Genomic DNA, 72,089 nt, shown 5'->3' on the forward strand with positions numbered 1-72,089 from the left:
AGCCAGGCAGTGAGTTGACATCCTGGGAGTGCTGCTCCTGGTGGTAGGTATTATACTGTTTGCTGTCCTCCATGAAGTGGGTCTCCTCTGTTGGAGGTGGTAGCAAGTGTCATTTGCTTAACATTGCTCACTGTTTAGAACTAGACAGTTGTTAACCCTGTTCTTTCTTCTACTATAGTACTTTTACTTAACTGTAGAACCCAACCTATGTTAATCTTTTCTGAAATTCTTTGTTTAAATATCTGTATACACTAGTACACTGGCATTTCTTTGGATAGGTCTACACTTTATTTATTAATATATTGCTAACACCTACTCTGGTTCCTGATATCTAAAAAGAGTTAAGTAAGGTCTCATTAATTAAATGAGTTAATAAATAGATAAGTAGATGAATACATGAATTAGAGGTTACAGAGAAGCAGGGAGACCTGGATGCTTGTTCTTGGGAAGCTGTTCCACACAATCTCCATTTTGGTTTTTGTTTTCAGGTCTTTTCTTTTCACCTACCTCTGTACTACTCTCTAGAACACTGTTGTTTTCTTGCTCTTTACAACTTAATTATTATAACTTTAATACTCAACTCCTCTTGAGAAACTAGTCAGATTTTTATTTTAAATGCCAATTTCTTCCTCATTTCCAATATCAAGTTTTCTGACACACTGCTTCCACAGTTCTATCACATTTGGTTCACAAGAATTTATAGTCCACACTAAATTCAATCCCATAAACCTCACTTAACTAGTTAGTGGCTAAGACTGTCTTTCAACCTATCATGTACTAACAGTTTCCTTTGTTTCATTGTACTAAATACTACCTCATAAACTGAAAAAAGTAAGATCTCTTCAAAATTGCTTAAGTTCAGGCATAATTGGGGTTATCTGCTTTGTTACATAAATCAAAGCAAATGCCTAACTTTTTCCCTGAGATCTTAATAAGCAAAACAAGGAAGTATATGTTTAGGAGGTATAACAACACATGAATACCTATGAAAAATTTTACTTCCTATTAATGTCTTTTGAGAATTCTGCCATGAAGTTTTGTTTCAAATCATTTTGTCAATACTAAACAATGCACTGTTTTTTTGTTTTGTTTTGTTTTGTTTTTTTGCTTTCGTTACCTTCTTTGTGAAACTCAAGGAAAAAAATTATATGCTACAATGTCACCTCTCTTTTAAGACTCATAAAGGAGAAAATATTTTCTTCCTTGTTTGCTTTTTTTAAATAATTGAAACATTCGCTCTCTCTTGCTAATTGAGCCCATTCACCTGTGACAAATGCAAGCTGTGCTACAGTTAGGACAATGCAAGTTTGTCAGCAGGGTCACTCACAGAATGCTCTGTGCCAGGGAAAATTTGCTGATGTTCCAGAATATTCTTAGTTGTTAAATTCTAGCAAGTGACCATAAACAAATAGCTTCATTTATTCAAGAAAGGTAAAAAGTAGAGGGGGGAGTGATGATGTGACAATTGCTATTTTCGTCCTTTCACTAAGTCAATCAAATTCTGTACAGCATAGCAAATCCATTATACATGATACATATCTTCTCTGGCAGAAACATACTGGATTAAAGCTTCTTGCACATTTGTTAACTTAGTTCTCTATGTTGCTCCTTTATGGAGGTTCACCTGGAGCAACGATGTGAGGAGAAAGAAATGTCAGATACAAATATAATGGAATTATGGCTCTTCACTATAATGATGCTGCCTTTCTCTCATAAATTTATTCTCCAACTGTGTACCCTTTCATAGACAATTTATGCCACATATTTATTTATTACTTAAGCTTGCATCTTGAACACATATTATGATTCTTGACACATCAGAAAAGTGTGGAGAGTTTTGTTACTCACATGAATGAGGAAATGGATGAATGAATGAATGAATGAATGAATATGAATGAATTATTTCTAACTAGTCAACAAGTTCTTTGATGTTAGTTTCCGGGATTAACCTTTTTTTCACATTTGCAAATAGCTTAGCAAATAACCTTTCTTATCTTTCTTTACTAACAGTAGTTCTAAAACAAAAAAGGTATAGAATAAAAATAAATTGATTATATTATTTATAAAACATTGTATTTTATTTCTAAAAATCTTACTGGGTCACTACATAGTCTACTGAAGACCTTAAAGCCTTTATAAGCATAGCTCAACTATTTCTGAGTAGCCAGGGACACATCATTTTGTCCCTTTGGACAGTAAATGAAAAAGATGAAATTAATCAGGAGAAACTAAAATCCATTGCATTCCTCTGAATAACAGGTGGCAACTCCAGGAAAGAGTTACTGGGTTCTTTTAGATTCCGTTATTTGACGTACTGAGGAAGCCCTCGTGGGCAGTAGTATGGTCTGTTATGTGCCATTTTCATTCCCCTCCCACAACCACCGTCTACTCACATTGTCCTCTGACCTGAACCTGGTAATCCTAGACTTCCCCAAGTTCCAGGCCATTCACCTGCTCCAAGCAGAATGAGAATTATGTTGGGGGCAAATGGCCAAAGCCTGGAGTAGCAAGAACTCTTCTCAGAACCGAAATTTTCTTATAATTAACACTTGAGTTAGTGTATTTTTTAAAAAACTCTTATTGTTGAGCACACTGCTAATGAGGCTTCCTTAAGACCAATTGATGTATTCCCAAAAGTTGAACATAGAACTAGAATGTGAAAGTAAAGCTGTCAAAGAAAAAGATAAACAAAAGAGAAACAGTTGTTTATGAACTTTATCCTAGGCTAGTGGCTGAACATCAGACTTCTGTACTAACCTTAGCCTGCAAACATCAAATATTGTTCAGTGATGTGATGAAAACAGATTTGCCTTTTTTGATATATGGATAATAAATTTCCCTTATCAGATCTTGTCCCCTTTCTTCTTCAAACTGTTGCTATATCAACTGTTTCTTAGATGTTTTGCTCTCATCTTTCAAAGAGAATTTGTCCTCCAATTGTTTACAAAACAGACTATGAGCTCTGCTGGAAACCTTTTGTTAATACATAGCTGTTAGTGCTGTAACAAATCTAATGAAAGTCAGAAAGAATAATTTCAGGCTTCACCCAAGGCAAAGTCCAGAGTTTAAAGAACACATTTCTAAGAATGGGGTGGTCTAAGAAAAAGAAAATTTCCTAAGAAAAAATCAAGACATTGTCTATTATACTTCAGTTGAGAGAGGTAAAGCAGCTGTTAGGAAGTGCATATTCACTGTTTATCATAATACCAGGACATTTTAATACAGCAAATAAAATTGAGATGCTCATAGCCAGTGCAAGTTTGAGAGACAAATGGCGTTCTGCCATGGATGTAGATGACTTCACATTTCCACATGCTTCAAGAAGGAGGGATCCATTTGCCTTAGGTCTTCAGAAAGCAGAACTTTTAAGGCCAAAGAAAAAAATAGCCAAAGTTTTATATTCTAATAATATTTAATGAAGAAAACCTAACATTGTATGTAACAGAGATGATGAGTATTTATTTGGTTTATTATTTGCTTTTAGCATGATTATTTCTTCTCTTGAATTTATAAGGAAATCAAATAGTTCTGTGGTCGAATCCACATAAATTAGCTTGTAAGTTCTAGAGGCACAAGATAATTTTGCACTGGTACATTTCATTTCTAACAATGTGTACATTGTATGTATACATACATTCATAGTCTATTTTAACTATACTACTGATTTAAAAAATTCCCTCTTGTTTGTAACATTAGCACAAATGAGGTCTTATCCACAAGTAGAAAAAAAAATGTTTCTTTGATTGGTCATGTTTTCACCTATTTTATTTCCTATAAAATATTTCCTATATTATTTCCTCTTTTTGTCAATTTGTTTGTTAAATGCTTCCTTTGCTTCTATTTGCATCTCTTTCATCTCTATCCACTTTACTTCCAAAAATGCCCCTATACCACTTTCTTGTTAAGTGATTCCATAGCATCATGGAAGCATTAAGCTAGGAGATCAGAAATCATTCTAAGCCAGAATTTACCTCTAATTAATTATGTGTGTATTGCCTTCCTGAATCTACTACCTGAAAAATGGTTAGATTGAATGTAAAATCCAGTCGAATGTAAAATTACATTGAACATAAAATCTTAGTTGAATGTAAAATTCTGTGTGTGTGTGTGGTTTTCTTGAGGAAAAGAGTCATCATTTATCAGTTTTTTAGACGATGTTTTTAAACCATAGCTAGTAGCTGATCAACATTCTCTCCTCTCTCATCTCCTAAAATAACTGAGGCAATAAGTAGAGCTATTTTTTCCAATATAGGTCTTAAAAGTATTCAGATAGTTCTAGAAAATAGAAAATTCTCCAGAAATTCAATAGATTTTAGAAAAACCCAGTTGACAAAGAAATTCAATAGACATCAACAATTAAACTTATTAAAACTATATTAATAAATTAATTAATAAAGTTGGATATTGATAAGTGTACTATTAATGACCTTAAATAAAGAATACAGTACATAAAAATATCTTCTAAAAATAAGGAATACAGCACCTTGAAGTGATGGAATACTACACAATAATACTTTTTTATCCAATTACTGATTATTATTCCTAATGTTTGGAGAAATATAATGTTTGGACATGGCATTTAGGTTATACACTTCAGAATTTAAACTACATGTTATAGTATAATAAGTGTAAAATATGCAACATGAATATTTAATAATTTATAAATACCAGATTAAGTATTTTAAGCTTATTTCAAATGCAGAGAGCTGGAAAGATAGTTAACAATTTTTCAGTCCAAAAATTGGTATAGATAGAAATTCAGACAAGTAAGCAGAAATGAACACATTTTAGTCTCAAGATAATTTTCCCAACCTAATGAACTTAAGTTTAAGCTTTCTCAGCCTTGTAGATTATAAGAAATAAAGTTCAAAACCCAAGGTAGACAGTTTAGTAGCAGAACCCTTCTCCATAAAGCCAAATACCCAAAGTGCCGTACCCTCAGTGTAAAAATGAAGTAAAAGTAAACATGCCTACCACTTCCTACCCCATAGAACCATAGAACTACCAGGAATTTTGCCTTGGCAAAGAGCAAAACAGAAGAAAAAAAAATATGCCGTAGAGGCTATTGTCACAAATCAGCTGTTGCTCATATGTGTAGCCCAAATCTACAATATGAGATGATCCAAAAAACCTCAAGTCATGCCTTCAATTTAAATAGTCCAACTATATAATTAAGCACAATTTTTAAATTATTATTATACTTTAAGTTCTAGGGTACATGTGCACAATGTGCAGGTTTGTTACATATGTATACATGTGCCATGTTGGTGTGCTGCACCCATTAACTCATCATTTACATTAGGTGTAATGCTATTCCCCTAATGCTATTCCCCTAATGCTATTCCCCTAATGCTATCTCCTAATGCTATTCCTCCCCTCTCCCCACCCCACAACAGGCCCTGGTGTGTGATATTCCCCTTCCTGTGTCCAAGGTAAGCACAATTATTTTTTGGAAAGAATAGGCCTGGTCCATGACTTCAGAAGTGGTCCACAAATAAGCCTCCCTCCCTAATTAGCACATCCCAGTCAATAATTATTGAGGATATATAACAGTTAATTTTATTTGTCAACTTGACTGGGACACAAGGTGCTTAGATATTTAGTCAAATATTATTCTGGGTGTGTCTATGAGGGCATTTTTGGATAAGATTAACATTTGAATTTGTAGACTGAGAAAAGCAGATTCTCCTCACTAATATGGGTGGACCTCATCCAACTAACTGAAAAACTGAATAGAATAAAAAGGTTGACCATCCCCCAAGTAAGAGAATTCTCCTGCCTGACTGCCTTTCAACTAGGGCATTGACTTATTTCTGAATCTTGAGCCTGTTGGTCTTTAGATACACTACACCATCAGCACTCCTTCCATTTGGTGTCCAGCCTGCCAATTCACCCCTCAAATCTTGGGACTAGTCAGCCTCCATAATCACATGAAACTATTTCTTACAAAAAATATCTTTATGCACATGCGCTATACATGTACTTCAATTTTTTGCCTCAAAATAAAGTCATACTAATTTGTTATAACACGTCTGAACAGGATGTACTTTGAGACACTAAGAAGGATAAGACATCAGTTTGAAAATAGCCCTTATTAGAGCAACATGAATTCTGTTAAATTGAAGCAAGAACAAATGTCAAATTTATGATAAATCTTGGGTGAAAGCATGGTAAAATCATTGATGCTTTATGAAAAGTTTGGACAATTCACCAAAGAAATCAGCAGTTTACAAATGGATAACTCATTTTAAGAAGAGATGAGAGCATGTTGAAGATGAAGCCCATAGCAGCAGACCATCCACACCAATTTGCAAGGAAAAAATTAATCTTGTTTGTGTCCTAATTGAAGAGGACAGATGATTAACAGCAGAAACAAAAGCCAATACCATAGACATCTCAATTGGTGCAGCTTATACAATTCTGACTGAAAAATCAAAATTGAGCAAACTTTCCACTTGACATGTGCTAAAACTGTGGGACCCAGATCAGCTGCAGACAAGAGGAGAGCTTTCAATGGAAATTTTAAACACATGGGATCAAGATGCTGAAGTGTTTCCTTGAAAAATTGTAACAGAAGATTAAAACATGGCTTTACAAGTATGATCCTGAAGACAAAGCACAATCAAAGCAATGGCTACCGAGAGGTAGAAGTGGTCCAGTCAAAGTAGAAGTGAAAAGGTCAAGAGCAAAGGTCATGGAAATAGTTTTTTGGGATGCTCATGCATTTTGTTTAGAGACTTTCTAGAGGGCAAAAGAATTATAACATCTGCTTGTTACAAGTATGTTTTGAGAAAGTTAGCCACAGCTGCAGCAGAAAAACACCAAGGAAGGCTTTACCAGAGAGTCCTTCTCCACCATGAAAATGTTCCTTCTTATTCCTCTCATCAGATAAGGGCAATTTTGTAAGAGTTTCTATAGAAAATCATCAGCATCTACCTTATAGTCCTGATTTGGCTCCTTCTGACTTCTTTTTGTTTGTTAATCTTAAAAAATCTTTAAAGTTCACCCACTTTACTTCATTTAATAAAGTAAAAGAGACTGCATTGACATGGTTAAATTCCCAGGACTCTCACTTCTGTAAGGATGAACTAAATAGCTGGTATCATCACTTACAAGTGTCTTAAAACTGGATGGAGCCTATGTTGAGAAATAAAAGAAAAATTTAATAATAAAATACATATTATTAAAGATGCTTGAGTTTGTAAGTTGACATAGAGCAAATACATATTTTATGGTAAAATATGACTTCTTCCCCTAGTGTCATTGCCAAATGAAAATGATGTCACCTAACCACTGTGGAGTCTACAAGGTTAAACAGAACTGTCCTAATGGACTATTGTCAGGAAGATGTTTATTGGTGTTTCACAGAGTCTGCCATGATGCTGCATAGATGGAAATTATATTTTCAACCCTGACTCTGAACAGGAAGTAATTAGTTTTTCCTAGAGAGGTTTAAGTTTCCTATGGCCACACTACACTGAATACCAATCCCTGCAGAGACAAAGCATATACAGCCTGCTCACATTAGACAAACACAGACACTACATTAATCCACAGTGATAACCAGTATTTTGTAGGCATATTTCATGAAAATAAAGATCCAGTAAGTTCTATCTGGCAAATCCCAAAGAGAAAACTATTAAGATTTTATAGAGATCAGTAAATAGTTCATACAAAAGGCAATAGCTGTCCTTTACACCAGCAATAACCACTAGAGGGTGATGGAAAAAAAAAAAAAAAAAACCAGCACATTGACAATAGCAACAAAACCCATAAGATATCCAGGATTAACTAAACATGAAATATGCCAGTTCTATATTTAAGAAAAGAGAGAGGGTTTATAAAACATATTTTTCAAGGAAAGGCAATTTGAAATTATCTCTGTGGAATGGAAGAAAAAATATTGCAAAGGCATTAATCTTCCCCTAAATTAATTTATAAATTTAATTAAATCCAGTAAAATATAAAGTTTACTTTAGTCACAAGCTAGTTCTAAGGTGTATCTATATCACTTAAAGCCAAATAACAAACCTCTTTCACTCTTCATTCTATATTCAATACTTGGTATTATTGATAGCACATAATAGGTCCTTGACTGATAACTATATATTAATTGAATAAATAAATAAGTACAATTCAAGTAATAAATATAACATAATAAGTATGTAACAAGAGCCAATACATTTTTTAAAAGAAAAAAAACAGTCTACCATATATCAGACTATTTTGTGAGGTTATATCCACTGCCCACCATGACTAACATGTTCCAGATTAACCCCCTTATTACAAACAACTATAATACTGGAAGAAATAAATGTGGCAACTGTTTCCAGACAATGGACAAAAGATGATGAAATACTTCAATTTCTAAAGGAAGGACAAATCACAAGGTGAGTTTTACTCGTGCCCCAGAGAGAACACTTCCTGACCTTGGCATAGAAAGGAAGAACTCAAGTAGAGTATGGCACTCTTTTCAGAGAAATCTGATAAAGACTTCACAGAACAATTATACAGCAAAATCTTTTATTAACATAGACTTTTGAATCCTCAAATCCAGAAATACATAAAATGAGTAGTATTTTCTGACCAACTAGGATTTATCTCAGGAATGTAAGGTTAGTTCAACAGTCAAAAATCAATATAGGTTTTTGGGGTTTTGTTTGTTTGTTTTTGTCAAGATGGCAGATTAGAGGATTGCCACATTAATTCCATAATTAATTCCACATACCTCAGCTTTAATTCCACATACCTTGAGCTTTAATTCAAGAAGGAAAATGGGAATTCATCAAAATTGTGAAGGATACCACAGATCCTGAATGCTGGCAAACAGCCCCCATTACAGTGTATATCTGAAAAAAGTAAGTGAAGCCTCAGTATGTGAGAGAGGCAGACAGCCTCCCTCATGACTCACCTTTACAGTGGGGATCCAAGCAGCCCAGGCAGAAAGAGAGCACTTTGTTTCTACCAAGCCCTGGAGCTAACTTGGGAAGAGGCTTGGAGATGCTATGAGGGAAAGATACGGGGGAAAGCTGTAGACATTTTTGCAGACCCAGTACTTATAGCATAATGCCATTTTTAATCCAAGTGCATGAAAAGTCAGCCATTCCATGGCTACCTAGCAGCATGGCCATGCAAGCATTTTAGTCTCAGGCCAGAGATTGGAGTATCTGCTCTGAAGTGGGGTAAGGGCCTCCACAACCAGAACGGTAGAAAGTGCCTCAGAAGTAGGTGCTAGAATTGTGCTCTCCCAGTTGCAAGCCTGGGGTGGGAGGACAGCTGATATAGCTGCAGTTTCTCCTAGACAGAAAGACTTGCAGCCAGAGCCAGATTGATGAACTGGAACTCATTTGAGTTCTAGTTCAGTGGGTGAAATGGACTGGAACTCAGATCAGTTGGTTGTCCCACTGCCCCACCCTTCTCCCCTGAGATTATGATGCAATGAGGCCCTCTCTGCTCCATACTTAGGTACATCTCCAGGCATTTGGAGCACCCATTCTCCTGGATTAGGAGTTGAGGGCACCCCTGAATCCCAGTGAAGAGGGCTTGGAGCCGAGGAGGTTTCCCAGCTCCATGTCTAGTCACACTCTGGTCACTTGGTGGCTGCCTACTGGATGCTGCCTAAGTGCTGGTGCCTGTGCCTGCCATCGGGGGACCTATGGGTGGACCTTTGTGGTCCCTGCCCCTCTGGGGCAGAGCAGGGAGCTCAGACTACTGTGTACTCCATGAGTCAACCCATTGCCTGCGACAACAGAGACCTTCTGCCAGTAAATAAGAATCAAGCATTTAGTCAGCTACATTGGCTGCAGCTGGTTCTTACCTGTAAGTTCTATCTATGGGCCTGTAGGCCAAACTGCACAGCTGTTGTGCAGAATATAAGACCTGCTGACAGAAGTGCCTAGGGCTATAGAAGCAAGGCAAAAGGACCCTACCCAGAATTCTCTACTGTCACACCCCCTAAGGAGGGGGGAAAGGGAAAGGAAAATGAATTATAATAATAACATTATAGGGAAAGAAAACAAAAGATAAAATCTTACCCACACAAAAAAACTACAAAAATTAAAAGTGCCAGCATTTCCAGATGAGAAGGATTCAGTGCAAGAATTCTAGCACCATAAAAAAAACTGAGTGTAGTGAAACCACCAGACAATTATACTAGCTCTCCAGCAATGATCCCTAATCAAAATGGAAACGAAAATGACAGATTCAAAGCACGGATTGCAAAGAAGCTCAATGAAATCCAAGAAAAGGTTAAAAATCAACACAAAGAAACTTCTAAGGAAATCCAGGAAGTGAAGGAAGAGACAAACATATTAAAGAGAAATCAATCAGAGATTCTGGAAATAAAAAACTCACTTACAGAATTTCCAAATACAACTGAAAACCTTATCAATAGACTGAACCAAGCAAAAGAAAGAATTTCAGAGCTTGAAGACCAACCATTTGAACTAACCCAGTCAGACAAAAGAAAAAAACTCAAAATATCAACAGATCTTTGAGAAGTATGGGCTTATGTAAAGAAACCAAACCCATGAATTATTGGCATTCCTGAGAGAAGGAGAAAAAGTCAACAACCCGGAAAATATATTTGGGGGAATAATTCAAGAAAACTTCCCTAATCTTGCTAGAGAGGTAGATATCCAGAAACAAGACATCCAGAAAACACCTATGAGATACTATGCAAAATAAACATCAAGGCATATGGTCACCAAACTGTCCAAGTTCAATGCTAAACCAAAAATTTTAAAGGCAGCTAGAGGAAAAGGGTGCATCATGTATAAAGGGAAGCCCATCAGGCTAACAGCAGACTTCTTCAGCAGAAACCTTACAAACCAGGAGAGATTAGGACCTATTTTTTTAAGCAAAAATAAAATAAAATAAAATAAATAAAAAATAAATTCCAACCAAGAATTTCATAACTTGCCAAACTAAACTTTATAAACAAAGGAGAAATAAAATAGTTCCCAGACAAGCAAGCACTAAAGGAATTTATTACCAGTAGGCCAGCCCTATAAGATACGCTCAAGGAAGTTCTAAATGTGGAAACAAAAAAGCACACCTGTTTCAAAAACACCCTTAAGTAAAGAGCCTATAGATCCTATTAAAGCAACCACACATCCAACACTGGAAAGCAAACAGTTAACAACTTCACAACAGAATCAAAACCTCACATATCAATATTAACTTTGAATGTAAATGGTTTAAATGCCTTGGTTAAAATGCATATAGTCCCAAGTTGGATAAAAAGAGACTCATCTACCTGTTGTTTTCAAGAGCATCTCACATGTAACAATACCCATAGGCTCAGAGTAGAGAACTGGAGAAAGATCTGCCAGGCAAATGGAAAATGAAAAAGAGTAGAAGTCTCTATTCTTATATCAGATAAAACAGACGTTAAACCAACAACAATAAAAAGGACAAAGGAGGGCATTACAAAATGATAAAGGGTTCAATTCAACAAGAAGACTTAACTATCCTAAATATATATGCATCCATATATATTTTGGAGCATTCAAATATAAATTGGAGCATCCAGATTCATAAAACAAGTACTTTTATGTTGGGATGATCAGACCTAACACTAAGCTGTGGGGGCTACGAAGTCCAGCAGATACAAAGGAATGAGAAAAGACAGGTTAACAGTACATAAGGTGGGTCTTTGCAAAAAATAAAAGGGAGACATGTTGGTAGAAGAGCTGCAGCAAGACAGCCTTCCACCCTTTGGCACAAAGTTTAGTGTTCCAAAGGCCATGAAACATTTTAGACCGTAGACCCCAGACATCTTCCAAGACTCTTTTATATTATGACAGACAAGCTAGTCCTGCCTCAGCTCTTCTACGAACACTTTCAGACCTACAAAAAGACTTAGACAGACACAATAATAGTGGGGGACTTTAACACCCTGCTGACAGCATGAGACATATCATTGAGGCAGAAAACTAACAAAGTAATTCTGTATGCAAACTCAACACATGACTAATTGGACCTAATAGACATCTACAGAATACTCCACCCATCAACCACAGAATATACATTCTTCTCATCTGCACATGGAACATATTCCAAGATTAACCACATGATAAGCCATAAAACAAGTCTCAATAAATGCAAGAAAATCAAATTCATAACAACATATTATTGGACCACAGTAGAGAACAAATAGAAATCAATACCGAGAAGATCTCGCAAAACCACACAATTATAAGGAAATTAAATACTTGCTAATGAGAGACTTTTTGGTAAACAATGAAATCAGGGCAGAATTTTAAAAATTCTTTGAAATAAATGTAAACAGAGACACAACATACCAAAATATCTGGGATGCAGCAAAAACAGTGTTAAGAGGAAAGTTCATAGCACTAAATTCCTACCTCAAAAAGTTGGGAAGATCTCAAATTAACAATCTAACATCACACCTAGGAGAACTACAAAACAAGAACAAAGTAACACCAAAATGAGAACAAGAAAATAAATAACTAAAACATGAGTGGAACTGAACAAAATTGAGACCCAATAATCCACAAAGAATCAACAAAAGCAAAAGCTGGTTGTTTGACAAAATAAAAATTGTTGATAGACCACTAGCTAGATTAACAATAAAAAAAGAGAAGATCCAAATAAGCACAATAAGAAATGACAAAGGTAACATTAAAATCAATCCCACAGAAATACAAAAAATCTCCAGAGACTATTATAAACACCTCTACCCCCACAAATTAGAAAATATAGAAGAAATAGATAAATTCTTGGAAACACACAATCTCCCAAATTTGAATCATGAAGAAATCGAAACATTAAACAGAGACTATTATAAACACCTCTACACCCACAAACTAGAAAATATAGAGGAAATAGATAAATTCTTGGAAACACACAATCTCCCAAATTCGAATCATGAAGAAATCGAAACATTAAACAGACCAATATCGAGTTCCAAAATTGAAACAGTAATAAAAAACCTACCAGCCAAAGAAAGCCCTGGACCAGATGGATTCACAACCAAATTCTACTAAATGTACACAGAAAAGCCGGTAACAATACTACTAAACTATTCAAAAAAAAATTGAGGAGGAGGGACTTCCTTATTCATTCTATAAAGCCAGCTTCACTCTGATACCAAAACCTAGCAGACACAATGAAAAAAGAAAACTGCAGGCCAATATTTGTGATGACCATAGATGCAAAATCCTCAGCAAAATACTAGCAAACCGAATTCAACAGCACATCAAAAAGTGAATTCACCATGATCAAGTAGGCTTCATTTCTGCGATGCAAGGTTGATTTAACATACACAAATTTATAAACGGGATTCACCACGTGAGTAGAATTAAAAACAAAAACGATATGATCATCAAAGTAATTTACAAATTCAATGTCATTCCTATCAAACTACCAACATCGTTTTTCACAAAACTGGAAAAACTATACTAAAATTTATATGGAACCAAAAAGGAACCTGAATAGTCAAAGCAACTGTAAAAAACAACAACAACAACAAAAAAAAAAAAGCCAGAGGCATCACATTATCTGACTTTATACTATAAGAGTACAGTAACCAAAAGAGCATGGTACTGGTACAAAAATAGACACATAGACCAGTGGAAGAGAATGGAGAACCCGAAAATAAAGCTGCACACCTGCAGCCATTTGATCTTCAACAAAGTCAACAAAAATAGCAGTGGGGAAAGAATTCCATATTCAATAAATGGTGCTGGGATAGCTGGCTAGCCATATGCAAAAGAATGGAACTGGACCCCTACTTTCACCATATACAAAAAAATAGCTAAAGATGGATTAAATATTTAAATGTAATATCTCAAACTACAAGAATCCTAGAAAAAAACCTGCACCACTATACAGAATAGCAAAGACACGAAACCAACATAGGTGCCCACCAATGGTGGATTGGATTAAAAGAAATGTGGCACATATATACCATAAAATACCACACAGCCATAAAAGAATGAAATCATGTCCTTTGCAGCAACATGGATGCAGCTGGAGGCCATTATCTTAAGTGAATTAATGAAGGAATAGAAAACCAAACACCGTATGTTCTCACTTATAAGTGGGAGCTAAACATTAGATACTCACAGACATAAAGAAGGCTTCAATAGACACTGAGGACTACTAGAGAGGAAAGGAAGAAAAGTAGCAAGGGCTGAAAAACTGTCGGGTGTTATGCTGAGTACCTGGGTGATGGGATCATTTGTATCTCAGCATCACACAATATACCCAGTTAACAAACCTGCACACATAGCCCCTGAATCTAAAATAAAAGTTGAAATAAAAAATAAATGTAAACTATTATATTTAAAGAATATTCAGTGAAACCAGAGTAATTAAATTAATAGTAGTAATAAAGGCCTTGTTGTAAGAAATGAACATTCCATCATCAAGCTGAACAATGGGGAAGACTTTAAATACACTTCAATAGAAGTAGCTCTCATGACTTGGAGATTGTAATCATTTCTTATAGAACAGAAACTGGAAACTGAGATCGAGACCAACTAATTATATGTAAATACATTCTAAAAATATATAATTTTAATATAGAGCATGAATTTAAGCCATCTTCACAAATCCTTTTATCTTATTCATAATGCCCAAATTGAAGGGCCTCTCTGACTACTGCTTTATAGATATACAAAGGTCTAGTAGGTCTTATTTGGCTATTAGATCCCAGTTACTAGATGAGCAAAGAATGGCCAGTTGCTCTCCTTACAGAATTAAGCTTTAATAAGGTTTATCTCTATGTGGTGTGTTACAGTTTCATAGATCAAAATACCTGCAGTTTCTAAGAAAAAACTTTAAGCTCTAGTATTTATTTCCAGATAAATAGCAGTGTTCTTCAATAAACCACATACTAGAAAAAGTTATAATGCCTCAGTTATATATTCTGCTTTTACCATACTGTGCTTCCAAACTATTTCAGTACTTACTTTCCCCAACTCCTGAGAGAGTAAGAAGTCCGGATCACCAATGCTTAGCTGATTTTCTAGGTTACAAATCCTGTGGAAAGTGGAAAGAGACTTACTGTGTCACAGACTTGAACAAATAACCCCAGGATGAGTACTACTTAAGAAAGAAGAGAATATCTATTTCAGCCTCTGAACTACTTTTCATTTGCTTCGGCTTTGATTTAAGGTATTTAATCTAAGGCTGATAATGTTTTCATTCTGGCTAACATGCCATTCCTGAGCCTTGCTTTCCAACACATTCCTTGTTGTTATTAGCCTCTGCTTTATATGGATAGGGGATTGACTACAACAGGCTCCCACATCATCTGGCTTGTGGCTTAGCTAGTTAGAGGCACTGCAGAAGGTGGGAAGCTAGAGGGAGGAGAAGCCAGAATATTTCTCTATCCCCTTTCTGTTCAACCTTGATTATTGAGATTACTATAATTATGCATTAGCTATGTGAAATATATTCACATCACTTACAACTAAATCTTCTTTACTGACAGAATACAAAGATCACTACATTTATTTATTTTTTTATTTTTATTTATTTTATTTTATTTTTATTATTTATTTATTTATTTATTTATTTTTGAGACAGAGTCTCACTCTTCTTGCCCAGGCTGGAGTGCAATGGCGTGATCTCGACTCACCACAACCTCCGCCTCCTAGTTTCAAGCAATTCTCCTGCCTCAGTCTCCCAAGTAGCTAGGATTACAGGCATGCACCACCATGCCCAGCTAATTTTGTATTTTTAGTAGACAGTTTTCTTCATGTTGGTCAGGCTGGTCTCGAACTCCCGATCTCAGGTGATCTGCCCACCTCAGCCTCCCAAAGTGCTGGGATTACAGGCGTTAGCCACCACGCCCAGCCAGAAATCACTAAATTTATTTTTAAATGAAAACAAACTACAAATTGCTATGAAATAATTTAAAATTGCTATTGTCCAAAGTCATTGGGTTTAATCTTTTTATTCCTGGTTTAATTATGAAAAAATGACTCATTATCATTTACCATACTGGGTTAGAATTACCTTGTACCTCTATAAGGACACTGGTTTTTTAACCATTTCCCAGAGAACATCTGTACAATTCTCAAAATATTATTTTAACAACATTAAAAGCATAATTAATAGAGGACCTCTGATTTGTTTGCAAAGCCAAGCAGACAAGTAAGAACAGTAACAGCAATAAGTTATATAGAAGGCTTGGCACCTTTTTGCAGTTGACAAGTAGGTGAGTCCCTTTCCTACTTTATTTGTAGTTTATAACAAGCCTTGAGAGATTTTTAAAATCTTGATTACCTAAATACATAAACCAACTACATTAATAAAGAAAATGTCTGGTAGAAGATAAGATATGTTGAAAATAGTTATTGATGTTACTTAAGGTTTCTATTTGAAATGTCCATTTTTTAAGAAAAGGAAGATAAAAATTAAAACAGTGTGATGCTAAAAAATTAACAACTGCAGAGCAGTGCACAATACACAAAGTATATTTTAAATCCAAATAGATTATTATCATCCTATGCTCATAAATTACAATGGTGCATAGTATAGGCTAAGCAAATTGCTCAAAGTTACAATGAATAAATCATGGATCTGGGAGTTGCTACCTGTTCCTTTATCCAAGAGTGATGGTATACATAATAATGGTTATATCGACAACAATCATTTAAATTTATTGGTGTAGAAAACTGCAAAGTCCAGGAGTATATTTGGCCTTAAGCATAGCTTCAGTCATGGCATGAAGCTCAAGTGATGTCATCAGTATCTGTTTCTCTCCATTACTTGGAGGTACTGATCAAATGACGGCCAGGAGTCCACCATCCATTGGTGTCATTGTACTATTCCATGTGCCTACTGGATTCCAGAATACAACGTGAATTATTCTTTCTGGAATTGGACAAATGAGATTCTTGATAATCTAAGTACAGCTATAGGGCTAGAAGAACCTTGGTCTGAAGGATGCCACATAGCTCACAATCGAACAGGTCCCCTGGGCTTATTTATGAAACAGGAATAATTATAAACATCATGCCTAAGTAAGCATTACTGAAAGCTAAAATCGTCTCTGATTTCACCAAATGATGTGTACAAGAATATTCATAGCAGCTTTACTAATTCTAGCTCTGTATTAGTCCATTCTTACACTGCTATAAAGGACTTCCCTGAGACTAGGTAATTTATAAAGAAAAGAGGTTTAATTGACTCACAGTTCTGCATGTCTGGGGAGGCCTCAGGAAACTTACAATTATAACAGAAGTGTAACAGTCTTCCGTTGTCTTAGATAATGCCCAGAGGAGCACGGACACAAAGGTGAGGTTAGAGCAAAAGTTTATAGTTGAAAGAAGAAATCTCTCTGCCAGAAGAGACGGGGTCCCGAACAGGAATACCCACTATGAGTCTGGGGTCCAGGGTTTTTATGGACTGGGAAGGGGAAGGAATGAGCTTAGTCAGTGAGCTGTCTTAGCAAATGTGTGACTCAGCTTGGCCTGGGACCAACCAGGAGCTGAAATGATGACTTATAGAGGCTGCTCAGCTTGGCCCATGACCTGGTAGAAGCTGAAGTGAAAGTCTGGCCCGGGACCAATCAGAGGCTGAAGTGATGATTCAGAGGAGCTGGACTTATAGTCCTAATAAAGGAAAGTACTGTGCCCACTGGAACCCACCAGAGCCCACCATGCCCATGCCCACAAAAGAAGAAGAAACGTTTCCTGGGAGTCCACTGACTATACACAGGACAAAGGTATTTCTATGCCAGGCCTTGTTCCCTTATCTGAGTGAGCTGGAGGTTTGTGAAAGTTTTTATCCAAATGGACAAGAAGTTTTTTTCTATCTGTGCAGCTGTGGACATGTCTCCAGGCATAACATCCTGTGCTAGTTCCCTTATTGGTGCCTGCAGCTTGAAATGTTTCCCAGGCTGCTTTTTATGTTACGTGGAGATGAGGCACTAACCCATGGGCCAGGGACTCTCCAGGACCCTTCCCTTGTTATCTACCTAAGGCAAGCTAACGAACTCCTTTCAGAAGGAGAAGCAGGCACATCTTACATGGTGGCAGGCAAGAGAGGGGGATGAAGGAAGAACTTCTAAACACTTACAAAACCATCAGATCTTCTGAGAATTCACTCACTATTATGAGAACAGGAAGGGGGAAACTGCCCCCAAGATCCAATCACCTCCCTCCCTCAACCCGTGGGGATTACAGGTCCCTCCTGTGACACTTGGGAACTACAATTTGAGATGAGATTTGGTTGGGGACACAGAGCTAAATCATATCACTCTCCCAACTAGAAACAACTGAAATATTCATCAGTAGGAGAATAGATACATAAACTGTGAAAATTCATACAATGGAATACAGATGGTTCCTGACTTAACAATGGTTTGACTGACTTATGATTTTTGAACTGTAAGATGGTATGGAAACCATACTTTAAGTAACCATACAACAATTCTGTTTTTCATTTTCAGTGCAGTGTCCAATAAATTACATGAGACATTCAACACTTTATTATCAAGCAGTGTTAGATTTTTGAGCCAAAGTATAGGCTAGTGTAAGCTCTCTGAACATGTCTAAGGTAGGTGAAGCTAAGCTATGATGTTTAGTAGGTTAGGTATATTAAATGCATTTTGACTAACTATATTGTCAACTTACAACAGGTTTATCAGGACATACCCCATCATAAGTCAAGGAGCATCTATACTACACAGGAGAGAAAAAAAAAATAACAAATGGATACTACCTGCAATCGTATGGCTCAAAGTTTCAGACTTTACGTTGAGTAAATGAAGCCAGGTTAAAAAGAGTACCTACTCTACAATTCCATTTATATGAAGTTCAAAAACAGGTAAAGCTAATTGATTATAACAAAATCTAGAGTCTTAGTTTCCTTGAAGTTACTGGGTTTTGACTGAGAAGGGGCATGAAGGAAATTTCTGGCTGTTGGAAATGTTGCATATCAATCTAAGTGACAGTTACTTGGATATGGGTGTAAAAGTTCCTTGAGCTGACACTAAAGAATCATGTGCTTTATTCACTTTATTATGCATATGCTAAAAGTCAATATTCAAATTTGGTTTAAAATCTGCTCTGAATCATTTGACCACAAACACATTGACTAATATGCCACATCATAAAATACCACAGTGAAACATCACAACAATACATCTAAATATGCCACCATCCTGACACTCTTCTTAAAGTTATTCATCCTGGATATGCAGTGACCTTTATGTTTTTAAGGTGGTATATTTTAAAAGAACATGAATTTTAAATTGTTTATTCAATTTCAGTAACAGATATGCTCAGACTTGTCTGTGTTCTGAGATTTAGCTGCTGTGTTATCAGCAGCATGTATTTATCAATAAACCAGGTATAGAGATGCAATAACATGTACAATATATACCCACTAGTAATCATATCAGCCAGCAATAATGTAACCTTATGCAACAAATAGATTATTTTAAGTGGGGTAAAATTAATTTTTATAAATGGAAGTGTACTAAAACTGCATCTTCAAGATTTATTTTTGCTAATTTCTCCAACCAAATCAGCAAAACAAATCATTAATTAGCTGAAGACACTTAAATATAATGTTTCTTAAAATATTTCTTTAACAAAATGTAGTGTCTGTTTTATAAGTTTCTCCCTCCTCTTCAATTCGCTTAAAACTACACCATAGGTCAACAAAAGAAAAACACAAGTTTGGTATCTTTTGTTTTGTCTTTTCTCTTTCTTTTACTTTTTTTAAGATGAGGTCTCGCTCTGTCACCTTGGCTGGAGTGCAGTGGTGCGATCATGGCTCACTGCAGTCTTGACCTCCCAGGATGAAGCTATCCTCCCACATTAGTCTCCCCAGTAGCTGGGACTACAGGCAAATGCCACCAGGCCTGGCTGATTTTTGTATTATTTGTAGACACAGGATCTCACCGTGTTGCCCAGGATGGTCTTCAACTCTTGAGTTCATGCAATCTACCCACTTTAGCCTCCAAAAGTGCTGGGATTTCAGGCATGAGCCACCACACCTGGCCTTCTGTTTTGTCTTTATCATTAGGTCTTTGGTAGTGAGTCACTGGAAGAACAAAAAGATCACGTAATGAAATCATTTAAAGTCAGGCCCACCCAGCTTAAGTCACATGCAATTTGTTAATAGGAGGTTTATGAATCCTGGGTTTTATTAGAAAACATTGATTACTAAAGGTTTAGGAATCTGAAGATCTTGTTAACAGCCTCCCTATGCTGACCAAGAACTTGGGGAAATTGCAGTCTCTTTCCAGACTACTTTTCAAGAAATTTCTCCCTGATTGCTTTTCAGAACTAAATGGTTTCTTTGCTTGAAAAATTGAACAAACAACTGAATTCTGGCCTCGCAAGAAGTTCTCTTATGTTTTCAAATTGGTGGCATTTCATCTACAGTATGTCATCTGCTTTTTGATACTGTGGTATCTCCCAGAACATCCTTGAAAATAAGATCACATATTTTTATAAAAAGGAATGATGTGTGATATTGAACCTATTCTTGCTCATGCTAGCTTAAAGCAAACCTGTTCAAGAATTCATCATGACCTAATATGTATTAAAATTTCACTAAGTACAATATAATTTTGACTCTCTTTTAGAAAAAGAATATATTTTATTCCATATAAGGGCCAAAAAATATTATTATGTATTGACAGTGAAATAATGCTAGGCACATAGGAAGTGCCTAATACATTATCATTGATTGACTGACATGTAAATGAACTGTGTGATTCTTTATGATCTTTCAGAGATTGGGAAGCTCTGAAAACACATTACTTATTCAAAAAAGAACTGAAAGATCAGTCCCTGAATGAGCAGCTCTATTTTTCTGTCCAACTGTCTTTGGCCGAGGTGAGAGGGTATTTAACTTAGATTTAACTGGTCTTCAGTTATGTCTACTTGACCTTCCATGTCACAAATGGAGCAGAAAGCAAGATATGCACAGAGCAGAAAAGACAAGTCAATATCTGACCTCCAAAATCAATTCAGGGAAACATTTTCAGTACTTAACTCTGTATTGTTCAAGTTTCTGTGCAAAGAAAATAAAGTAGGCCTTCTCCTGACTCTGTCAGAGCTCATAATTCATAGAGTTCTGGTCTCTAGAATAAAGCTATCTATTGAAGAACAAGGGGGTTGTAATACAGTAGTAGTTCTCCCATTATCTCCAGGGTTTTGCTTTTTATGGTTTCAATTACTCATGGTCAACCAGAGTCGGGAAATAGGTGAGTATACTACAATAAGGTATTTTGAGAGGGAGAGACAGACCACATTCACATAACGTTTACTAGAGTATATTAATTGTTCTATTTTATTATTAGTTGTTTTTGTTAATATCTTAACAGGCCTAATTAGTAAATTAAACTTTATCATAGTTAGGTATGTATAGAAAAAGACATCACATATATAGAGTTTGATACTATCCACGGATTCAGGAATTCACTGGGGGTTTTGGACTGTTTCCCCACAGATAAGGGGAGACTACTGTTCACAGTGTTCAAAGATGAATATCCCTTCAGGTTGAAGCTGAATGAATGCATATTTGGAGTGAACTGAGATAGAGATATGAGAGTACTTATTTTATATATCCTGATCTAGAAAGTAGAAAGCTGTTGAGCTGTTTTCTTTCTGCTGTTTTCTTTCTTTTTTTTTTTTTTGAGACAGGGTCTCATGGAGTACAGTGGCACAATCACCACTCACTGCAGCCTCAAACTCCTGGACTCAAGCAGTCCTCCTACCTCAGCCTTCTGAGTAGCTGGGACTACAAATATGTGCCACCATGCCTCACTAATTTTTTTATTTTTTTATAGACAGGATCCCACTATGTTGTCCAGGCTGGTCTCGAACTCCTGTGCTCAAGCAATCCTCTGGTCTTGGCCTTCCAAAGTGTTGGGATTACAGGCATAAGCCACCATGTCCACCTGGGCTTTTTTTTTTAAATATCATTTTGCTTGTTTTGGTTTTTGCCCTTTAATTTCAAGTTAGTCTTTATGCTCTACCAATGTTCAAGAGGTATTTTTTCCAATAAGAAAGCTTGCTAATTCAATATTATTAGTTTATCTGAGTTTGAGATACCATCTGTAGCATATAATAATAGCTAATTTTTTTTCAAAGTTCAATTTACATACACTGGCCAAGGTCTTTGTGCCTTCAACAATGCTGACACCTTTGGGTACGTTGAAAAAGGATATGGAAAACATCCTCTAAACATTGGCTTCCTAAAATTGAGTAAATTTCATGAATTATAAGGAGTTGTTCCAATATTTGAATAAGTAACTACATAAATATTTCTGACTGTCTCACTGACACCATTAGTATTGAGTCAGTTGTGGTTCATCAGGAAAACAGAAGCCACCCTGTGTATCATGGATCTTAAGGATGCACGTAATAAAGAATTAGGGATTTATACTTTGTTGGAAAATAGAAGAACAGAGATAGAGAAGCTTCTACCAAAATTTAGGGGTCCTGTCTCTGAAGGTTAAAGAAGTCATCTCAGCCTAAAGCACTGAAGTGGTTGGTTGAAGGTCTTATCTGGAAGTTGTTGCAATTCTCTGGTGTCTCTAGAAAGGTCTTACGAACAAATTCAGACTGAAACCACTAAACTGGTGGTTCTCAAGGACTCACCTCTGACCACACATCTGGCTGCAACTATATCCAGAGAATAATTATTTTCTTCCAAGTTTTTTCATTGGCAAACTCAAACCTGGGACTACTCAGGGAAGGGGATTCTGGGATATACAATTCCCAGTTTCTTTGCTGAAATGTAGAGGAGACTTTGGTTCCCATCTAAAAGAATGTTGGGTACACAGTGGACCTCAGGTGATCCTGCAGAAGAGCTCCCAATTTGTGCACCACTTTCTAAAATAATGCTCACAATAAGGTGTTATTACCTTAAAAGGACACTTGTGTTCCATTTAAAAGTTGGAAGGATTCTGTAAGAAAAAAGAAAAGTGCGACATTTTAACCCTGGTTTGGAAATTAATAATGAACAATAGCATAGAAAAGGCAGTAAAGAGATGGCAGAAAACAAAACAAAACGTGAATTTATTTAATCCAACATTTCCACACTTTCTGGATGAAGGAACACTTATGTACGTTCTGCAGTGCTAACAACATTCTACAGTACACTTTTATATAAATCCTTTTCTAGAGGATACTTTTAGCATGCTTCAAGGTTACTGAACAAATCTACAGTTAAGTGAAATGTGCTGCCTAAATGTATTTATCTCTTCTTCCTCCCAACACTCTACTGAAATCACAGTATTGGGATCACTAAGGCATAAACCCCCAAAACAAAAGGAATGAGGAAAAACATCAGAGATGACAGATTTCAGCAGTTTTGAAAGACAGATAATAGATGTAAAATTAATAACTGAGGAAATGTCCTTTAAAATATTTAACAACCAGGATGACCTGGGCACCAGCCAGTCAGAAGAGAAACTAGAAGAGTTTAGAGCTGAGCCTTGGAGGCTCACCGATGGGACAAATATTAACCCACTCATCAGTGGTTCGACGGTGGGGAGTTGAAGGCTGAGTTTGACACTAAGGACTATTTTTCAGGCTCAGAGGATGTGATCTCTATTTTCATTGCTATGCTCTTAATCCTTTATTGCTTTTTCTTTTAAAAAAGACCCCACTTTACTCAGGATTCTTGACTTAGTTTGAACACATACAACAAAAAGTAGCATTGCTATTAATGATCTTTAACTAAAGATCATCAGGATTGAATACTTGGCATTTTCTTGGTGCCGATTCACAATAAATTAAAGACATTATTAGATTCTCTAATTGCTTTTTGAAGGACAGCAAGGTGAAGGGTTAAGTGAGGTGTTGGCCAAAAGTAAAATTACTTTGCTATACTCTGGATCCAAGATACTAATTTTTATCTCAACAACTATGCTAATTCTGTTCACAAAAGAACATGGCTTTCTCTCTTTTCTCTGACTTTTTAAATTTTATTCTTCCTTCCTGAACAAATTTAAATTCTATTTTATTTGTAAAAGCTTTTCCACTAATTCGTAGCCATACTGACCTTTCATTATTCTGCCATGCTACAGTGCTTACTTTCTGTGTCATACATTTTGGCTTATAACAAAAATGATCTTTAGCTATTATCTATGCTTTTCATCTGATGAACTAGTTCACCTATGAGATTGTGAACCCCTTGAGAAAGAGAATATGTCTTGCCAAAAATATTTTCTGGGTGTATTAATCAGGTTCAACTAGAGAAACAGAACTAGTAGGAGATATATTTATTACAAGGAACTGGCTAGTACAATTGTAGGGACCGGAGAAGTAAGTTCAAAGTCCATAGGCAGAAGACAAGCTGGCTAGTACCACACAGGTGGACCGAAGCTTCCTGTCCACAGGCAATGGTCAGAAAGAAATATCCACAGAGAAGAGGGAACAACTATAGACCCAGCAGCTATCTGGAGTCCTTGACTTAGGAAAAGCCTAAGTCCTCTTCTAAAAGCTTTCCAAATAATTCAGATTCACCCTGAATAACCTTCTTCATTAACTTAAAGTCAACTGATTAGAAACTTTAATCACATCTGCAAAATATCTTCACAGCAGTGCCTAGATCAGTATTTTAATAACTAGAAGAAGTTTTATGTATGCTACAAAATGATCATTGCCTATTTTCTCATGAGAGAATAACCTTTGTAACCTGCCCTAACCAGACACATATAGGGAATCCTGGGGACTATAGTTCAGCCCAGTCAAATTGACAAGTCAAAAATCTATCACACTAAGCATCAAGTATATAGGAAATAGAGAACATTTTTACTGCCTTTAAAGAACAAATAAAGTCCTATATAGTTATTTCCTATCTCCCCAAATGCCTGGCTCTGTGCTAGATATATAACAGGTACACAATAAATACCTAAAGAAATAGGTGGCGTTGGCTAATTTCTACCTAATTTGATTTCGACTGATTTGAGTACTAAACAGGTTGATGAGTACATTGTTTTGTCTGCGTATAATGATTTAATGGGAAGAAACAGTTGAGTTAATGGCAGCACTGTGTTTTCTCTCATTTAGTTCTGTTAAGAAGCACATGCTGAATGGTAATTTCTGAAAATAACACAAAATGCCTTTATTATGTTTCATAGAGCATTTATTCAGCAAACTATTTCACAGCATAAGCCATTAATAAGAATTATCAAAATAACTGAAGAAATAGTGATAGCCCATCCTCAAGGTAGCACTGTTTACTCATTCATTTAATAAATATTAATCAAGTGCCTTCTATGTGCTATCATGGTTCCATGTGCTGGAGATGCAGTTGAGGACAAAACAGTTTCTATACACATAGAGCTTGTTATGTGGGAGGTGACAAAAAATTTAAAAATGAACAAATTAATATATAAAATGTCAGTTAACCAGAGCAGATTCAATAACTTAGGGACTGAAATTTACACAATTTTAATGGTCTTGAGTTAAAGAAAAATAAATCATAAAATCAATGAATACTAACAAATGAATTAGATTGAATCAGATATATGCACTAATACTTATGTAGAATGGGAAAATAAATTATAAATTTTACAAAACTGATGTGATGATTAATTATTGGTGCCAACTTGACTGGGCTAAGAGACACCCTGAGAGTTGGTAAAACACTCCTTTTGGATGTTATCTGTGAAGGTGTTTTTGGAAGAGATTAGCATTTGAATAGCAAAAAAGATCTATCCTCGTCAATGTGGGTAGATGTCATTCCATCCCTTGAGGGCCCAGATAGAAGACAAAGGCAGAGAAAGGAAAAAATTACTTTCTCTCTTCTGGAGCTGGAACATCCATCTTTTCCTGCCCTTGGACACGTGAATTCTAGATTCTCAGGCCTTTGGACTCCAGGACCTAATATCAGTGACCCCTTGGTTTCTCAGGCTTTGACAATGGACTCAGAATTCTAACATCAGCTCCTCAAGTTCTCAGGCCTTTAGACTAAGATTGAATTACACCACCAGCTTCCCCGATGATATTTTATGTCTGGTGGAAAAAAATCATTTCCCATAGATTCACTTCTGGCGATTTATGCTTTAAACCTTCTTTCTTCCCCACTACCCTCAAAATTCCTATGCCAGGCATTGTGAACACACTTCAATTGTCCTAAGACTTCTGGCCCTGCCCCTATAATCCAAAATGTCCAATGTATCCCCAACTCAACTTCCGCTTGGTTAGACCTTAACAATGCCTGCTGCTATTCCAATACCACCTGGAAAGAATCCAAGGAAATATGATATATGATTAATGTTTAGAAAATAAACTTACTTTCATAATTTTTTTATAAAAATGTATGGCCAAATGAGAAGCCCAGAATAAACAAAGGCCAAAGTTTGTAGGACAGTTTAGCAGAAAATTTACTCTGTTATCTAAAATTTTTATTGCTTTATGCTGTAATATTCCCCATTTCTTCCCCGAGTATTGCTCATTTTATTGATCATCTGTAAAACAATTGCTTGCAGTATACTGTTGAATCCTGTACTGCCAGACTTTTTACATGGTGGGATGCCTACTGGGTTAAGTCAGTGTCAAATCTAGGAACTTCATGTCATTAGTACCTTTGAGTAGGGTAACATCTTTGAAATATTAAGTCATGTGTAAAATACTGTCATGCATTTTTTCCGTTTTGCTTCCCCATTCCATACTAGCTCAGGTACCCTGTCTTCTTCCATACTTACTGAGAATAGTTATATTTTGTGAGGGTTATGGCAGAGTCAAATGGGGGAAAATAAAGTCTCTTCCTAGCTTTGCTTTCCAAAAGCCTAAAGTCCTAAGATGACCTGGTGAACTGAGACTACTCCTAACCTCAAAAATGAGAGAAACAATAAAAGAGAGTGGTGCCTTGAGTCCCTAGACAGAAAAGACTCCCCGACTAAAGAAGGAAGAGAGAGATGGAGGAGACACGGTGAGGGCGTAGGTATCAGAGAGTAGGGCTGAAGGAGTATGGAAGGGTGACGTGGGGCTCCCATTTATGGGCCCTGTGTCCTGTTTCTAGGCAAAGCCCTGGAGTGTCACCAAGATTGCAGACAAAAAACATGAATAGAGAATCTAGGCAGTTAGGTGTCAGCACCATGGTGATTTCAGTGCCTCCACCCAGCACGGGATCCCATGACCACACAGACCACTCATGGAGTCACACAAACAGAAATAAGGGATGTGTCAGAGGTGACGTGTAAACTGAGAACTAGATAAGATGGACGCCAAAGCAGATATTTGTGAGGACAAATGACATGTAGAGTGTACTCAGCTAAGAAGGAGTAGAGAGGATTCTTCAGTTGAACAGGATTAAATGTCTTCCACCCTGCCAAAATGAAAAACTAAAAATAGCCATCAAATCCAGGCATAAAATAAGGAACTGTAACCAGAATTATAAAAAATTTTAAAGATAATTAATAATTAAATAAGAATAATTTTTAAAGAATTACATGTATATATATGTATACAACAAACACACACACACATGCATATCTTGAAGAGCATATTTCATAAACCTCATTATTAGAGCCCAAGCCATTCTGTTGGAGGCGTTCAAAAATGGCTACCTTTTTCTAAGAAAAAGCAAATAATGTACTAATAAGAAAAGTCTCAAAATTCTCAAGAAAATTCTATGTAACTTTCAGTAACTCAGGTAAGTTTTTAGTCATGGAGAAAGACATTAACATTAACATATTCTGGGTCTATTTCTACTGTTATTTATATTTCACACACTAAGTAGGATAGATGTGTTTAAGTATTAATCTATTACCTGTATTATAAAAGCTATGTCTTCATTACAAACACCTAACTTTAAAATTGTCATTAACAAACTAGTCAGGTTCTTGAAATATCTGACATAAACATAATAAGAATCTTTATGTTGATTGTAAATATATTAGCTATATTCTAGATTAAACATGGCTATTTTTATGAGGTCTATAATATTTAGTCCTTAACTTTGAAAAAATTTTATAGAATATTAGAACATCATCTTCAAATTGGCAAATATGATAGGTCACTAACAGAACATGTCTAATTTGGCTAATAAAGGAATATATTGTTCATTTTTTCAGAATGATAGTTACTATTTCAGACCAATTAGATGTACTCGCTATACTCTTCCTCCCCTCCAATATATCATCCCCACAGACCCTTATTTAGGAGAGTTTTGCTGAGGGAAATATTACACTTAAGATTGTAAATGTACAAGTATACACAACTGAAAATTGTTGCTGGGTGTGGTGGCTCACACCTGTAATCCCAGCACTTTCGAAGGCCGAGGCAGGCGGATCACAAGGTCAGGAGATCGAGACCATCCTGGCTAATACGGTGAAACCCCATCTCTACTAAAACTACAAAAAATTAGCCGGGCGTGGTGACGGGTGCCTGTAGTCCCAGCTACTCGGGAGGCTGAGGCAGGAGAATGGCATGAACCCGGGAAGCAGAGCTTGCAGTGAACCGAGATCGAGCCACTGCACTCCAGCCTGGGTGATAGAGCGAGACTCTGTCTCAAAAAAAAAAAGAAAGAAAGAAAAGAAAATTGTTTTATTTTTTTCTGACCTATTTATTTTTATTTTAAGTTTTAAGGTACATGTGCAGGATGTATGCAGGTTTGTTACATAGGTAAATGTGTGCCATGGTGGTTTGCTGCACCTGTGTACATGAAAATTGTTACATTTGAATAACCATAGTCAAGAATACAGTAGAAAATCTCAGTTTGGAAACGTTTACATTTTTAGTTTGTAGTCACCTAAAACCTCAATATTATTTCAAATGCAGTTGTAGGATGCTAAGTAGAGAATTGGGAATAAGATAAACAGCACAGTAAGTAAAAAATTCATGGACTTTCCTATTCTTTCTTCTCTATATTGTCTCTTTTCATGCGCCTCTTTAGCCACCTGGATTGCTTCAGGGCTTCCTGTTCTTTGAATTATGACAGAGAATTATTCACCTTCCAGCAGCCGACCCTGGAAATAGATGCATTGGAGAAGGGTCCAAGGAGCGGAAAACTGGGCTACTTGCCTCTAGCAAATAACGTTTTGTAAGAATTCAAATTTACATCAGACTGGGAGAGGGGATAAGGCTGAGTGGAGAGATTAGGGGCTGAGATTTGAGGGCTGTACATAAACTGTAATTTAAAGTTAAATCTCATTATCATTTTCAAGGTCTAATAAAGCGTAGGAAGAAAATGTGAACTAAATTACTAATTAAATTCTCCCAGAGAATCAAGTGTAGCTACTCTGCAAAGTTCCTACTCTCTAAAATTTTATGTCAAATATAAACACAAAAATAAATAAAAAGTAAGGGAATTATTTTCTTTTAACATAGTAAAGACTAAAAGAAACTATCAGATAGGCTGTCAATGACAAACAGTGCACAAAACATGCCGGAAAAGCAACTGATAGTCACACGCATAACACTTCCTCATTTAGACATTCCAACAAATATTTTAAGCACTGAGTGCTGGAATGCAACGATAAATAAAGATGATGCCCTTAATTTTCATTAAATTTGTAGTTGAATATATGCATGTGTGTGTGTGTTGGAGGAGAGCAGAGATTAATCAGATAATTTACTCATTCATTTAACTAGTATCTATCAAATGGCCACAATATTCCAGGTCTGTTCTACATACTGACAATATACAAAGTTCCTGTCCCTGTGATGGCTTACATTCTGATGAGAGACTATAAAGGAACTAATAAATGTTTAACATATTGGTAAATCCTATAGAGGAAAAGAAAAAAGCAAGGGAGATTGGGTGAGTTATGTGTGAGTGCATCCTATTGAAGATTTTAAGGTTTAGTCATTTATAACAGGCTCCTCTGGGGAGGTGACATTTTAGCAGAAACCTGAATAAAGTGAATAAATGAGTCATGAGAGTACTTAAGAATAAAACATTTTAAGAAGAGAGAATTTCAGGAACACAGGTCCTGAGCTGGAAACGTGCTTGCATATTTAAGAAATAGCAGGAATGCCAAATTTATTGAGCACACAATGCAGTTAGCTCTCTGTGCCAGGAATCAAACTTACAAGAAAAAAAAACAAAGAATCCCATCAAAAAGTGAACAAAGGATATGAACAGACACTTCTCAAAAGAAGACATTTATGCAGCCAACAGACACATGAAAAAATGCTCATCATCACTGGCCATCAGAGAAATGCAAATCTAAACCACAATGAGATACCATCTCACACCAGTTAGAATGGCGATCATTAAAAAGTCAGGAAACAACAGGTGCTGGAGAGGATGTGGAGAAATAGGAACACTCTTACACTGTTGGTGGGACTGCAAAGTAGTTCAACCATTGTGGAAAAAATCAATGAATCCAGGAGCTGGCTTTTTGAAAAGATCAACAAAATTGATAGACCACTAGCAAGACTAATAAAGAAGAAAAGAGAGAAGAATCAAATAGACGCAATAAAAAATGATAAAGGGGATATCACTACTGATCCCACAGAACTACAAACTACCATCAGAGAATACTATAAATTCCTCTATGCAACTAAACTAGAAAATCTAGAAGAAATGGATAAATTCCTGGAAACACACACCCTCCCAAGACTAAACCAGGAAGAAGGTGACTCCCTGAATAGACCAATAACAGGCTCTGAAATTGAGGCAATAATTAAGAGCCTACCAACCAAAAAAAGTCCAGGACCAGATGGATTCACAGCTGATTTCTACCAGAGGTACAAGGAGGAGCTGGTACCATTACTTCTGAGACTATTCCAATCAACAGAAAAGGAGGGAATCCCCACTAACTCATTTTGAGTCCAGCATCATTCTGATACCAAAACCTGGCAGGGACACAACAAAAAAAGAGAATATTACACCAATATCCCTGATGAACATTGATGCAAAAATCCTCCATAAACTACTGGCAAACTGAATCCAGCAGCACATCAAAAACTTATCCACCATGATCAAGTGGGCTTCATCCCTGGGATGCAAGGCTGGTTCAACATATGCAAATTAATAAACATAATCCATCATATAAACAGAACCAAAGACAAAAACCACATGATTATCTCAATAGATGCAGAAGAGGCCTTTTACAAAATTCAACGGCCCTTCATGCTAAAAACTCTTAATAAATTAGGTATTGATGGGATGTATCTCAAAATAATAAGAGCTATTTATGACAATCCCACAGCCAATATCATACTGAATGGGCAAAAACTGGAAGCCTTCCCTTTGAAAACTGGCATAAGACAGGGAAACATTTTCTTAGAAAGCCTCTGATAAAGTTACCATGTTGAATGAATATTATTAAGGGGTATAAGAAATTGAAATCTGCAAAACCGAGCCAGTTCTAAGGGAAAGCTATGACCATTATAGGCTGGAGTGTTCTAGATATAAATGTCATCAGCAAAAGTGTAGAGGGGCATGGAAAGGAGGGAGGAGAACATATGCACTTATAGAAAATATATGATGAATAAAATGGCACTACCACCTCCACTAGGAAGTAAATAAACAGCAGCAAAGTCAGTTAAGATGGTGTCATGTAAACACGAGTGCTTCATTATCTAAATATCACACCCAAATGTTTATATAGGTAACTTCATTGTCAATGACTGATGTCAGTTAATGGGACTGTTAAGACAAAAATATTTTTTAAAATTCCCAAGATTTCTATTATTTGCAGCCTAAAACATACAGTTGTATGTTGAAATATACCATCTTTAGGTATTTTAGATAATTTTATTAGAAATTATTCTATTTTTGGCCAGATGCAGTAGCTCACACCTGTAATCCCAGGGATTTGGTAGGCCTAGACAGGAGGATAGCTTGAAGCCAAGAATTTGAGACTAGCTTGAACAACATACAGACCTCGTCTCCCAAAAATAAAAAATAAATAAAATCAAAAAAGTTAGCTGGGTATGGTGATGAGCACCTGTAATCCTAGCTACTCAGGAGGCTGAGATGGGAGGACTGCTCGAGCCTAGAAGGTGGAGTCTGCAGTGAGCCAGGATTGTGCCACTGCACTCCAGCCTGGGCACCAGAGTGAGACCATGTCTCAAATCTGTGAGATCCTGTTTCAAAAAGAAAATAATAAAAGAAATTCTTCTACATTCAAGCTAGTCAAGTAATCTATCACTTTCTACGAAAATTGAAATTTTTTGAGGATTGTCATAAATCATCTATTTTTGATCAAAAGGTACATATATCTTTCCCATATGCATATACAAAAATACAATAGAATATATTTAAAAGGTGTGATATAAAGGGAATGACCATACTGAGGTTAGTCATCCCTTTTATTTCTAGAATACCTCAAATTACTAGGGCAAGATTGTGTGCAAAGGCAATAGAACCAAGGAGAGTAGATACAAATTTGACTAAATTTTCTGTTAACATTATTACATCAGTTTTAAAAAATAAACTGTAGATAATTTATAATAGCCTTAGATGTTTTTCTTTATTAGTTTGGACAAATTAGATTTCAATGAATCTGGGATTTCTTAAAGTTAAAAGTTAGTATATTCTGAAACAGCCATTTCTAACAGTCGACACAGAACTGTAGCTACAAAAGTCCACTACGTTGGTTAAGAATTTAATTAAACTGCAACAAAGCCGAGGGCAAGAATTGCAAATTCATACTTTCTGAACTTTACAGATTTACACCAATCTAGCCTTTTAAATTAACATTGGCACACTATCCAATGCATAAGAAATCCATTGACTGCCTATGTCTTTATTTATATCCAGTACTTAGCCATAGGAGGAAAAATCAAAATCAAACGTTAAGTACCTACTATATGCTAACTTCTGTGTAAGGTACTCTATGGGCTCTTTGCCTCTTAAAGGTGTATAACAAAACAGTTTCCAAAAATGGCTTTTGACAAATTTGTTCTTCACCTGCTGTTCTAACTTAAGCTATCAGAAATAATACCCCGAAAGAGAGAGTAAACCTGAAACATTATGACCCTAATCATCTATTCTTATATCTTGCAATTGAAAGCAAATAGCCTGTTTGGGACAAATGAAATTTCTTCTGTGCAGACAAGAACCCTAGACCCAAACATGTAACTTTCTTAGACACATTTATATAGTCAAGTTAAAAAAATATGAACTATTATGACAGAACTATTTATATCTGCCATTTTTGTTTATGAATGTATATAACCAATTCACATGTATACAGATAGACTCATACCTTTAACTTTATTCATTCAGAGTATTAAATCCTATAATTTTTCTCCATCTAAATTTTTTATTATTATTATACTTAAAGTTCTAGGGTACATCTGCACAATGTGCAGGTTTGTTACATATGTGTACATGTGCCGTGTTGATTTGCTGCACCCATTAACTAATCATTTACATTAGGTATTTCTCCTAATGCTTTCCCTCCCCGCTACCCCCTACCCCACTACAGGCCCCAGTGTGTTATGTTCCCCACCCTGTATCCAAGTGTTCTCCTTGTTCAGTTCCCACCTATGAGTGAGAACATGTGGTGTCTGGTTTTCTGTCCTTGCGATAGTTTGCTCAGAATGATGGTTTCCAGCTTCATCCATGTCCCTACAAAACATGAACTCATCCTTTTTAATGACTGCATAGTATTCCCTGGTGTATATGTGCCACATTTTCTTCATCCAGTCTATCACTGATGGGCATTTGGTTTGGTTCCAAGTCTTTGCTATTGTGAATAGAGTCACAATAAACATACGTGTGCATGTGTCTTTATAGTAGCATGATTTATAATCCTTTGGGTATATACCCAGTAATGGGATGGCTGGGTCAAAGGGTATTTCTAGTTCTAGATCCTTGAGGAATCACCAAACTGTCTTTCACAATGGTTGAACTAGTTTAAAGTCCCACCAAAAGTGTAAAAGTGTTACTGTTTCTCCACATCCTCTCCAGCACCTGTTCTTTCCCAACTTTTTAATGATCGTCATTCTAACTGGTGTGAGACGGTATCTCATTGTGGTTTAGAATTGCATTTCTCTGAGAACCAGTGATGATGAGCATTTTTGCATAAATGTCTTCTTTTGAGAAGTGTCTTTCATATCCTTTGCCCACTTTTTGATGGAGTTGATTTTTCCTTGTAAATTTGTTTAAGTTCCCTGTAGATTCTGGATATTAGTCCTTTGTCAGATGAGTAGATTGCAAAAATTGTCTCCCAATCTGTAGGCTGCCTGTTCACTCCCATGGTAGTTTATTTTGCTGTGCGGAAGCTCTTTAGCTTAACTAGATCCCATTTGTCGATTCTGGCTTTTGTTGCCATTGCTTTTGGTGTTTTAGACATGAAGTCCTTGCCCATGCCTATGTACTGAGTGTTATTGCCTAGGTTTTCTTCTACGGTTTGTATGGTTTTAGGTCTAACATTTACATCTTTAATCCATCTTGAATTAATTTTTGTATAAGGTGTAAGGAAGAGATCCAGTTTCAGCTTTCTACATATGGCTAGCCAGTTTTCCCAGCACAATTTATTAAATAGGGTATCCTTTCCACATTTCTCATTTTTGTCAGTTTTGTCAAAGAGCAGATGGTTGTAGATCTGTGGTGTCATTTCTGAGGGCTCTGTTCTGTTCCATTGGTCTATATCTCTGTTTTGGTAACAGTACCATGCTGTTTTGGTTACTGTAGCCTTGTAGAATACTTTGAAGTCAGGTAGCATGATGCCTCCAGCTTTGTTCTTTTTGCTTAGGACTGTCTTGGCAATGTGGGCTCTTTCTTGGTTCCATATGAACTTTAAAGTAGTTTTTTCCAATTCTGTGAAGAAAGTATTTGGTAGCTTAATGGGGATGGCATTGAATCTATAAATAACCCTGGGCAGTATGGCCATTTTCACGATATTGATTCTTCCTATCCATGAACATGGAATGTTCTTCCATTTGTTTGTGTCCTCTTTTATTTCGTTGAACAGTGGTTTGTAGTTCTTGAAGAGGTCCTTCACATCCCTTGTAAGTTGGATTCCTAGGTATTTTATCCTCTTTGTAGTAATTGTGAATGGGAGTTCACTCATGATTTGGCTCTCTGTTTGTCTGTTATTGGTGTATAAGAATGCTTGTGATTTTTGCACATTGATTTTTTATCCTGAGATTTTGCTGAAGTTGCTTATCAGCTTAAGGAGAATTTAGGCTGAGTCGATGGGATTTTCTAAATATACAATCATGTCATCTGCAAACAGGGACAATTTGATTTCCTCTTAACTGAATACCCTTTATTTCTTTCTCTTGCCTGATTGCCCTGGCCAGAACTTCCAACACTATGTTGAATAGGAGTGGTGAGAGATGACATCCCTGTCTTGTGCCAGTTTTCAAAAGGAATGCTTCCAGTTTTCGCCCATTCAGTATGATACTGGCTGTGGGTTTGTCATAAAAAGCTCTTATTATTTTGAGATATGTTCTATCTATACCCAGTGTAGAGTTTTTAGCATGAAGGGCTGTTGAATTTTCTCAGAGGTCTTTTCCGCATCTATTGAGATAATCCCGTGGGTTTTGTCTTTGGTTCTGTCTATGTGATAGATTATGTGTATTGATTTGCGTATGTTGAACCAGCCTTGCATCCCAGAGATGAAGCCAACTTAATCTTGGTGGATAAGCTTTTTGATGTGCTGCTGGATTCGGTTTGCCAGTATTTTATTAAGGATTTTCACACTGATGTTCATCAGGGATATTGGGATAAAATTCTCTATTTTTGTTGTGTACCTGCCAGGCTTTGCTCTCAGGATGATGCTGGCCTCATAAAATGAGTTAGGGAGGGTTCCCTCTAGGGAGGGTTCCCTCTTTTCCTGTTGATTGGAATAGTTTCAGAAGGAATGGTACCAGCTTCTCTTTGTACCTCTCGTAGAAATCAGCTGTGAATCTGTCTGGCCCTGGACTCTTTTTGGTTGGTAGGCTATTAATTATCGCCTCAATTTCAGAGCCTGTTATTGGTCTATTCAATGATTCAACTCCTTTCTGTTTAGTCTTAGGAGGGTGTGTGTTTCCAGGAATTTATCCATTTCTTCTAGATTTTCTAGTTTAGTTGTGTAGAGGTGTTTATAGTGTTTTCTGATGGTAGTTTGTAGGTCTGTGGGATTGGTAGTGATATCCCCTTTATCATTTTTTATTGCATCTATTTGATTCTTCTCTCTTTTCTTCTTTATTAGTCTTGCTAGTGGTCTATCAATTTTGTTGGTCTTTTCAAAAACCCAGTTCCTGGATTCACTGATTTTTTGAAGGGTTTTTTGTGTCTCTACCTCCTTCAGTTCTGTTCTGATCTTACTTATTTCTTGCCTTCTGCTAGCTTTTGAATGTGTTTGCTCTTGCTTCTCTAGTTCTTTTAATTGTGATGTTAGGGTGTCAAAATGTCGAAATTAGATCTTCCCTGCTTTCTCTTGTGGGCATTTAGTGCTATCAATTTCCCTCTACACACTGCTTCAAATGTGTCCTAGAGATTCTGGTATGTTGTGTCTTTGTTCTCATTGGTTTTAAAGAACATCTTTATTTCTGCCTTCATTTTGTTATTTACCCAGTAGCCATTCAGGAGCAGGTTGTTCAGTTTCCATGTAGTTGTGCGGTTTTGAGTGAGTTTCTTAATCCTGAGTTCTAATTTGATTGCACTGTGGTCTGACAGTCAGTTTGTTGTGATTTCTCTTCTTTTACATTTGCTGAAGAGTGCTTTACTTCCAACTATGTGGTCACTTTTGGAATAACTGTGATGTGTTGCTGAGAAGAATGTATATTCTGTTGATTTGGGGTGGAGAGTTTTGTAGATGTCTATTAGGTCTGCTTGGTGCAGTGCTGAGTTCAGGTCCTGAATATGCTTGTTAACCTTCTGTCTCATTGATCTGTCTATTATTTACAGTGGGGTGTTACACTCTCCCATTATTATTGTGTGGGAGTCTAAGTCTCTTTGTAGGTCTCTCAGGACTTGCTGTATGAATCTGGGTGCTCCTGTAGTGGGTGTATATACATTTAGGATAATTAGCTCTTCTTGTTGAATTGATCCCTTTACCATTATGTAATGGCCTTCTTTGTCTCTTTTCATCTTTGTTGGTTTAAAGTCTGTTTTATCAGAGACTAGAATTGCAACCCCTGCTTTTTTTGCTTTCCATTTGCTTGGTTGATCTTCCTCCATCCCTTTATTTTGAGCCTAGGTGTGTCTCTGCACATGAGATGGGTCTCCTGAATACAGCACACTGATGGATCTTGACCCTTTATCCAATTTGCCAGTCTGTGTCTTTCAATTGGGGCATTTAGCCTATTTACATTTAAGGTTAATATTGTTATGTGTGAATTTGATTCTGTCATTATGATGTTAGCTGGTTATTTTGCTCATTAGTTGATGCAATTTCTTCCTAGCATCAATGTTCTTTACAATTTGTCATGTTTTTGCCGTGTCTGGTACCAGTTGTTCCTTTCCATGTTTAGTGCTTCCTTCAGGAGCTCTTGTAATGCAGGCCTTGTGGTGACAAAATCTCTCAGCATTTGCTTGTCTGTAAAGGACTTTATTTCTCCTTCACTTATGAAGCTTAGTTTGGCTGGATATGAAATTCTGAGTTGAAATTCTTTTCTTTAAGAATGTTGAATATTGGCCCCCACTCTCTTCTGGCTTATAGGGTTTCTGCGGAGAGATCTGCTGTTAGTCTGATGGGCTTTCCTTTGTTGGTAACCCGACCTTTCTCTCTAGCTGCCCTTAGCATTTTTTCCTTCAATTCAACCTTGGTGAATCTGACAATTATGTGTCTTGGGGTTGCTCTTCTCACAGAGTATCTTTGTCGTGTTCTCTGTATTTCCTGAATTTGAATGTTGGCCTGCCTTACTAGGTTGGGGAAGTTCTCCTGGATAATACCCTGAAGAGTGTTTTCCAGCTTGGTTCCATTCTCCCTGTTACTTTCAGGTACACCAATCAGACGTAGATTTGGTCTTTTCACATAGTCCCATATTTCTTGGAGGCTTTGTTCATTTCTTTTTACTCTTTTTTCTCTAAACTTCTATTTTCACTTCATTTCATTAATTTGATCTTCAATCACTGATACGCTTTCTTCCACTTGATCGAATCGGCTACTGAAGCTTGTACACGAGTCACCTAGTTCTCATGCCATGGTTTTCAGCTCCATCAGGTCATTTAATGTCTTCCCTACATTGTTTATTCTAGTTAGCCATTTGTGTTTTTTCAAGGTTTTTAGCTTCCTCGCGATGGGTTCAAACATCCTCCTTTAGCTCAGAGAAATTTGTTATTACCGACTTTCTGAAGTCTACTTCTGTCAACTCGTCAAAGTCATTCTCCATCCTGCTTTGTTCCGTTGCTGGCAAGGAGCTGTAATCCTTTGGAGGAGAAGGGGTGCTCTGGTTTTTAGAATTTTCAGCTTTTCTGCTCTGGTTTCTCCCCATCTTTGTGGTTTTATCTACCTTTGTTCTTTGATGATGCTGACCTACAGATGGGGTTTTGGTGTGGATGTCCTTTGTGTTGATTTTGATGCTATTCCTTTCTGTTTGTTAGTTTTCCTTCTAACAGTGAGGTCCTTCAGCTGCAAGTCTGTTGGAGTTTTCTGGTGGTCCACTCCATACCCTGTTTGCCTGGGTATCACCAGCAGAGGCTGCAGAACAGCAAATATTGCAGAACAGCAAATATTGCTGCCTGATCCTTCCTCTGGAAGCTTCGTCTCAGAGGGGCACCCAGCTCTATGATGTGTCAGTCGTACGCTACTGGGAGATGTCTCCAAGTTAGGCTACATGGGGTCAGGGACTCACTTGAGGAGGCAGTCTGTCCGTTCTCAGAGCTCAAACGCCACACTGGAGAACCACTGCTCTCTTCAGAGCTGTCAGACAGGGATGTTTAAGTCTGCAGAAGTTTCTGCTGCCTTTTGTTCAGCTATGCCCTGCCCCCAGAGGTGCAGTCTACAGAAGCAGGTGGGCCTAGTTGAGTTGCGGTGGATCCACCCAGCTCGAGCTAACTGGCCACTTTGTTTACCTAATCAAGCCTGCGCAATGGTGGACACCCCTTCCCCAGCCAGTCTTGCTACCTTGCGGTTTGATCTTGGACTAGCAGTGATCAAGGCTGTGTGGGCATGGGAACCGCAGAGCTAAGCATGGGATATAATCTCCTGGTGTACAGTTTGCTAAGACCATTGGAAAAGTCATGTTTAGGTGGCAGTGTCCCGATTTTCCTGGTATAGTCTCTCACAGCTTCCCTTGGCTAGGAAAGTGAAATCCCTCAACCCCTTCTGCTTTCTGGGTGAAGCGATGTCACACACTGCTTTGGCTCACCCTCCATGGGTTGCACCCACTTTTGGATCAGTCCCAGTCAGATGAACCAGGTACCTCAGTTGGAAATGCAGAAATCACCCGTCTTCTGCGTTGATCACTCTGGGAGCTGCAGATCAGAGCTGTTCCTATTCAACCATCTTGGAACGGACTCCCATCTATCTCTCTTTTCAAACAAAAATGGTGTGATTGAAGAATGGTAATAAAACTCACATCAGTTACACTAGAGATAATCCAGAGACATAATATGAAATTAAGAGACTCCTGGGAAACTTTCAAAGATTTCACTGAAGAGGTATAGGTTTTGATGGATTCTAAACCACTCTTTTCCCCTTCTTGAATAATTATATATCTATCAACTGAAAGTGAATTATAAAATGTCATTTGATCACTCAGTTAACATAATGAAGTCAACCCCAAGTCCAGGTACTCCTGCAATGAAACGAATAGTCAGGGTTCTTTAAGAACAGTAAAGAATATAAATGTAACACACAAAACAATTCCCTTATAAAAGTGTTGTTCCAGTAAGCGTAAAGTGAATGCTTATAGGTCAAATTATATTTTTGCTTTAAATAATAAAATTGAAGATGTATTTTTGAAGTTCAAATACAAAAGAAGAATATGATAAATCTTTAAAATGTCTTATTTTTTAGTTTGTCCTTTAAAGTGTTTGTTCTCTTTGAAGCAACAATTCACTTTTTAGAAATCTATTCCAAGAAAATAATTAGAATTTTACACAAGCAAGTTTTTATCACAGCATTATTTATAAGAATAAAATTATATAGGCTGGGCGCGGTGGCTCAAGCCTGTAATCCCAGCACTTTGGGAGGCCGAGACGGGCAGATCACGAGGTCAGGAGATCGAGACCATCCTGGCTAACACTGTGAAACCCCGTCTCTACTACAAAAATACAAAAAAACTAGCCGGGCGAGGTGGCGGGCGCCTGTAGTCCCAGCTACTCAGGAGGCTGAGGCAGGAGAATGGCGTGAACCCGGGAGGCGGAGCTTGCAGTGAGCTGAGATCTGGCCACTGCACTCCAGCCTGGGCAACAGAGCGAGACTCCGTCTCAAAAAAAAAAAAAAAAAAAAAAAAAAAAAAGAATAAAATTATATAAACAGCCTACATGTCTGTCACTAAAAAGAATTTTAAATAATAGCAAATCCTTATAATGAAATGTATCTATTCTTTAAAAATTATGTTTTCAAACAATTTTTAATACCTTAGAAAATGTTCATGACATAATGTTAAGTGAAAAAAGTAAGAGGCAAAATAGAATATGCTTTTCTAACATTTTGTATGTATAAGTGTACAAAAAAGGAGCTAAAAGGAAATAAAATGGCAGCTGTGCTTCTCTCTGAATTGTAAGATTATATAATTTCCTTTACATACTATTATGTATTATACATATTTCTAATAATAAATGTAATTTTTAATTCAGCATACAGATATTTTTAATTGTTAATTTTGTCTAAACTAATACTCAAAATATCAACAACAGTAAGAACTACTTTTATACAAAAACATATTGAAACTGAATCAGAAAATTTCATTCCAAAAATGTTGCTTGTGTGTCAACTGCAATGAGCCAACAACTACTTTTTACATTTGTTGTTTTATTCTATTTTGTTAATAGCTTTTAATTCAAACAGTTAGTACTCCAAGGGATTATGTTTAATTTTTTTGTTTTTTCTTTTGGGTTATTATTATTATCAGTTTTTTTCTTCTCTGGAAACTGTGTTTTGTTCTTCCACTCAGCATATTATTAGTAATCATTGACCAAAATTAGCTACCTGATTATTTAAGATCCAGTTGCCAGGCTGGGCGCGGTGGCTCACACCTGTAATCCCAGCACTTTGGGAGGCCAAGGCGGGTGGATGATGAGGTCAGGAGATCCAGACCATCCTGGCTAACACAGTGAAACCCCGTCTCTACTAAAAAATCCAAAAAAATAGCCGGGCGAGGTTGTGGGCGCCTGTAGTCCCAGCTACTCGGGAGGCTGAGGCAGGAGAATGGCGCAAACCCGGGAGGTGGAGCTTGCAGTGAGCCGAGATCGCGCCACTGCACTCCAGCCTGGGCGACAGCGCCAGACTCCGTCTCAAAAAAAAAAAAAAGATCCAGTTGCCATTTATGAGATGAATGCCTGTATCACGTAACGGCGACATTTTCCAAGTGACATTTTTGAACGAAGGTCTCAGGCTGGGCATGGTGGCTCTTGCCTGTAATCCCAACACTTTGAGAGACTGAGACAGGCCAATTGCTTGAGGCTCAGGAGTTCAAGAGTAGCCTGGGCAACATGGCAAAACCCCATCTCTACAAAAATACAAAAATTAGCTGAGTGTGGTGGAGCACACCTGTGCCCATATACTTGGGGGAATGAGGTAGAAAGATTGCTTGAGCCTGTGAGGATCACTTGTGCGTGGAAGGTTGAGGCTGCAGTGAGCTGTATCCCACCACTGCACTCTAGCCTGGGCAACAAAGTGAGACTCTGTCTCAAAAAAAAAAAACAAAGTCTCATCATTAATAAGTTTGGAAAACACTGCTTAACATCTCCTGCCACATAGAGAGTCAGAATTTATACTACATGGATGTGATTTGAGTGGTCCTGCTGTATTAAGAACATATATAACTATACTTAACCCACTGTTTGCTGAATTTATTCTTTATAGAATCCTTTCTTAGAATTTATCTTTTAATAATCTCTGGAAATAGAGTTCTGAGACAGTGCTTAACAAGTTTAATCTGCAAAAAAATTACCTAGGGTTATTACTGCAATCATAATCTGACCTAGTAGGTCAAGGATGACGGCTAAGAATCTTCATTTCTAAAAATCTGCACAGTGGAGACAGTATTGCAGGTCTGCTGATCACATTTTGAGTTTCAGTGCTACAGAGAACATGCTTTAGGAACCAAATAAAAGTCCCCCCCACACACACAATTTTATCATTCATCAGATATTTATTGAACATACAGATACTGTGTGGGAATGGCATCAGACAAACACCAAATGAAAGCTTTAAAAATTAGATATATTTTTTAAAAAAGTTTTTGCTTAGAGAATGGCTTATTTTATTTTTCCACAAAGATTAATTCATAGTCTGAACTTCCTGGTTTAATAAAAATATTGCTGAAAGGTACTTAACATTAAATACCTGTGGTGCAGGCTAGGCCCTCGGTTCTAATAAACTCAGATGACAGCTTATTTGCATGGAGCACTTTGTTTAGCTTTTGAGAAGTTCATGACTGTCTTTTTATGTTAACTGTTAGACCAAGAGTAAACTCTAGTTAATTCTCTAAAGTCTCATAAATTGTCTTAAAAACATATCAAAGATTTTAAACATATATGTATATTTAAAATGTGTATTAAAGTACATATTTTAAAAGATATGTGTATCTTTTTTCAAAAGAAATAATCACGGGAATTACATTGCTTAAATTACACTTTCTCTAAGGTAGTTTTCTCAACTAGGACAATTTTAAGTCTCAGAGACGTTTAACAATGTCTGGTCACATTTTTGGTTTTCACATGGGAGGACAGGGTGGGGAGCGTTTCTGAAATCTAGTGGGTAGAGGTCAGAGATGCTGCTGAACATTCTACAATACACACAACAGTCTTCCACAACAAAGAATCATCTGGTTCAAAACATCAGTATTGCCGAGTTTGAGAAACCTTGCTCCAAAGCCAAGTACTTATGCTATTTCTTAGGACTGCCCTTGACAAATGCAGGACATAGATTGGAAAACTTCAAAAAAGCATCCCAAGCCCTAGATCCTTTTACCCTGGGGTACACTGAATGCTGATTTGTAAATGAAAGGGAAGAGAGAAACTACGGATTGCTGACTCTCCTAAGAAGAAAAAGGCATTTACGCAGAATATGGAAAAGTCCAATGGCTCTGGTCACTGTCCTAGGGAGGGAGGTGGAGTAATAATGGGTCTTACCTCATTATAGTTGATAACTGTGCCACTTTTCATGTGTCCATTTTAGATTTCTCTAAAACAGTAAAAGGTTAAGCTTGCCCAGGGATCCTTTAGAAAAGCATAGTTTCCAATAGGGTGCCTGAAGAGTTGTGAAAAGTGGCAGACAGTCTTCACGTGCGGAAGCTGCGGGACAGTGGGCGATATGCTTAACCACCTTGTTCATATAGAGCAGAGTTGGAGAATGTACAATGATGGTAATGAATTGCTTTCTGCCCAAATGCTCTTGTTATTTAACATTCAGATGCAGAACATTTTCACATCCTCCAGCCCCAACATTAAGACTGCTTTAAGAATGTCAGATATTCACGAGGTATAAGAATAAAGTGGGAATAAGAATTGAGCTGGAGGCATCAGGAATATGTGGAAAGAGGGAAGTGGTCAGAAAAAATTCTTAGCTGGCATAGATTGGGAATCCCTACCTAAAGCCCAGGGAAACAAGAGTAGACATCCATGAGAATTGCTGATTCAGATTTCACCATGAATGGAGTCAATGGCCATATGAAATGTTACATAGGTCCAGGTAACTCTATATAAACTTTTCATTATGAGGAGCCCAGAAATTAAAAGTTGGGCAGGACATATGCTAATAGGGGATGAACAGACATCTTGCCTTTTTTTTTTAAGAAGGCAAGATGGAGTGTTGCTATGTTCCCAGGCTGGATCCATTTTTATAAATATACTGGACAACAATTGTGTTATAATTCAATTTTATAAACATATAAACTCACTAAAGTGACCAGAGGAGATATGTTTATTGGGAAATTTGTATTCAAAGTTTTAACCTATCAATGTGTTTATAAAATTTACATAAATTGAATTGGGAAAAGATAGGTAATACTGGGTTCTTTGATGTGTAGACTAACATATGAAAGATTTACTAACACACTAACTTGAATTTGGAAGTGCAGAATAGCTGGACATGGAGACAAATGACCAGATTTAAAATGTGCTATAACGTGCTTGTAAAAATTAACACAGTTGTGTATGGAGAGAAAAATTGCTACTGTGGGTTTCTTGGCATGTGGAATATGGAGGTTTTGGAGTAAAGAGCAATTGAATGTGGTGGCAGCCAGAGAGGACAGAACTCAGAATGCTGAAAGGATTTCCATAGGTTGAACTCAGCTGAAACAGCAGAGGTGGTAATGCCACGTGGCAGGGGCACTGGAGACTGCTGGAGAGCCAGGCCATTGCAATCAGGGAAAATAAGGTGTGTCGGGTAGAGCAGTAAGGGGCTAAGAATTTCTAGGGATAACAGTAGAAGCAGAAAAATGGAGCTGGACTGAGAAAGAGGACAGGAATCAGCATGTACATGGCCATTAGATAGGGTTCAGTGTGGCAAGGAGTCACATACCAGGGGACGGAACATGACATTAGACGTTAAAAAGATTTTATGTAAAAAGAAAAATCTTACAGTGCCTACTAGGCAGTTTGGCATTGATAGTAGAAGATGTTACTATACAAGAGCAGTATTTCCCAAAGCGTGCTCTCTGGCCCACCTACATCAGAATTACCTAGGTGCACAGTTAAAGCACAGATATCTTAGTCCCACAATAGGTCTGCGTCAGGAACTGCTTGCCAGGCACAGGGAACAGTTTTTTTTGTAAGTTTTCAGTGCAATTGAAATGCACACTCAAGAATGAGATGCACTGCACCTAATATGAAGGCCACAGCCCGATCAGCAGTCACAGACCAATACTTGAACTACTCAAGGACAGTGATGGACAGGGATCTGCAGCCTCGGCCTATGCAGTATTGCCCACATCATAGGCTGTTAACACCAAGGTCATCCCCAGGAAACTTGTATGACCATATCTTACATAAATAACTTCCTACATTTATTTTTCTGCTACAATTACAATAAAATATAATGTGAAATAGAAAGTATCTCATAAAGGTTTAGCATGCCCTTTTAGAGCTTGTATTAATTTAGTGGGGTGAGAACATGACTTGGTTTTCATAAGGTTTATTTTGCTCAGAAAACAAATGTCTGGAAGATAGGCTGTCCTCTAGGGTTTTTGTTTGTTTGTTTGTTTTGTTTTGTTTTGTTTTGTTTGGAAAGAATCTCATGTTATTTTATGTTAGTTTTTTTTCTTTCCCAGGTAGACCTTAATTCCCAGCTAGAATAGATTCTTGAGGGCAAGAATATTCTAATGTTTCTCTATACTCAAATTGTTCTCAATAAATACTTGTTTGAGAGAATTAGCAGAATATTCAAGAAAATATGGTAGAAAAAAATGCCTGGTTAAAAAAATATATAAAATAATTGAACACTATTTTCTATTCAGACAAGAACCAATCAGAAAATGAAAGAAAAAGTCACTGAGATGTATAACAGGAACGACAAATGAAAATCTAGGAGAAACAAGATATTATCAGAACCTTTGTGAAGAAATACTCAAGTCGCTACTGCGAAACATAAAAATAAATAATAGAAGGATATATCTTATTATTGGTAAGACAGAGTATTATAAAGTTGTCAATGTCATCAATCACAACAAAAACTACAAATAGATTCCCATTTCTTTTTTTATCTTTCTAAGGAACGTTTATTACTGTGGCAAAATATATGTAATATGAACTTACCATTTTAACCATTTTAAGTATGCAATTCAGCGGTATTAAGTACATTCACATTGTTGTACAACCGTCACTACTATACATCTCCAGAATATTTTCATCTTGCCAAAGTAAAATTCTATATCCATTAAACACTAATTGTCTCTTCCCCTCATCCCCCAGTCCCTGAGAATTAAGGTTCTACTTTCTGTCTACAAATTTGACTACTATAAATATCTCACATAAGGAAGATTATGCAATATTTGTCCATTGTGACTGGCTTATTTTACTTAGCATAAACATCTTCAACTTTCATTCATGCTGTTGCATATCAGAATTTCCTTCCTTTTTAAGGCTGAATACTTTTCAAATATATACACACACACACACACACACACACATACATACAACACTGTTTATATATTTATTAATCAATGAACACTTGTGTTATTTCTGCCTTTTGGTTATAGTGAATAATGCTACTATTCACATGGGTTTACAAATATGTTTTAAATTCCTTTGTGTATATACCCAGAAGTGGAGTTGCTGAATCATACAGTAACTCTATGTTTGATTTTTTAAGAAATCACCATATTGTTTTCCACAGTGGCTGCATCATTTTACATTCCCAAAAGCAACGCAAAAACATTCCAACCACTCCACATCCATGCTAACACGTCTCACTTTCTTTTTCATGCTACCTATCCTGATGACTATGAAGTAGCATCTCACTATGGTTTTCGTTTGTATTTCTCTAATGATTAGTAATGCTGAGTGTCTTTTCTTGTGTTCATTATCCTTTGGATAAATATCTATTCAAGTCGTTTGCTCATTTTTTATTTGAGTTTCTTTAATGCTGAGTTATAGGAGTTTATATGTATTCTGGATATCAATTGTTAACAAATACATTATTTGCAAATATTTCCTCCCACTCTAAGTTTGCCTTCTAACTTTGTTAATCGTGTCCTTTGATGCAAACAAGCTTTTAATTTTTATGAATCCAACTTATCTATTTTTTTCTTTCATTGCCTGTGCCACATTTTTTTAATTGACCAACTAAGTCAAAAGTTTACCTGGAAAAATGCACATGAAAGAATAACTAGGACATTTCTGAAAATGAAGAGTAATGGGGGAATAATCTTCACTGATAATAAAATGTATTCTTTTTTTTTTTTTTTTTACTAACCTGCCTTTGTAAATCTAAAAATTGTATTCTAAAATAGTATAATCTTGGCTCAGAAGTAGACAGGCAGGCACATCAGTGAATCATAGTAGAAAGTTCTAAAGTATTTTCCTTTACAGTTGGAAATTTAATATATCACAAGCATAGTGTTTCAAATCAATACTGAAAAATCGAAAAAATCGTGCCAGTTATTTAAGAAAAGTTGAAATCCTATTTCACATCTTTCATCAAAGTAAATTTCAGATTGATCAGCGATTAAAATGTAAAAATTAATTTAAATTCAAAGTTTAAAATGAAAAAACATTACAGAAGAAAAACATGGATGGAGATCTTTACAATATAATAAGGGAACAGTTTTCTTAAGCTTATCATAAAACCTAGAAGCTATCAAGAAATCTATATTGACAATTTTGACTATGTATCAATTTAAAATGCCTATATAGGCCAGGCACGGTGACTCATGCCTGTAATCCCAGCACTTTGGGAAGCTGAGATGGGCGGATCACAAGGTCAGGAGTTCGAGACTAGCCTGGCCGATATGGTGAAACCCTATCTCTACTAAAGATACAAAAAATTAGCCAGGCATGGTGGCGCTTGCCTGTAGCCCCAGCTACTTGGAAGGCTGAGACGTAAAAATCGCTTGAACCCAGGAGGCAGAGGTTGCAGTGAGCCGAGATCATGCCACTGCACTCCAGCCTGGGTGACAGAGTGAGACTCTGTCTCAAAAAATAAATAAATAAAAATAAAATAAAATAAAATAAAATGCCTATACAGACTTCTGCTCTCAGTAAGCGGTCTCCTATTGAAAATAAAAATAAAAGCTTGACACAATACATAAAGCAATTGTCTGAAGACAATGGTAATTTTTAAATTTCAGGCAGTATTTGAGGAATTACAGTCTTTGAAAGAAGGGGAACACACAAAATAATATTCATATTCCAACTTCCTCTCTTTAGGACAGTATCTGATTTGCTGCCTGTGAAAGGGTGAGAAAGAGAGCCTAATCAGAAAGCAGCAGTCCATCTGGGCTGAGGAGGTACATGCTGGAGAATGAAGCTGCCCAAACCGATGGGACCTGAGGAGTGAAGCCCTAAGAAAGCACCTCAGGGAAATCAGCCCAAAATCCCACAACAAGTTTCCTTCCAAACATTGGCTGATTCTTAAGTAGCATATGCGCAGGATAAGATCCTCAAAACACACTGAAAAACAGCATGTAGAAAACTAAAAGCTGAGCAGAGATGTCAGCAGCCATGGAGACAGAGGCTGGAGTTCAAAGCCTGTTCTTCCAGGTAAGAACCCAAAAGGGCCAAACTTAGGAGTAAGGGACATATGTGAGTGCATTTGTCAGCCAACTACAGCTTGCAGGCCAGATCTGGCCTGTCACTTGTTTTTGTATGTCTCTAGAGCTAAGAATAGTTTTCATATTTTTACATGGTTTAAAATTGTTAAAGTAAAAGTACTATTACATGACATTTGAAATTTATATGAAATTTAAAAGTTAGTGTCAATAAAGTTTTATTGGAATGTAGCCAAGCTCATTTAATTACATGTTGTCTATCACTGCTCTTCTGCTATAACAGCAAAGTTTAATAGTTATGGCACAAAACATACGGCCTTCAAAGTCTGAAGTATTTATTATCCGGCCCTTTATAGCAAAGGTTTGTTGACCTCTGGTCTAGAAGTAACAGCAACACTGCAGTAGATCAGCCCTACCAAGCTTAAAATTGACCTTTGACAGGTTCAATGTGATCTGCCAGAACAAACTTTAACCCTCATCTGAGGCATGTAACACTATCCAGAACCTCTATAATTTTTCACAGACAATGTCCAGGATCCAATATAAATCTCAAAGATCTATTAAAACAAAACAAAACAAAAAAGAAATGAAATGGCCAAATACCAAGAAAAATAATAAAAAGAATAACAGAGGCATCTAGGTGATTTAGATATTGAAATTACGAGATAAGAACTTTTTTAAAAATATCTGTGATTAATATATTCAACAAAATAGAGGAAAATATAAATAATTTTAACATAGATTTGGATTTTTTAAAACTTCAAACGAATATTTTATAATCCAAAAATACCATAACTAAAATTCAGAATTGAAAATACTGGTTTAGTAGCAGAGTGCACAGAGAAGAACAGAGGAGTAGTAATTAGAAAACAGAATTAGTGATACAAGTGCAGAAAGACGACGAAAGCTGAAAACAGAAAAAAGAGCAAAACAGGCATGATGAAAACCTCTAATTATATATAATTTGGAGTCCCAGTAGTAGAGGAGAGAAATAATACTACAGAAGAGATATTAGAATTCTTCAACACTGGCAAAGAACATGTAAGTGCATTTTTCAAGAATCTCTACAACCCCACGTGCATTATGGCCAGCCTGCTGAAAATCAAATGGAAAGAGAACAGCTTCAGAGAAAGAAAACATACTATTGAAACAAGAAATTTTCCCTGACCCCTTCATGGGCCTCGTGACAGAGGGGCCTCGCTTACTCGGCCTGCAGCTCTTAACCCCTTGCGGGAGGAGGAGCACACAGGTGAATTCTGTGTGGCCCCAAGGCAGCATCTAGGGGGATACCTATGACCCCTGGAGCCCCAGAAGACGTGTGTTACAGTGCTCTTTTAGCTTTGCTGTCCACAGATGGCTTAAGTGTTAAACAGTTCAAGCATCTGCACACGTGACTCCAGAGTTATTGTTCAGCATCCATGAAGATTCAGGTTGCACAAACGAAAGTGGAAGGTGGTGAATACAGAGAAGTTTATTGCTGATGAAAGTGGCTTTCAGTGGGAAAGGGAGCTGGAAAGGGTATGGAGTGGGAATGTGATCTTCCCTTGGAGTCTGGCCATCCCCCTGCAGCTCTTCTCTGAAGTCCCTGCCACCAAATCATCCCTCTTAAGCTGCTTCTCTCCAATATCTGGCTGCTGCTTCTCTTCTCTCCTTCTCTGCCACTCTTGTGCCAGTGGAGCCTGGAGTTTTTATGGGTACAGGATGGGGGTCAGGGCAGGCCAGGGTGGTTTTGGAAAAGGCAACATTCGAGCAGGAAAATTGGGATACAAAGTTCTCACTTTGAGCCACAGTTCCAGGCTTGAGGGTGGAGCCCTCCCAATGACCACCCTCCTTTACCCAGTATTTCCCTGCCTTCTGTCTGTATCACTATGTGCAAAGGAGGGGAAAAATAAGTTGACTGAGGAATTTTCAATTAAAACTAAATGATATCTTTAAAGTGCTCACCAACCTGAAATTCTATGCCCAACTACATAGGCTTCAAAAATTAAGATAAAGATGTTTTCAAATAAAATATGAGAAAATTCATCAGAAGCAGACTTGCAGTAAAAAAAAAAAAAAAAAAAAAAAACTAAAGTTCTTCAGGCAGAAGGAAAATGATCCCAGATGGAAGCACAAAATGGGAAGAATGAAAAACACCAGAAATTATAAATATGTGAATTAACGTGAAAGATATTAATGCTTTAAAATGGCAATAATCACTACATCTTGCATAGTTAAAAATCAAGTAGAACAAATTATATGGCAATCTTAGCACAAAAGGCAAGGAAGGTTAAAAAAAAAAATTTAAACTGTTCTAAGGTTCTTTTCTTCTTCAGCAAATATTTAGAACATTAACCTAAGGTAGACTGTAATAAGTGAAAGATGTATACTGTAATTTATCGGGTAAAAACTAAATGAATAAAAAGAGTGCATAATTAAATGATGACTATAAAAGACAAATGGCAAAGAAAGAAATTTATTATACTTTAAGTTCTGGGATACATGTGCAGAATGTATAGGTTTGTTACATAGGTATACCCTTGCCATCATGGTTTGCTGCACCCATCAACCCATCATCTACATTAGATATTTCTCCTAATGCTATCTGTTGCCTAGCCCTCCACCTGCCAACAGGCCCTGGTGTGTGATGTTCCCCTCCCTGTGTCCATGTGTTCTCATTGTTCAACTCCCACTTATGAGTGAGAACATGTGGTTTTTGGTTTTCTGTTCCTGTGTTAGTTTGCTGAGAATGATGGTTTCCAGCTTCATCCATGTCCCTGCAAAGGACATGAACTCATTCTTTTTTATGGCTGCATAGTATTCCATGGTGTACATGTGCCACATTTTCTTTATCTAGTCTATCACTGATGGGCATTTTGGTTGGTTCCAAGTCTTTGCTATCGTAAACAGTGCTGCAATAGCATGTGTCTTTAAAGTAGAATGATTGATAATCCTTTGGGTATATACCCAGTAATGGGATTGCTGGGTCAAATGCTAGTTCTGTTTTAAGTCCTTTGAGAAATCTCCAAACTTTTTGACACAGTGGCTAAACTAATTTACACTCCCATCAATAGTGTAAAATCATTCTATTTCTCTACATATTCCCTAGCATCTGTTGTTTCCTTTTTTTTTTTTTTTTGGAGACGGAGTCTTGCTCTGTCCCCCAGGCTGGAGTGCAGTGGCATGATCTCGGCTCACTGCAAGCTCCGCCTCCTGTTCACGCCATTCTCCCGCCTCAGCTTCCCGAGTAGCTGGGACTACAGGTGCCCGCCACCACACCCAGCTAATTTTTTGTATTTTTGTATTTTTTATTTTTATTTTTATTATTTTATTATTTTATATTTATTATTTTATTATTTTATTTATAAAAGTAAAAATTATTTTTATTATTTTAGTATTTTGTATTTTTATTAGAGACAAGGTTTCACTGTGTTAGCCAGGATAGTCTCGATCTCCTGACCTTGTGATCCACCTGCCTCAGACTCCCAAAGTGCTGGGATTACAGGCGTGAGCCACTGTGCCCAGCCTGTTTCCTGACTTTTTAATGATCGCTATTTTAACTGGTGTGAGATGATATCTCATTGTGGTTTTGATTTGCAGTTCTCTAATGACCAGTGATGATGAACTTTTTCTCATATGTTTGTTGGCCGCATAAAGGTCTTCTTTTGAGAAGTGTCTGTTCGTATCCTTTGCCCACTTTTTGATTGGGTTGTTTGTTGTTTTTTGTAAATTTGTTTAAGTTCCTTGTAGATTCTGGATATTAGCCCTTTGTCAGATGGATAGATTGCAAAATTTTTCTCCCATTCTCTAGGTTGTCTGTTCACTCTAATGATAGTTTATTTTGCTGTGCAGAAGCTCTTTAGTTTAATTAGATCCCATTTGTCGATTTTGATTTTTGTTGCATTGCTTTTGGTGTTTTAGTCATAAAGTCTTTGCCCGTGCCTATGTCCTGAAAGGTATTGCATAGATTTTCTTCTAGGGTTTTTATGGTTTTAGGCCTTACGTTTAAGTCTTTAATCCATCTTGAGTTATTTTTTGTATAAGATGTAAGGAAGGAGTTCAGTTTTACTTTTCTGCATATGGCTAGCCAGTTTTCCCAACACCATCTATTAAATAGGGAATATTTTCCCTATTTCTTGTTTTTGTCAGGTTTGTCAAAGATGAGGTAATTGTAGATGTGTGGCATTATTTCTGAGGCCTCTGTTCTGTACCATTAGTCTATACGCCTGTTTTGGTACCAGTACCATGCTGTTTTGGTTACTGTAGCCTTGTAGTATAGTTTAAAGTCAGGTATTATGATGCCTCCAGCTTTGTTCTTTTTGCTTAGGATTTTCTTGGCTACACGAGATCTTTTTTGGTTCCATATGAAATTTAAAGTAGTTTCTTCTAATTCTGCGAAGAAAGTCAATGGTAGCTTGATGGGGATAGCATTAAATGTATGAATTAATTTGGGCAGTATGGCCATTTTCACGATATTGATTCTTCCTATCCATGAGCATAGAATTTTTTTTCCATTTGTTTGTGTCCTCTCTTATTTCCTCGAGCAGTTGTTTGTAGTTCTCCTTGAAGAGGTCATTCACATCCCTTGTAAGTTGTATTAGTAGGTATTTTATTCTCTTTGTAGCAATTATAAATGGGAGTTCACTCATGATTTGGCTCTCTGTTTCTCTGTTATTGGTGTATAGGAATGCTTGTGATTTTTGCACATTGATTTTGTATCCTGAGACTTTGCTGAAGTTGCTTATTAGCTTAAGGAGATTTGGGGCTGAGACAACGGGGTTTTCTAAATATACAACCATGCCATCTGCAGAGACAATTTGACTTCCTCTCTTCCTATCTGAGAACGCTTTATTGCTTTCTCTTGCCTGAGAGACCTGGCCAGAACTTCCAATACTATGTTGAATAGGAATGGTGAGAAATGGCATTCTTGTCTTGTGCTGGGTTTTCAAAGGGAATGCTTCCAGTTTTTACCTATTCAGTATGATACTGGCTGTAGGTTTGTCATAAATAGCTCTTATTATTTTGGGATACATTCCATCATTACCTAGTTTATTGAGAGTTTTTACCATGAAGGGGTGTTGAATTTGATTGAAGGCCTTTTCTGCATGTATTGAGATAATCATATGGTTTTTGTCATTGGTTCTGTTTATGTGATGGATTACATTTATTGATTTGCGCATGTAGAACCAGCCTTGTATCCCAGAAATGAAGCCAACTTGATCGTGATGGATAAGCTTTTTGATGTGCTGCTGGATTCGGTTTGCCAGTATTTTATTGAGGATTTTTGCATCAATGTTCGTCAGGGATATTGGCCTGAAATTTTCTTTTTTTGTTGTGTCTCTGCCAGGTTTTGGAATCAGGATGATGCTGGCCTCATAAAATGAGTTAGAGAGGAGTCCCTCTTTTTCTATTGTTAGGAATAGTTTCAGAAGCAATAGTACCAGCTCCTCTTTGTACATCTGGTAGAATCTGGCTGTGAATCTTTCTAGTCCTGGGCGTTTTTTGGTTGTTAGGCTGTTAATTACTGCCTCAATTTTAGAAGTTGTTTTTGGTCTATTCAGAGATTTGGTTTCTTCCTGATTTAGTATTGGGAGGGTGTATGTGTCCAGGAATTTAGCCATTTCTTCTAGATTTTCTAGTTTATTTGTCTAGAGGTGTTTATAGTATTCTCTGATGGTAGTTTGTATTTCTGTGGGATCAGTGGTGATCTGCCCTTTATTGTTTTTTATTGTGTCTATTTGATTCTTCTCTCTTTTCTTCTTTATTAGTCTGGTTAGCAGTCTATCTACTTTGTTAATCTTTTCAAAAAACTAGCTTCTGAATTCATTGATTTTTTGAAGGGTTTTTCACGTCTCTATCTCCTTCAGTTCTGCTCTGATCTTACTTCCTTCTTGCTTCTGCTAGTTTTTGAATTTGTTTGCTCCTGCCTGTCTAGTTCTTTTAATTGTGATGTTAGGGTGTCAATTTTAGATCATTTCTGCTTTCTCCTGTGGGCATTCAGTGCTCTAAATTTCCCTCTAAACACTGTTTAAGCTGTGTCCCTGAGATTCAGGTACTTTGTTTGTTCTTGGTGCTTTAAAAAAAAAAAAGTATTTATTTCTGCCTTAATTTTGTTATTTACCCAGTAGTCATTCAGGAGCAGGTTGTTCAGTTTCCAAGTAGTTTTGTCGTTCTGAGTGAGTTTCTTAATCTTGAAATCTAATTTGATTGCAACACAGTCTGAGAGACTGTTTGTTATGATTTCTATTCTTTTGCATATGCTGAGGGTGTTTTACTTCCAATTATGTGGTCAATTTTAGAATAAGTGCAATGTGGTGCTGAGAAGAATGTATATTCTGTTGATTTGGGGTGGAGAGTTCTATAAATATCTATTAGGTCCACTTGGTCCAGAACTGAGTTCAAGTCCTGAATATCCTTGTTAATTTTCTGTCTTGTTGATCTGTCTATTATTGACAGTGGGGTGTTAAAGTCTCCCACTATTATTGAGTAGGAGTCTAAGTATCTTTATAGGTCTCTAAGAACTTGCTTTATGAATCTGGGTGCTCCTGTATTGGGTCCATATATATTTAGGATAGTTAGCTCTTCTTGTTTAATTGATCCCTTCACATTATGTAATGCCCTTGTCTCTTTTGATCTTTGTTGGTTTAAAGTCTGTTTTGTCAGAGACTAGGATTGCAATCCCTGCTTTTTTTTTGTTTTTCTTTCCATTTGCTTGGTAAATTTTCCTTCATCCCTTTATTTTGAGGCTACGTGTGTCTTTGTATGTGAGATGGGTCTCCTGAATACAGCACACCAATGGGTCTTGACTCTTTATCCAATTTGCCAGTCTGTGTCTTTCAACTGGGGCATTTAGTCCATTGACTTTTAAAGTTAATATTATGTGTGAATTTGATCCTGTCATTATGATGCTAGCTGATTATTTTGCCCATTAGTTGAGGCAGTTTCTTCATAGTGTCTATGGTCTTTACAATTTGGTTTATTTTTGCAGTGGCTGGTAGCAGTTTTTCCTTTCCATAACTAGTCCTTCCTTCAGGACTAGTCCTTCCTTAACTAGTCCTTCCTTCTTCCTGAAGGAAGAGCTTCCTTCAGGAGATCTTGTAAGGTAGGCCTGGTGGTGACAAAATCTCTAAGCATTTGCTTGTCTGTAAAGGATTTTATTTATCCTTCGCTTATGAAGCTCAGTTGGGCTGGATATGAAATTCTGGGTTGAAAATTCTTTTCTTTAAGAATGCTGAATATTGGCCCCCACCCTCTTCTGGCTTGTTGGGTTTCTGCTGAGAGATCTGTTGTTAGTCTGATGGGATTCCCTTTGTGGTAACCCGACCTTTCTCTCTGGCTGCCCTTAACACTTTTTCCTTCATTTCAACCTTGGTGAATCTGACAATTTTGTGTCTTGGGGTTGCTCTTCTCAAAGAGTAGTTTTGTGGTGTTCTCTGTATTTCCTAAATTTGAATGTTGACCTGGCTTGCTAGGTTGGGGAAGTTCTCCTGGATAATACCCTGAAAAGTGTTTTCTAGCTTGGTTCTATTCTCTCTGTCACTTTCAGGTACACCAATCAAACATAGATTTGGTCTTTTCACATAGTCTCATATGTCTTGGAGGCTTTGTTCATTCCTTTTCATTTATTTTTTCTCTAATCTTGTCTTCACGCTTTATTTCATTGAGTTGATCTTCAATGTCTGATAGCCTTTCTTCTGCTTGATCGATTCGGCTGCTGATACTTGTGTATGCTTCACGAAGTTCTCATACTGTGTTTTTCAGCTCCATCAGATCATTTATGTTCTTCTCCAAACTGGTTATTCTACTTAGGAATTCATCTAACCTTTCTTCAAGGTTCTTAGCTTCCTTGCATTGGGTTAGAACATGTTCCTTTAGCTCGGAAGAGTTCGTTATTACCCACCTTCTGAAGCCTACTTCTTTCAATTCATCAAACTCATTCTCCGTCCAGTTTTGTTCCCTTCCTGCGAAGAGTGGTGATGTTTCGGAGGAGAAGAGGCGTTCTAGTTTTTGGAATTTTCAGCCTTTTTGCACTGGTTTTTCCTCATCTTTGTGGATTTATCTTCCTTAGGTCTTTGATGTTGGTGATCTTCGGATGAGGTTTTTGTGTGGATGTCCTTTTTGTTGGTGTTGATGCTATTCCTTTCTGTTTGTTAGTTTTCCTTCTAACAGGCCTCTCTGCTGCAGGTCTGATGGAATTTGCGGGAGGTCCATTCCAGACCCTGTTTTGGTATCACCAGCAGAGGCTGCAGAACAGCAAAGATTGCTGCCTGTTCCCACCTCTGGAAGCTTTGCCCCAAAGGGGCACCCGCAAGATGCCAGCCAGAGCTCTCCTGTATGAGATGTCTGTCAACCCCTGCTAGGAGGTATCTCCCAGTCAGGAGGCACGGAGGCCAGGGACCCATGTGAGGAGGCAGTCTGTCCCTTAGCAGAGCTCTGTGGTGGGAGATTCATTGCTCTCTTTATAACTGGCAGGAATGAAAGTTCAAGTCTGCTGAAGCTGTGCCCACATCTGCCCCTTCCCCCAGGTGCTGTGTCCCAGAGAGATGGGAGTTTTATCTATAAGCCCCCAACTGGGGCTTCCACCTTTCTTTCAGAGATGCCCTGCCCAGAGAGGAGGAATCTAGAGAGGTAGTTTAGCTACAGTGGCTTTCCCAAGCTGCAGTGTGCTCCATCCAGTTCGAACTTCCAGGCAGCTTTATTTACACTGTGGTGGGAAAACCACCTACTCAAGCCTCAGTAATGATGGACGTCTCTCTCCCCAGCAAGCTCAAGTGTCCCAGGTCAACTTCAGACTACTGTGCTGGCAGCGAGAATTTCAAGCGGGTGGATCTTACCTTGGTGGGCTCCATGGGAGTGGGATCCACTGAGCTAGACCACTTGGCTCCCTGGTTTCAGCCCCCTTTCCAGGGAGTGAATGGCTCTGTCGCACTGGCATTCCAGGCACCACTGAGGTATGAAAAAAAAGAAAACTCTGAAGCGAGCTCAATGTCTGCCCAAACAGCCACACAGTTTTGTGCTTGAAACCCAGGGACCTGGTGGTGTAGGCACCCGAGGGACTCTCCTGGTCTGCAGGTTGTGAAGACCGTGGGGAAAGCATAGTATCTGGGCCGGAAGGCACATTCCTCATGGCGCAGTCCCTCCTGGCTTCCCTCGGCTAGGGGAGGGAGTTCCCCGACTCCTCGCACTTCCTCAGTGAGGTGATGCCCCACCCTGCTTCAGCTCACTCTCCGTGGGCTGCACCCACTGTCTAAGTAGTCCCAATGAGATGAGCCGGGTACCTCAGCTGGAAATGCAGAAATCAGCCACCTTCTGCGTTGATCTCACTGGGAGCTGCAGGCTGGAGCTGTTCCTATTTGGCCATCTTGCCAGCCACTCAGCAAAAAATTTTTAAGCTTGTCATCAAAAACTAAAGAAAGAACAGAAAAAGAAAAACACATGGGACATATAAGAAATAAATGAGATGGTGGATAAAACCAACTCTGCATTGAAATTGCATTAAATATGTAGAAAATAATCAAATTTAAAGGCAATGACAAACTGGATTTTAAAAAGCAATGTTTTAAAAGGTGCATCTTAAATATAAGGTCACAGAATGGTCGAATGTAGAGAAAAACTACCAAATGTTTAGAAATTTAACAACAAACATAAATCCCTCATGGTCAAAGAAGAAACGACAATGAAATTTAGAAAGTATTTCAAACTGATTGGTCATGGAAATTCAATTTTTTTTTTTTTTTTTTTTTTTTGAGACAGACTCTTGCTGTGTCACCCAGGCTGGAGTGCAGTGGCATAGTCTCAGCTCACTGCAACCTCTGCCTCCTGGGTTCAAGTGATTCTCCTGCTTCAGACACCTGAGGAGCTGGGATTACAGGCACTCACCACCACGCCTGGCTAACTTTTGTATTTTTAGTAGAGACAGGGTTTCACCATGTTGGCCAGGCTGGTCTAGAACTCTGACCTCAGGTGATCCACCCACCTCAGCCTCCCAAAGTGCTGGGATTACAGGTGTGAGCCACCATGCCCAGCCGAAAATTCAACATTTTAAAACTTGTGAGATGGGACTAAAACAATACTTAGAATGAAATCTATAAGTTAAATGAATATAATGGAAAAAGAAAAGAGGTTAAAACCATTATCTTAATGCAAAAAAAAAAAAAAAAAAAAAAAAAAAAAACAGCAAATCAATCCCAAAGAAGAGGAAAATAATAAAAGGCAGAAATAAATACAAGAAAGATAAAGAAATGAAAAGTTGAATAAATCTGAAAAACATATACTGAATGAAAGAAGGAGCATGCTGTATAATTCCGCTTATATGAAGTCCAAGATCAGTTAAAACTAATCTATGGTGATAGGGTTTGATATAGTGGTTATTTTGGGAGGAATAGTGCTTGGGAGGAGAATGTGAGAACCCTCTCAGGTACTAGGAATGTTTTATATATTGATATAAATGTTTGTACACTTAAGGTGTGTCCCCTTTACTGGATATGTCTTAACCTCAACTTTAAAAAGAAATCTATAGAGCTGAAAATACCATAAACAAAATTAAATACACATTATAAACAGCTAATTTTGAATACATAAAATTATAACAGCACTTTCTCTGTCTCCAGTACTACTCTAGTGCTTTATATACATAAACTCATTTAATCCTCAATACAATCCTATAAGTACCACTACTATCCCCATTTAATGAGTAAAGAAACTGAGGCATACATAACCTAAATATAATTTGCTTGTGGTCCCACAGTTAGAAAGTGCCAGGACCAGAATTCAAATTCAGGCAGTCTGTAGAGTTTTTACATTTAATTATACCAAAAGCAAAAAGACCTACAGTCCATTACAGACATAGTCAATGGACACGAACAGAAAACAGAAAAATAAGGTATAAAAATATGTTACTTTTAATTCATTAGAAATGACATTTTTCAAAATTTTAAATGTGGATGCTCTTTGACCAGCACCCTACTTCTCGAAAATAATATATGCACAAATATGGAAAGCTGTATATCCAAGGATGTGTGTAAAAAGAAAATAAAAGAAGACAACCTCAATTTGTCTCACATTCTATACCCTAGAAACAATTCACTAAGTTAGGCTCATATTCAAGATGAGGGTAATAAGACTATACCTTTTCATGGGAGTAATGTACAAGAATTTGTGGACATGTTTAAAAACACCCAAAAGCATGTGATGCAACCACTGTATGAATAAAGCAATGAAGTCAATCTTTTTGTACTCATAAGAAATGATGTCTGTTTTAAGTTTTAAAGAAAGTTGATAAGAATTGTTATAATGAGATCCCTTTAGTGAAAAAAAATACAGAAGTGTGTATATGCACATATCTATATTTATACTTCTATATTTGCATATGCATAGAAAATACAGAAAGCATACCAATAACTACAGGAGAGACTTTTCATTTTACGTTCTTCTAAAGAAGTTGAATTACCTACAATTAGAATGAAGTAATTTTATCATTTAAAAATTGATTTTACAATTGAGAATAAATATTTTGGGCTAGATGTAAAAGAGCTTCCATCTCTGAACTAGATCTCAGTAGATAAGATTATAATTGAATAGTATTGAATTTTTAAAAAGATACTTTTAGGTGCATAATCAGCTCTACGTTAAGCAAATTGCTTTCTTTCAATTAATTCTCCTCACTGGTAAAATATGGGGAACTGGGCTAGAGGGTGGCTAAGATCCCTTGCAGTTTTTATAGACTATAAATCATAAGCCAGAGTAGCTAGAAAGATCAAAACCCAGGGCAAAGGCTAAAGAAGCTGCACTGAAGATACATCCTAAATATGTCAGTATCCTGTGTTCTCTAGTGAAATGTCAACTCCTGAATAGTGTAGCCTGGCCTTAGATATTGTAGCAATAATATGAAAAGCAGACTTCTCAAGAGAGCAGCCCTCAATTCCCACTTAATAGTAAATAACGTTTTTCTTTGCTTCAATGGCAGATATAAAGATTTTCAATTTCTTTAAATCTCAAGTTCTTTCATTTAATGCTCTTATTTCCCATTTCAAATATCTTTTCTCATTTCTCGTTCTTTGAAACACAGCTCATTCTTTTAAAAAAAAAAATGAATTCATCAGCATAAAATAATCCAAAAAAAAATCACAAGAATGCATATTCACTTCATATTACAGCTTCCTCCAACCTGCTGATGCTAATATTCCTGACTCAATAAACATTTTGCAGGTTGTGTAGAATATATTTCACAACCTTAAAAATCTAGATGTAAAGGTATCATCACAATTCAAGTGTAGTTTGTTTCTCTTTCTTTCTAACGTCAAAATAGGTAGTTCTCATTTCAGATGAGCTGTGTTCCAGAATTTAATTTTTAAATTGGCTTTATACTTCTCTTTCCCACAGAAAGAGTATTAAAAATACTGCATGTATTCTCAACCTAGACCACAAATAACTTGTTTAATGAATAGTGTGCCTACAGCGGAGTATTTTTGAGGAGTAATGGAACATAACAAAGTGAACTCTTTAAAGTCAGAACCAGATTGGAATGCTGGCTCTGCCACTTCCCAGTTAAGCAAATCATTTAAAGTCAATGATCTTCAGGTTCCCCCAGTGAAAAATAGAAATCATAGCATTTATTTCCCAAAGATGTCTCAAGAATTATCTGAGATAATGTAAGTGGTCATTTCTTCCTTCCTGCCAACCCTGCTAGCCTCCTATTTATCCTAGGTTTTGCTACCTTACCTACTATTTTCAAACTAGAGAAGTTTTTTGTTGTTTGCTCTGTAGCACAATTATAGTATTAATTAAGCTTTTTAAATGGGCTTGCCTGATATTAATCATAGTCCCAACCATCACCTGAAAGATGAGTATTGCTTCAACTCTGGAGAAGCAGAACAGAGCCACAGAGCTCCTGCCACAACCTTTCGTGGTGATGGCTCATATCACAGTGGCCATTCATACTCACCAATAACTAAGACCACAGGCTCTGCAGTCAGAGATCAAGTTCAAAATCCTGGATCTACCACTTACCAGATATGCAAACTGCAACCATATATTTAACCTCTCTGTTCCTCCATTTTCTCATCTGTAAAGTGGAATTAATAATAGAACCTGTCACCTAAGAATTTTCTTAAAGATCAAATGAAACAATTCATGAAAAATGCTTACGAGAGTGTCTTTCTGGTAATATTTGTCTATAACTTAAGCTTATTAATTATAGTTTTAATGCTTTTTAACTAAAAGTTTAAACAAGAAAGAATGTATGTATATACTGCTAAATTCAGTTGGGAAAATATTGCAAGTTAATTTAATTTTTAAAATTTTTTTAAGGATGCTTCCGTACTTACAAAGTTAGGATTTAAAGTTTTATGCATTCTTAGTGCACACTGATAAATCAGTGTAAGAGGATAAATCAGTTCACAAATCAAGTGTGAAAATTGTAACTGCATTTAGTTTTCTATAACAATTTGGTTTTTTATATAGTCCCCTATCAGTCAAGATGACAGAAATTTGATCTCCGTGGTGTGAGCTTTCCTAGGAATAGCGCTCAATTTATAGAGACTTTGAACAGTCCGAAAATGTAGGGCTAAGGCATTTAGTACTTGATGCCATCTGTTCACACTGGTGCCTGCCTGCTGAGACATCTCATCGGGTCCTCAGTCATCACTCACAGAGATTGTCCATGAACATTTCTTTATCCATGTCACCTGGCTTCCTTATGGCAGGAGACTCTGCTACTTCCATGCCTACTTTGCATTTCTTTGCTCCTTTCACGCCATGTTGGGGCTTAGAAATTGCTCTCTGGCTATTGAAAACGCCATGCAGTCTCCTCTCTCCAGTTCCTGAGGGTTTGGCCAGGAAGCAGAAAGCAATCTTTCCCTCTGGGACCTATTGTCATCTGCATTCACTTCACTTCTCCTCCATCTCTCCCCTAACGTATGATAAATCTTTGAAAGCTCTTGAAAGCAATGGCATTGGGGTTTCTTCAGGTGACATCGTGTGTGGCATATGGTGACAATGAAAGGAATGAGGAGAGTATTCATGTGTAGCATATGGTGAGGAGGCAAAGAAGAGAATGGTGGAAGAGAATGGCAACAAACATTGGACTTTTGGATCCTTTTTAAGCTGTGTCTACAAATAAGAAGCTGTTTTTTCTTTCTTTTTTATTCCATTCCTTTATTTTCCCTTTCTTAACTCTACTTTTGTTTTTTTTTTTTTTTTTTTTTTTTTTGAAACAGGGTCTCACTTTGTCAACCAGGCTGGAGTGCAGTGGCACAATCTCAGCTCACTGCAGCCTCAACCTCCCAGGCTCAAATCATTCTCTCACCTGAGCCCCCCAAGTAGCTGGGACTACAGGTGCGGGCCACCACCCATGGCTAATTTTTGTATTTTTAGTAGAGATGAGGTTTTACCATGTTGCCCAGGATGGTAATTCTACTTTTTACTGGGTGTGCTAAATAATTGTTTGTTAGCATTACTCAGAGGCCTTTTTGAGACTGCCTTGCTTAGATTTAATTTATGTGTATCCTAAATTGTTCCAGAGTTTCTTAATGACATTATTCATACTGACACCCTTATCATGGTATCAATCTCTGCCTTCCTTCTCTTAAGCATCCTAGTTGCTTTTTCTCTGCACTCTCATCTTTCCTGATTGGGAGACTGTCTAGGTCCATTTATATTACGTCTCTACCTTTACTGCCATTTTGAGCTAGTTTTTAGTTCATGAAGTTCTGTTATTTTCCACATCAATCTGACTCACATTTACAGTGTTGCGAGAAACTATATCAAATGTTTTCTCTCATTTTGTCAGTCAAAGGAATCTCATCACTTTTCCCTGAAAGACCAAGGACAATTTGAAGATATTTCTTATTTTTTGCATTATTTTTCTATGGTAGTTTTATACTGTGTACTATTGAATTTCAATTTGAACGTCTTGGGGCCACATCTTTTGAAACTCTTTGGAAATACGGACATTTGGTTATCTCGTTCCTAGCCACAGGAGACATTTGAAAAAATAAACCTCTAAATCTAAATAACAGAGCTATTTCCACTTCTAATAAAATAACAACATTTTCCCTATAAAGGCTTATTTAAATCATATATCATTATTTGTATGTTTATATATGCATAATATAGTGTTTATGTTTGTTTGATTCTAATTTTAAAGCAACCACACAAAGTAGAATAGGTTCCCAGGGACAAGACCTGAAACAAATAAGTTCAGAATTTTAAAAAAAGAGACTCCAACCCAGATTATTTATAATAAAAGACAATAATATCACGTTAACTCAGCCATCAGTAACACTGTATTTTTTTTTTTCAGTTGCAAGATTTAATAGAATGAAAACAGAGCTCCCATACAGGAAGGGGACCCAAAGAGGGTAGCCGTTGCCGGCTCAAATGTCTGGGTTTATATCCCAATCATTGTCCCTTCTGCTGTGCTCTAAGGAGATATATGATTGGCTATTTCTTTACCTCCTGTGTTTGCCTAATTAGCATTTTAGTGAGCTCTCTTTACTACCTGATTGGTCAGGTGTGAGCTAAGTTGCAAGCTCCGTGTTTAAAGGTGGATGTGGTCACCTTCCCAGCGAGGCTTAGGGATTCTTAGTCGGCCTAGGAAATCCAGCTAGTCCTGTCTCTCAGTCCCCACTCTCAACAGGAAAACCGAAGTGCTGTTGGGGAGGTTGGAATAACACCATGTGTTTTCAAGCCATATTACGCAGCACCTTGGGCTGATGATGGTCCTCTCCTTTGACACTCTATTTGATTATATCGTCTGTCTTTTGAATGGCAGGTTGTGTTACTTTTCATATAGACAGTGCAAAGACAAACCAACCTCCAATTTATGTTTAGGTTTAGAAACTATCACAAGCATTTTAAAAACTGCATAGGAGAGACAGAGAAATTGCTTTCCCAAATATCAGAATTTACACTGATTTTTTGTAGAATTTGATACAAAACACCCGCCAGATAAAGTGGAAGAGGGAGAAAAGAAAAAAAGAATCACTGAGTTTATTGAACATTTACAACAAAGCTGATTCACAACAGATAAAACTTACGAGTTAATAGCTATCTTCTAACTGTTTTCTGTCTTGTGATTTTTAAATTAATGTAATTTTTAAACTGTTTTATAAATGTGAAATACATACAAAGACAGTGGTTGGAATTTATATTTTTTTATAAAAAGAAAAAGATTCTGAACATATCTGAGAAAGCTCCACTCTCCTCAGAACTTTGGTATGAACAAACAAGACAGCACTGTACAGAGCTTCAGGCGAAAGACAGGATAGTAATCTGTACTTTGGCAGGACCTTTCTGTTAACCAGTTAATCCTATTTCAGGTATTGTAAACACTGAGAGGCAAGTCCCTGCACTGCTCTGGATAAACAATCAGTTGGATTATAATTTTCCCATGATTAATGCTGAACCTCTTCTTACAAGTTGATTTAGAGTTGTGATTTCATATTATTTTCCCAAAGAGGGTGTTCATAATGCTTACTACCACATTGGAAACACCCACCTACCCTCTCTAAATTGATCCTCTTGGGAACCTTATGAATGGTCACAGAGAGGGAGGTGACCTCAGAACTGTGTGAGGCTAATATGTCCTGACAGAGCTAGAACTTTTTCCAGTCAGCCTGCACCCAGGGACACAATGCTGTAACCAATTGGCCTAAAGGGCCACAGGCAACAGACACTATTATTCTGGGATTGGGGAGACGTAACAGAGAACTAGAAATGTTTCTGGTTTTAATAACAGGCTAAAAGGCTATGCTTTTTAGCCCTCTTCCTTCCTGCAACAAAAGAAAAATGCTCTGGATAAAATCTTAAGTTTTAGAAAACGACAAAAATAACATCTATACTATGACTGCTGGCATACAAATTTCATAGATATGTGAAAAGAAATGAAATGGAATGTGGAAAAATAGAAGAATTCTACATAATTCAGCTTTTTCCACATTTTAAGTCTCCTTTGCTGTCAACCATATTGTTTGTACTAAATACACACAATACCAAAACTTATCCTTAAATTGGAAAGGAATTGTGACTTCACACTTTTCCCCCAGAGACTGTCCACATTTTAACCAGGTGATATATACATATATGTGTATATATTTATATCTACATATAGATATAGATATTTCTAAATCCTTTGATATATTTGATGCAAATTTTAAAAGGCCTTCAATTTGATAAGTCATCAACAGCTAACTGAAGTTTCTGCTGATTTCTAAGGAAATTGAGAAAATACAGTTAAAAAAAGAAAAGTGTGAAAAATGTCTTCTTGCACTAATCTTGGGAAACAAGTTATTTTAAGAGAGGTTGAGGAAAAAATAAAAAACATCCAAATAGGAAGACAAAAATTCAAACTATTCCTGTTTGCAGATGACATGGTTCTATATCTAGAAAAGCCTATATTCTCTGCCACAAGCTCCTTGATCTGATAAATAACTTCAGCAAAATCAATGTACAAAAATCAGTAGCATTCGTATGTACCAACAACATCCAAGCTGACAGTCAAATCAGGAATGCAATCCCATTCACAAAAGAATAAAATACCTAGAAATACCGCTAACCAGGGAAGTGAAAGATCTCTACAACATTACAAAGCACTGCTCAAAGAAATCAGAAATTACACAAACAAGTGGAAAACTATTTCATGCCCATGGATAGGAAGAATCAATATCATTTAAATGGCCATACTGCCCAAAGCAATTTATAGATTCAATGATATTCCTATCAAACCGTCAATGACATTATTTATAGAATTAGGAAAAACTATTTTAAAATTCACATGGAACCAAGAGAGAGCCCAAATAGCCAAGCCAATCTTAAGCAAAAAGATAAAGCTGGAGACATCACATTTACCCGACTTCAAACTATACTACAAGGTTATAGTAACCAAAACAGAATGGTACTGGTATAAAACCAGACACAGATCAATAGATCAGAATAGAGAGCCCAGAAATAAGGCCACACACCTATTACCATCTGATCTTTGACAAAGCTGACAAAAACAAGCAATGGGGAAGGGACTCCCTATTCAATAAATGGTGCTAGAGTAACTGGCTAGCCATACGTAGAAAATTGAAACTGGACCCCTTTCTTACAGTATCTACAAAAATCAACTCAAAAGAGGTTAAAGACTTAAATGTAAAACTCAAACTATAAAAAACCTGGAAGACAACCTAGGAAATACCATTCTAGACATAGGACCTGGCAAAAAAAAATTCATGATGAAGACACAAAAAGCAATTGCAACAAAAACAAAACTTGATAAATGGGGTCTAATTAAAACTAAAGATCTGCACAGCAAAAGAAACTATCAACAGAATAAGCAGGCAACCTACAGAATGAGAGAAAATATTTGTAAACTGTGCATCTGACAAAGGTCTAGTATTCAGCATCTATAAGAAACTTAAATTTACAAGAGAAAAACAAACAACCCTATTAAAAACTGGGCAAAGGACATGAATGGACACTTTTCAAAGGAAGACATACACGCAGCCAACAAGTATATGTAAAAGCGCAATATCATTGATCATTAGAGAAATGCAAATCAAAACCACAATGAGATACCATCTCACACCAGTCAGAATGATCATTATGAAAAAGTCAGGAAATTACAGATGCTGGTGAGGTTATGGAGAAAAGGGGAACAGTTATATATGCTGGTGGAGCGTAAATTAGATCAGCCCTTGCGGAAAGCAAGGTGGCAATTCCTCAAAGAACTTAAAACAGAATTACCATTCAGATAACCCAATCTGGCAATCCCATTATTGGGTATAAACCCAAAGGAATATAAATCATTCTATCATAAAGACACATGCGTATGTATGTTCATTGCAACACTATTTACAATAACAAAGACATGGAATCAACTTAGATGCCCAATAACAGTAAACTGGATAAAGAATATGTGGTACATATACATCATGGATTACTAAGCAGTCATAAAAAAGAACAAGATCATGTCCTTTGCAACAACATGGATGGAGCTGGAGGCCATCGTCCTTAGGAAACTAACACAGAACAGAAAAACAAAGACCGAATGGACACAAAAAAGGGAACAACAGACACTGGGGCCTACTTGAGGATGAAGAGTGGGAGGAGGTGGAGGATCAAAGAACTACTTATCAAGTACTATGCTCATTATTAAATACCAGGGTAACAAAATAATCTATACACCAGACCCCCGTGACATGCAGTTTACCTGTATAACAAACCTGCACATGTACGCATATACCCCAAACCTAAAATAAAAGTTAAAAAAGAGAGAGGTGAAAAACTTATACTATGTTACATATTTAATAAGTAAAATAATATAAATTTTCAGAAAGCTTTTTGGTGTTCATGGTAATAATGATTATATAATCGCAATCTTATTTTATGCTAAGTTCTGAGGATACTGAGATAAACATAACACTTTCTAGTCTCAAATTGTGCATGGTCTAATAGAAGAGACAAATATTAGTTTGCAAATAAATCAATTACTTAAGCTAAAATCAACTATAGAAATATGCAAGTTGCAGTGATTCATACAGTTTTTAGTGATAACTCTGAAACTGGGTGGGAGGAGCAAAATAGAGCCTTAAAACAGGTTGTATTTTAGTTGGGTTTATAAAATAAATTGAATTTCACTACATAAATATTATGGGTTGAATTGTTGGTCCAATAACATTTGAAGTCTTAACCCTCGGTACCTCAGGACATGACCCTATTTGGAGATATAGGCTTTACAGAGGCAATCAAGTTAAAATGAAGTCATTAGGGTGGGCCCTAATTCAACTTAACTGGTGTCCTTATAAAAAGAGAAACTATGGGCGCTGTGTGACAGCTCATGCCTATAATCCTAGCACTTTGGAAGGCTGAGGTGGGATGATCACTTGAGGCCAGGTGTTTAAGAGCAGCCTGAGCAACATAGTGAGACCCCCATCTCTACAAAAACTTTTCAAAAAATTAGCCAGACATCGTGCCTCGCCTGTAGTACCAGCAACCTGGGAGGCTGAGATCAGAGGATCACCTGAGCCTACGAGTTTGAGGTTACATTGAACCATGATCACATCTGCACTTCAGCCTGGGTGACAGAGTGAGACCCTCTCTAGTAAAAGAAAAGAAAATGAAAATAAATATGGATACAGAGAGATGCATAAGGAGAAGACAATGGTGAAGACTCAAGAAGATAATGGCCATCGAAAAGTCAAGGAGAGGAGCCTGGAACAGATCCTTCCTCAAAGCCTGTAGAACCAACCCAGATGACAACTTGATTTTGGACTTCTAGGCTCTAAAACTGAGAGACACTAAATGTATGCTGTTTAAGGAGCACAGTTTGTGAACCAGGTAGGAAATAGCATTCCAGACTATGGTAAAAGAATGGCAAAGTCTGGCGTGTTTAAGGAACACAGGGTCATGTTACTGTTGACCAAGAAGGGAAATGGAAAGAAAGGAAGCTACACAGGCCATCAGATAGGACATTGAATAGCTTTAGTGTGAACATCTAGGTGAGGGGAAACCATGGAGAGGCTTCATGCCAGGGAGAGACAATTCTCAAATACAGGTGCATTTTCTTGATTTATAAATTTTAAACATCATATCCTTTCTAATTGTACAGATACGTCTCTATAAGACCTTTGTTTCCTATTTTGCCTGGAATAATCTCAGTTAATTACTTTCTAGCATCACATCAATAGCATTTCTTTTTACTCTCAAAGTGTCCCACTTTGGAAGTTAAAGTACATAGTACACAGTTACCCTACTTTTAAATCTCTTACCCACCACCTTCTTTCTCTCTCTTTCCCACCCCAACAAAATTACATCACTGCTTTAAGTTTAAATTATTATAATAGCAAAAACTTCCTGAATGATTACTACCTGTCAGGCATGCTTCCATGTGCTTTATATGTTTTGAAACATTTTATTCTCATATGGTTCTTTGAGACCTATTCTTTTTTAAACAAGGAAACTGAGTCATAGAGAAACTAAGTAGCTTGCTTAAGGTGAATTGTAGCCTAAAGTCAATCCTAGTAATTTAGCTACAGTTCATGCTTGCTACCACTTTAAATAAGTCCTCATTATAATCACATGTTGTTTAATTCAGAATCAATAGTACAAATATTTAGGTTTGCATTCTTCTTGTGTAACTTCTGCTTATTTTCTTGGAATCAATAATTGTGCTTTTGTTTTGTTTATTAACAATGTTTATTAGTAATGATACCTACAAATTAAGACATATTCCAAAATTTTGAAAAGATCTCTTCCATTATTTGTAAAATATTCTATTCTGTAAAATATCAAAATAAAACTTAATGATTATGACCAAGAGCTGTTAGTTGTGATAGTATATAATCATTTTTTTCTTTATTGTGTCATTTAGCAGTACTTTTTTTGACAGAGTTGAATATCTTTTTTTTTATTTTTTTATTATTTTTAATTTTTTATTATACTTTAAGTTCTAGGGTACATGTCCACAACGTGCAGGTTTGTTACATATATATACATGTGCCATGTTGGTGTGCTGCACCCATTAACTCGTCATTTACATTAGGTATATCTCCTAATGCTATCCCTCCCCCTTCCCCCAACCCCATGACAGGCCCCGGTGTGTGATGTTCCTCTTCCTGTGTCTAAGTGATCTCATTGTTAAATTCCCACCTATGAGTGAGAACATGTGGTGTTTGATTTTCTGTTCTTGCGATAGTTTGCTGAGAATGATGGTTTCCAGCTGCATCCATGTCCCTACAAAGGACATGAACTCATCCTTTTTCATGGCTGCATAGTATTCCATGATGTATATGTGCCACATTTTCTTAATTCAGTCTGTCATTGATGGACATTTGGGTTGGTTCCAAGTCTTTGCTATTGTGAATAGTGCCACAATAGACATACGTGTGCATGTGTCTTCATAGCAGCATGATTTATAATCCTTTGGGTATATACCCAGTAATGGGATGGCTGGATCAAATGGTATTTCTAGTTCTAGATGCTTGAGGAATTGCCACACTGTCTTCCAGATAGAGTCTCACCCTGTCACCCAAGCTGGAATGCAGTGGCACAATCATAGCTCACTGCAGCCTTAAACTCCTGGGCTCAAGGGATCCTTCTGCCTCAGCCTCCTGAGTAGCTGAAACCATAGGCAAGTACCACCATGCCCAGCTAACTTTTTGTTTCTTTGTAGAGATGGGGTCTCACTAGGTTGCCCAGGATGGTCGTGAACTCCTGGGGTCAAGTGGCCCTCCCACCTGGGCCTCCCAAAGTTTGACCAATTTTTCTAACATATTTAATTCTTTCTAGATTCTCAGTCATTATATCTACTTTATCAAATTTATTTCATTTTTCCTGGAGAGCTTTCTCCTGGATGTCCCACACCTGTCCTCTCATTTGATTCTTGACTTACTGTTCTCTTGGTTCTGCTGTTCATACAGATCCACTGCTTTCAAAATTTCAGTTCTTTTTCTTTCTTAGTGTGCTCCCTTGTTTCTTTGGAGCATATTCGTTACTTCTCCTTAGGAAATGATTGCTTGAAAGGTAAATCTCTGAGTCCTCAAAACTCTGATATCTTAATTCTTTCCTGAGATTTGATTCATGTTTTAGAATACTAAAATGTAATATAATATTAGAGCCCAAAAATAATTTTCCATCAGGATTCTGAAAACAACGTGTATTGCTTCCTAGCATCTAGAATGGTTTTGAGACATTCAATGCCATTCTAGTTTCCATTATTCTGTATGTAATCTGGCTTACATTCTCTCTGAAATATAACACTGTGCCTTGATGTGGGTCTGTTCTCATTATGCTTGCCACTTGATAAACGTTTTGAATGTGAAGACTGTGTTCACTTCTCAACAATATTCTTATGTCATTCCTTTCATAACTCCCTACTCTAAATGTTCTCTGTTTTCTCCTATTTGTTGGATGATAGAACTTCTACATTAATTCTCTAAGTCTTTTATTACTTTATTTATTCATTTTCAACATCTTTTCTTACTTTGCTTATATTTTCTGAGAGATTGATCTGAATTTATCTTCCAATTATTCTGCTGATTTTTAAATAAATTTTGCTATGATGTTTACTTCCTCCTTTACTTACTCTAATTTTTCTTGCTTTTGTAGAATACTATTCTTGTTTTATAAATGTATATTTTTTATAGTTCTCAGTATAATGGTAATTGATTTTTTAAATTTTTTTTGTTCTCTGCATTATCAACATATCTGACTTATTTATTTATTTTTACTCTTTTCTCTTTTTAGGTGATAGTATTTTCACAATTATTCAGTAATTTTTGGTGATACATCAAAGAGACACTTAAGGAGAAGCTTATTAGTTCTGACTGCAGGCCAGGAATTTTTACTGGAAGGCTTTATTTCTGAGTGGTTAGTCATGGAGTTAGTCTCTTTATTGAGTTCTTCAAATTTTGGAAGCCTTTTCTCAGGGGGGTTTCAGGACTTTCTGAGAAAAACTTCAGTCTTCTGTTTGTGGTGTAGATGTCAGGCTGCTGCTGTTCTGTGAATGTGGTGGGAGAAAAGGGAAATGATCATCTCATTGTTTAGATTAGAGACTCAAAATTAATTCTGATAAGACCCTAAATCTCAGTCCACTCAGACTGACTTTTCAGTATCACAAATCTCTAAACTCTAGTCTAGGAGGAATTTTCTAAATGTCAGTGATTTGTGTATGTATTTCTTACATACATACATCCCTGATTTCTTACCCCACTCTTCTTCCTCACCATCCACGGGAACTCATGCTTTTAAACCTACGGCTTTGAAGAATGAACAGATTTCTTTTTGTTAGTCTCTTCTGTTGCCTGCAGATTAAATTATGGCCCTCTGCACACTGTTAAATAATTTTAACAATAATCCACCTGTTTCCCACTTTCCAATGTTTTGTTGAACTCTTTCATCAATTGGTGTTCTCATTACCATGAAATGAGTACTTAGTAATAAGAGAAGATAAACATGTAG

The 72,089-nt window shown here is 36.9% G+C and overlaps 1 long non-coding RNA gene across 1 annotated transcript; it reads right to left on the bottom strand.

Moving 5' to 3' along the window:
- Positions 1 to 14,936: 14,936 nt before the first annotated feature.
- Positions 14,937 to 57,083, bottom strand: LOC126947834 (uncharacterized). The gene is made up of 4 exons (XR_007723214.1): positions 56,984 to 57,083; positions 22,868 to 22,909; positions 19,890 to 20,031; positions 14,937 to 15,009 (listed from the first exon to the last, which is right to left on the bottom strand). It is a non-coding gene; the product is annotated as an uncharacterized LOC126947834 (long non-coding RNA).
- Positions 57,084 to 72,089: the final 15,006 nt, after the last annotated feature.

The sequence above is a fragment of the Macaca thibetana genome, chromosome 2, assembly GCF_024542745.1.
Source record: "Macaca thibetana thibetana isolate TM-01 chromosome 2, ASM2454274v1, whole genome shotgun sequence".
NCBI classification, from domain to species: Eukaryota; Metazoa; Chordata; class Mammalia; order Primates; family Cercopithecidae; genus Macaca; species Macaca thibetana.